The 66,817-nt window shown below is 40.8% G+C and overlaps 1 protein-coding gene and 1 long non-coding RNA gene across 2 annotated transcripts; both read left to right on the top strand.

Annotated features, from left to right (window-relative positions):
* Window positions 1-9,884: 9,884 nt before the first annotated feature.
* LOC117528206 lies at window positions 9,885-24,045 on the top strand. Its single transcript, XR_004565704.1, has 3 exons — window positions 9,885-10,062; window positions 19,064-19,172; window positions 23,920-24,045. It is a non-coding gene; the product is annotated as an uncharacterized LOC117528206 (long non-coding RNA).
* Window positions 24,046-26,407: 2,362 nt separating this feature from the next.
* eif4g2a (eukaryotic translation initiation factor 4, gamma 2a) lies at window positions 26,408-38,181 on the top strand. The gene is made up of 16 exons (XM_034190795.1): window positions 26,408-26,545; window positions 26,647-26,713; window positions 26,878-27,029; window positions 29,133-29,243; window positions 29,330-29,512; window positions 29,762-29,900; window positions 30,061-30,224; window positions 30,326-30,424; window positions 35,029-35,142; window positions 35,233-35,328; window positions 35,412-35,627; window positions 35,836-36,094; window positions 36,342-36,546; window positions 36,642-36,844; window positions 36,941-37,062; window positions 37,195-38,181. Exons 3-16 carry the CDS (start codon window positions 26,946-26,948, stop codon window positions 37,255-37,257), a joined length of 2,058 nt encoding a protein of 685 aa, XP_034046686.1. The 5' UTR covers window positions 26,408-26,545; window positions 26,647-26,713; window positions 26,878-26,945; the 3' UTR covers window positions 37,258-38,181.
* Window positions 38,182-66,817: the final 28,636 nt, after the last annotated feature.

Consider the following 66,817-nt stretch of genomic DNA (forward strand, 5'->3'; position numbering starts at 1 on the left):
TTGGCTTCCTGTTAATTCTATCTTATCTTAGTGACCTCATAGTACCATATCACCCCAATAGAGCACTTCGCTCTCAGACTGCAGGCTTACTTGTAGTTCCTAGGGTTTGTAAGAGTAGAATGGGAGGCAGAGCCTTCAGCTTTCAGGCTCCTCTCCTGTGGAACCAGCTCCCAATTCAGATCAGGGAGACAGACACCCTCTCTACTTTTAAGATTAGGCTTAAAACTTTCCTTTTTGCTAAAGCTTATAGTTAGGGCTGGATCAGGTGACCCTGAACCATCCCTTAGTTATGCTGCTATAGACTTAGACTGCTGGGGGGTTCCCATGATGCACTGAGTGTTTCTTTCTCTTTTTGCTCTGTATGCACCACTCTGCATTTAATCATTAGTGATTGATCTCTGCTCCCCTCCACAGCATGTCTTTTTCCTGGTTCTCTCCCTCAGCCCCAACCAGTCCCAGCAGAAGACTGCCCCTCCCTGAGCCTGGTTTCTGCTGGAGGTTTCTTCCTGTTAAAAGGGGAGTTTTTCCTTCCCACTGTTGCCAAGTGCTTGCTCACAGGGGGTCGTTTTGACCGTTGGGGTTTTTCCGTAATTATTGTATGGCCTTGCCTTACAATATAAGGCGCCTTGGGGCAACTGTTTGTTGTGATTTGGCGCTATATAAATAAAATTGATTTGATTTGAAATTGTAAGAGCAAATATTCACTTGTGCTGAAAGAAAGTAATTTCAGTTACAATGATGTTGTGAAGGTTAGCTATACAAAGCAGGTTTATTTTTTCATGTTTTTCTCCCATCAAAATGTGAATGGGCTCATTTTCTATGTATTGCACAGATGGATTTTTCAGCCTCTGCATAAGCATATTATTGTTTTGTGTTAATGAGAACATTGTCGTGAGAAATCTGGCACTAGCACTGCACCTGTTTTGGCCCAGAAATCATAAAAATACCAACATAACCTATTATTAAGCTGTCAAATTATAGAACATGGCAATTGCCAGTCAGTGTTTTATCAGCAGAAATTTGTTTTTTGTAACTTTAAATATAGAGTGACATGCTGTAACATCAGTCACGTAACGTCGGTCACACATAATTATGCAGTTATTCAGTTTATGCCTTTGATTTGTAACATGACAAGGAACAGCAGAATGACAGCTGCTTGCAACCTTATAGCCTAGAATAAAAAGAGTTGTTAACCCTGTATAGTTTTAAGACCAAGATGCAATAAAGTTTATGGATTTTCTTAATGGATGTTTTTTGCAACATCAGTCACACACACATAGTGTTGAGTACCACCAACTTGTACTCAGCACCAACAAAGTGTCCTTCCCCGACCAAGTAGACCTTGTCTTCCACAAGATAGGAATACTCAGGGGCTGTACGTTTTAATTACTAGTCACTTCAAAAGCCCTGCTTCCTCTCTTAATGTAATGTCAATCACCATGGAATTGCCCATTTCACTCATGGTACCAACATGAGACTTAACTCACTCATGATAAGAGCACCGTAACATTTAACTAAACTGACTAAACCGACTGAACTACAATAACACAATAAACTGTTAAACTAACATGAACCACATGAATAACAACATTTAAAACCTCAAACCCCGAACTCCCATGGTGCATTGCAGCACAACATCCATTGTTGACTGGTTAGCTAAAATAAAATTTCTACCAAAAATATTTGTCCTATCAACTTTCCATTTTTGCAGCATTCACCCTTGACCCAAAATACATAAGCATGCCAAATGGCAAGAGTCAGCTCTCCCCGGTTTTTGCGTGATACACACGCATGCACGCACATACACGCGCACACAGAGGCCACTTGGCTATTATATAATGTATATATATATATATATATACAGTGAGGAAAATAAGTATTTGAACACCCTGCGATTTTGCAGGTTCTCCCACTTAGAAATCATGGAGGGGTCTGAAATTTTCATCTTAGGTGCATGTCCACTGTGAGAGACATAATCTAAAAACCTGACCTGAAGAGAGCTGGGACCACAGTCACAAAGATTACATTAGTAACACATAAGGCTGTCATAGTTTAAAATCCTGCAGGGCAGCAAGGTCCCCCTGCTCAAGCCAGCACATGTCCAGGCCCGTTTGAAGTTCACCAGTGACCATCTAGATCAGGGTGGGCAATCATGTGCCATGAAGGGCCGAGACACTGCAGTTTTTCCTTGCTACCAATCACCTCAGCAGGTGATTTCATTAATGATCAGGTGTCTCAGCAGGTGATTTCATTGACGATCAGGTGTTTATGTTCAGAGGAGAAGCTCATCAGCAGCCCACCTGCTGAGGTGATTGGTTGCAAGGAAAATCTGCAGTGTCTCAGCCCTCGATGCCCACCCCTGATCTAGATGATCCAGAGGAGGCATGGGAGAAGGTCATGTGGTCAGATGAGACCAGAATAGAGTTTTTTGGAATCAACTCCACTTACCATGCTTAGAGGATGAGAAGAACCCCAAGAAAACCATCCAACCGTGAAGCAAAGGGGTGGAAACATCATACTCTGGGGGTGCTCTTCTGCAAATGGGACAGGACTGTTGGGGGGTGGGGCTGGATATTTTGGTGTTCTTTTCTTTTCTTTGCTCTCCAGGTGGCATGAGAACTGATTTGTCTGTGGAGAAGGTGCTGGCTGAAGAATCCTTCACCCTCATCAGCATCATGTGCAGCACCTGTGAATGGTGCTCACATGCAACCTTAAAGACTTTCAGCTGAAGCAGATAATTGGATGGCGTTCTGCATTTAAGTCATGTGTGATTCAAGCAGAACTGCCGGGAACTCGACCTTGTGATGTTCGTTTGTGAGACGCTGAGGACCGCGCCTGGGGTTTGACACATCGAGCCCGTGAAGCAAGGAAGGGTGAGGGACACATGCTGTCAGCACACATCAAAGGTGATTAAGTGTTTGACTAATTGTTGATAGTAACTTGGTATTTTGTTACGCAGTAAACTTGAATTGTGATGAGGATTGTGCAGCTCGCTTCTCACTGCTGTGGCATGCGGACAAGTGGTCCTCCACCTGTTGTGAGAAGCTGCTTATTTGCATAAAGCTTAAAATACAGACCTGTATGTGTTTGCTGATAGTGTGTGTTTTTTAAAGGATATTAGTTGTAACTGCTAACTTACCTCACCTCTTCTATGCTTCGCAGAGAGTCGGTTTGTCGTGTCCACTTGGGGGGTGTTTGGCGGTGGTAGTGGGTCCAGGAGCGCCGAGCTTCGATCCTTTTGGGCGCTGGAGAGCGTGCCAGCCTTCACTCCACCAGAAGGACGCTATTTCTGTTTTTTACACTTTTTATGCACTAGTGGTGTGAATTAAATATATTGTTTTTGGAACCGCTTTTCTGGTTATTTGTAGCGCTGGGTTCCGTCTGACGCAGGTCCGCTCCTCAACCCGCGTCGACACATAACAAGGACGACCTGCACCGTATTGAAGGGAGGATGGATGGGTCATGTATTGCAAGATTTTGGCAAACAACCTCCTTCCTCAGTAAGAGCATTGAAGATGGGTCATGGCTGGGTCTTCCAGCATGACAATGACCCCAAACACACAGCCAGGGCAACTAAGGAGGGGCTCCGTAAGAAGCATTTCAAGTCCTGGAGTGGTCTGGCCAGTTTTCCAGACCTGAACTCAATAGAAAATCTTTGGTAGGGAGCTGAAACTCCAAGTCTGAAACATCTAGAGAAGATCTGTATGAGGAGTGGACCAAATCCCTGCTGCAGTGTGTGAAAACTTGGTGAAAAACTATAGGAACGTTTGACCTCTGTATTTGCAAACAAAGACTACTGTACCAAATATTAACATTGATTTTCACAGGTGTTCAAATACTTATTGACAGCAGTAACATACAAATAAATTAGTTAAAAAAAATCATACATTGTGATTTACAGATTTTTTTTTTTTTTTGGATTATGTCTCTCACAGTGGACATGCACCTAAGATGAACATTTCAGACCCCTCCATGATTTCTAAGTGGGGAGGACTTGCAAAATTGCAGGGTGTTCAAATACTTATTTTCCTCACTGTATATATGTATGTATGTATGTAAGATTAAACAACTCGAAGCCCTGTGCATTATACGGTTTGAATGCACAATGCGGAGTCTAAAACACCACGACGCGAAGCAGAGTAATAAAAGGATGTAATTATAACTCTCCTTCTTGGTAGTCCACCAGATCTGATGATGACTTTGTGTGTGAAGTATCAGCGATGGGAGCACATATGGCTCTGCAGTCCAAAACCTGAAGCACAGTCGCCCACAGATTGGACATTGGTGGTCGGTTGTCAGGATGTGGAATGATGCAGCCCTGTGACATCTCTCTCATACAGCTTTGAGTCGGTGTTGTCTGTCTTCTTCTAAGGTTTTCACACCATTGTAGCTCAGAGATCTCCAGGCCCCTTTTTCTGAAGCTGCTGTTTCCAGGTCACGAGGTTTGAGTTTGCACCACTTCAGATTGTTTTTCAGGGTGTCTTTGAACCTCAGCTTTGGTCTTCCAGTTTTTCTTGTGCCCCCTCTCAGCTCACTATACAACAGTTGTTTTGGGATGTGGTGGTCTTGTATTCTAATTATGTGGCCGGTCCAGCATAGTTGGGCTTGGATCAGCATTGCCTCCATGCACTTTGACTCTGCCCTCTCAAGATCCTCCAGGTTGGAAACTGTCCTGCCAGTGAATGCACATGATTGCACAGAGCAACTTTGTGTGGAATTGTTCAAGTTGTTTGATGTGTCACCTGTGTAAAGTCCTTGTATATGTATTCTAACACTACATGTTGCTCAATTATCAGATTTGTGCCAAGTGGCATTTGACTGTTTCTCTAAGCCACGCCAGCAAAGCTGCCAACCGTTCCACATTTGGCAGGATTTTTCCCCGTGTCCCGCGTCCCGTATGAGTGTGTGTGGGACGCCTATTAGTCCTGCAGTCGTATGAATCCTTGCCCTCAGACCCCCCATAGATATACTCCTGCGCCGCTGCCACGCGTAGGTGTCCTGCATTGGTAACGTCAAATGTTGGCAGGTATGCACACTAGGTCAGAAATGTTATTTATGCCTCATATTTTAAAATGTAAGTGGTGAGATCACTGCTCACATGTGGTTTTATTTTTCAACACAATTTTATGACGTTGTTTTGTTTAGGTTTTTTTTTTGTCTGTTGACATTACATTACCATGTGTTCTAGTTAAGGGGGCCCACCTTGATAGTCCTGCATTAGGGTCCGATGTTGGCTTGTTGCGCCACTACTTACCTTGAAATGAGCTTTTTTTTATTGTCAGTTTCTTTCATATTCAAAGTACTACTGCTTGTGAAGTTTCATCATCTAAAAACTATTATTTTAAAATAAACACTAGGAACACATTTAATGTTCATTTATAACTATTACTTTAGTTATTTTTAAACTAATGTGTTCAAAGATTTTTGGCACAGTCTGGCTACTTATCATGAAAGGAGCCAGACTGAAACAACATCAATAGATTACAGCAATCAAACCACATCAAAGAGAAACAGCATACCGCTGAAATGACATCATCTGACTTCACATAAACACACATTGGTTTTTTTTTGTTGTTTTGTTTTCATGATGATAAAGCTGATCAGTGGTGATTGTATCAGTATACTGGGCATAATTAACTTGGAACAGAGTGTTTACTGTGAGACATTTGACTTTATTTTGTTTTTGATCAATCGCTGATACCTTCCAAGGGAAAACAGGTAACAACAAACTAAAGTTTCAGGCACACCCTAGTAAGCAAACCCTGAGTTAACAGAAAATGAATACATGATTTAGAAGAAGGTACACTATCCTTGCTGGTAATTTGTACCTGGGTATTCGATTATCCCTCCCTAGGGAAGTCATGCCTGGCCCAAATGAAGGCTCAGTTATATACAAGTACTATACATAGAAACATCCCGTTTTCTATTGTTCACTGGTGTCTTTCCACTACATATTTATGTTGTATTTATGTGAATGGTGCTGTGTTTGACCTATGTACATTGACTGGCATATGCCTGTGTATGGTGTTCCTGTGTTAATAGACAGCTGATGCCAATTAGACACAGCTGGTGTGGGTGTTACCACATTTGATTATTCAGTCTATGAATACACTGTTCCTGCCATGTCCTTTGTACAGTTGCCTGAAGAAGACCTTGCGATTGAAACGTTGCTTTTTCACTCAATAAAAGATTTTGGGAGCTTTAAACCAGTGTGCGGATTTTCCCTCTTTTTTCACTCTACCATACAGGCCTGATTGGTAGATTGCTGCAGAGATGGTTGTCCTTCTGGAAAGTTCTTCTCTCTCCACAGAGGAATGCTGGAGCTCTGTGACCATCTGGTTCTTGGTCACCTTCCCGAGGCCCTTCAATTCCTCAGTTTAGACGGGCGACCAGCTCTAGGAAGAGTCCTGGTGGATCCAAACTTTTTCATGTATGGATGATGGAGGCCACTGTGCTCACTGGGACCTTCAAAGCAGCAGAAATGTTTCTGTATATTTGTGCATCGAGACAATCCTGTTCCAGAGGTCTACAGAGAATTCCTTTGACTTCACACTTGGTTTGTGCGCTGACATGTACTGTCAACTGTGGGACCTATACGTAGACAGTGTGTGGTCTTTCAAAATCCCATCCAATCAACTGAATTTACCTCAGGTAGACCTCCAATAAACTGCAGAAACATCTGAAGGATGATCAGTGGAAACGGGGGGCACCTGAGCTAAATTTTGGGCTTCATGGCAAAGGCTATATTACTTATGTACATGTGACTTCTTGTTTTTATTTTTAATAAATTTGTAAAAATCTAAAAAAAAAAAAAAACAACAACTTTTTTTCACATTATCATTATGGGGTATTGTGTGCAGAATTTTGAGGAAAAATGAATTTCATCCATTTTGGAATAAGGCTGTAACATAAAATGTACAAAAGTGAGCGCTGTGAACTGTATTATTTAGTTACTTTCAATGCAACTTTTACTCATTTCACTCATAAAATCTATCTCATTAAATTCCATGTTGTTTGTACTTTGCTTAAACAGCACCCCCTTCTGTGCTTCTGTCCCATTAAGAAGAGATAAACATTTAAACATTTGTACTGCTGGGTCTTTGCTGAGGTATGCGCTGCGGAGTGTCATCTACTTTGAAAGGTTTTTGGGCAGTCTGTTGAGGCCTGGCAGTAAATGTTCTGTCAGGCAGGACCTGTAGCTACAGACAAGCCTTATCAGTCTGTTTTGGCGATGTCGACATTTACTGGCAGATGGAAGAAGTGACTCATGTTGCAAAGTCAACATGAACAGTCTCACCGTGTCATGTTCTCAGTAACACACACACAATTCAAGGAAGTGCTTATGAAATGATCGTCCAGCCCACACATCTACTCTGCTGGAAATGGCCTGAGGAAAACTAATATAAAGCTGACTAATAAGTTATTGGTTTATACAGATTATCAGAATATACAGTGAAAAGGCTTTGGAAGAACAGGAGAAAACTGCCCATTCAGTCTTTCCACAGAGCAGTAAATGATACAATTTTTTTCTTTCCTTTTTAGTGTTTGAAACATCAAGGGGTCAGTGATACAGTTTGGAATGCTGTGGGTCATATCTGAGCTAATTTGTTGTCACCGAGTCCCTCACTGTAGTACCCGGCTCACATTTACATTTTGCTGAACAGCTGGTGTTCTTAAAGCTTTCAGTCGTGTTAACAAATGCATTTCTGGCAGCACCCTTGAACAAAAACATAGTTGTTGATAACACAATATATTGTGGTTTAAAAACAAACAAAAACACCAACACAGAAATCACAGTCACAGGTAGACGGAACACTTAATTATAAGATACAGTTAAGATTATTCTGTTTGTGACATTAATTCACACTGAACAAAAATATAAACACAACACTTTTGTTTTTGCTCCCATTTTTCATGAGCTGAACTCAAAGATCTAAAACATTTTCTGTTTACACAAAAGGCCAGGCCAGCCTAAGGCACACCTGTGCAATAATCATGGTGTCTAATCAGCATCTTGATATGCCACATCTGTGAGGTAGGATGGATTATCTCGGCAAAGGAGAAGTGCTCACTGACACAGATTTAGACAGATTTGTGAACGATATTTGAGAGAATTTGGTCTTTTGTGTACGTAGAAAATGTGTAAGATCTTTGAATTCAGTTCATGAAAAATGGGAGCAAAACAAAAGTGTTGCGTTTTTAGTGCAGCAGATAACTGAAACAATCCTTCACTTGGTGATGCAAGCATCAGATTTGACATGAATGTTCTTCATAAATCATGGTTTGAGGAAAGAAGTGCTGGCCACTTGAAACTCCAATATGGTGGCACGTTAGGAGTCAATGAAGAATTGCACAGGGGTCAAAATCTAAAAATGCTCCAATCATATTGAAAGCTATATCACATTTATGTGTCTGGTCACAAAGATTGCAAAAGGTATAGTTTGGATGATCTATGACTGAATGTTCTGGGGTTATGGGATAAAAACAGCAAGAATGGTGGACAAAGGTCAGTTTCAGTTTGTACAGGAGTCAAAAGTTAAAGTTACCCCAATTAAGGTAAAACGTGGTGCAAATATTGAACTAATCGGATTAATAAATGGAATAGTTTTGACTGTGCTGAATGTTTGGTTTGCAAAGTAAATGTCAAACAATGTCGACGTCCACTATTCTATGGCATGTGACAGATGTTACCCTGTAACGTGACAACTGAGCATGACACATGGTGCAAACTATTCCTTTTTAAAACCCTATTAACTCAACCAATAATTTGCATCACATTTTACAAAAATTGATGCAACTTTATCTTTTGACCAAACTGAACTGACCTTTGTCACCATTCTTGCTGTTTTTACCCCATAACTCCATAACAGTCAGACATAGATAGTCCAAACTATACCTTTTTGGAATATTTATGATCAGACAAATAATGTGTTATACTTTTCAGTATGATTGGAGCGTTTTTAGATTTTCACCCCTGTATAATTCTTCATTGACCTGGCCGCCGTATTGGATTTTCAAGTGGCCAGCACTTTTTTCTCAAACACTGATTTATGAAGAACATTCATGCCAAATTTGATGCTTGCATCACCAAGTGAACAATTCCGGCCATAAATCATACTTATCTGCTTCACTATTTATATTTCTGTTCAGTGTATTTGTCATGCATAAATAACTTTATTTATACATCTTATTTATACTGTGCCATAAAATTATGAAATGATCTATCTCTGCTAAAAATTCTGACTCTACAGTCCTTCAAAGTCAGATGTAATAACTTTTCCTGAACAAAATGAAAAAAAAAAAAAAAACAGGGAGGGAAATTATTTTATTGTAGAATTACTGTTTGTATCAATTTCAGGCTAGATTTTAATCTTTTTTAATTTATTTTTAGGGGGGTTGGTTTTAGTTTTTTGTGTCTTATCTGGTGTATTATGGCGTTAACCTCTCTTATTTAAATAACCGATGTTGGTATTATATTGTTTTCTAATTTATTGAATGAATGTTTCCAACAAATGCTTATTTTACATGCTTACTTCTTCCTTTTATGGGTCCACTATGGAAAGTCACAATTTTGTGTCATGTTTTAAATTGCTGTACTACAGTCTGGTATTTTTATCATGTTTATTTATTATTTATTTATTCTCTTGGCAAAATATAGAGATCAGCGTTTCACAGCACCAAACACTCAAATGAACCAGGGTTCATTACGCGCTTCGTCCTTTTGCCGAGCAGGCTTCGTGTCGAAACAGACCGACACCCTGTTCGCGCAGACACTGAACCCCAAACACACATTGTGCTGATTACGAAATGTTCCGGTTTCGCTATTTACGTCGGCAGGGCGGGGGCGATGACGTCAGACTAACGTACACAAAACGGCGTTCACGTGACGCAGATGATCAGTCAGCATTCTTTTCACGTTGAAGCCGAGCTGGTTTTCTTTCGGTATACTTTGATTACAAGAACTTCGTGGTTTTAATTCGACTTTATTAGGTCGTTTATCGCTTTCTTTCTCTTTTTTACACTGAATTTTAGACAACACAACGTGACGGTCCTTTTTTTAAGGTAAGGACTCTTTCTTGGTGTTCTTATTTCCGGTGTCGGGGTCTCAGCTGAAGTTGAAAGTCAAACTGTTTTTTTTTTTTTCCTGAAAATTGTTGTTCGCTGCATTAGGCGTTGACGCAGTATTGAGCAGTTTGTACTGATAACAGGTTTGACGTCGATTAAACGTTTATCTCACCCCCCCCAATAATGTAGATTTTGAACACACCATGCAGCAAATAATTGTCATTAATCCATACAATGAGTTAATGTCAGCAGACCTTTTAAGGGTTAAAAAAGCGGTACAATTAAGTTTTTGAAGATGACTCCAAACTTTCTTAATATTCATAAAAATTTGGTAACTTCATGGTTCTTACAATATATCACGCACATTATACATATAGATTTTTGTGTTTTATAAATATGGCCATAATCTACAAATGTCTTTTGTTCCCTCTTTATCTATTTACGAGGGTAGGCTGAAAAGTTCTAAGGCTGACTATGATGCAGTTGTCGAATTGAACAAATTCAGGGTTATTTTTCTACATAGTCTCCGTGTAACTCCACACACTTCTTCCAGCAGTGCTTGAGTGCTTCGATTCCCTTGGCGTAGAAGCTTTCATCTTGAGAGTCAAAATAGTCCTCAACTGCAGCCTCACCTCATCAATGCTCCGATATTGCTTCCCAGCCAAGTTTTTTTTTTTTTCAGGTTTGGGAACAGATGAAAGTCTGAGGGTGCCAAGTCATGGGAGTATGGTGGGTGATCTACCAGTTCGAATCCACACTCGTGGATAGTGGCCATGGCCACTGTGGACTTGTGAGTTGGGGCATTGTCTTGATGGAACAGCACCCCTTTCGTCAGCTTTCCTGGTCGCTTCTTTTTGATAGCCTCGCGTAACTGTCTCAGTAGGTTAGACTAGTACTGCCCATTTATGGTTTGTCCCTTTTCAAGATAGTCCACAAACACAATGCCCTTGGCATCCCAGAAAACTGAAACCATGACCTTCCCTGCAGACGAACCAACCTTGGCCTTCGTTGGAGGTGGTGACCTTGGGTGTTTCCACTGCATTGATTTTTTTTTTTTTTTTTTTGTCTCTGGTTCAAAGTTGTGAACCCAACACTCATCCTGGGTAAGAAAACGTTCCATGTATTGGCTGGATCCTCTTCACATTGCGCCAAGTTTGCCTTCGACATGACTAGCCTGGTGCATTTCTGATCAGGCGTCAGAAGACGTGGCACCCACCGAGCTGACACCTTTGACATTCCAAGTTCTTCATGTAGAATGTGTGTCAGTTCTCTCATGGGATATTCCCACAGCATCTGCTATTTGATTAATCGTTGATCGTCTGTCATCCATCACCATTTCATGAACAAGGTCAATGTTTTCTGGGTTGTGGCTGTTGCAGGCCGCCCAGGACCTTGGGTCATCTTCAAGGCTCTCTCTGCCCCTCTTAATTCAGCTGCCCACTTCTGCACTGTAGATATGGAGGGAGCTTCATCCCTAAGGTAGCAACCATATCTGCATGAATGTCCTTGGCTTTAACCCCTTCTTATGCAGGTACTTAATCACACCGGGATGCCAGATTTTGTCCATTTTTGCCGTTTCCCTCTACCACAAACTTTCAAACTTGGGTATGAACCACAAACTACTTCACAACCTGGATTAAAAAAACACAGTCATCAGAAGAGTTGAATTTAATGCATGCCAAGTTTTATTGAAATGGCATTTCTCCTTCTTGGTGAGTCTTAAACTTTTCAGCCTACCCTTGTATATTGTATGTCTTTTGAATATTTGCTTCATTTGTTTGAGCATTAATTCATAAAAGAAAGTAAGTATTGTGGATATAGACCATTTTTCCTGTACTGTCACGCTCTCCCCACAGCGGAAACAGTCGGCCATCTTGACATGCTAGCCAAAGTGTAGGTACGTCTGTCACAGAGGCTGACATGCCCATATCTGTGTGCTTAATTATAGGCATACTTGTGCAGTGTGGGGGTCGAACAAACTGATCTCATGTCAGAGATATGAGCCGACTAATATGTACTTGTATATGTCGCAGACATGAACAAGTGAAGTTCTTCAGCATCTCGCCATGTCATTTCTGATTTGCGGCTTTGTCTACCATCAGTTTGTGGCTTTTTATGACAGTGTGTCCGGTTTGTGGCTTATTCCCCACTGGGCAGATTTTTTTTTTGTGCCATTTTCCGGGTTGGCCTTCATCTATCATAAGAGCGAGCTTTGCGCCCTGCTTGTATTGTGTTGGCAGTGGCTATCTTACCTAGCCATACATATAGTCCAACTTCTGTCGGTATGTAGCGTGTCTCCCATTGGTCAATATGGATCATGTGATCATGAGACTACGTACCTCTATTTGCTATTCAGTGTTCTCGCCAGTGCAGTTGAGCATAGGAGGCCCCTATGTTGTGATTTAACCAGCATGGGGGGGGCTTTTCTGTCTTTTTAAAGGACACGTCACACAATATTTAACATCCCAGTTAGCAACACAAAGTGGTCCTCAATATGCAGGAAATAGTGATTCAAAGGGTTCTAAATTTCAAAATTTTCTCAGGAGGATGCCCCTGAACCCTCCTACAATACTCGTGTCTGCAACACTTGTTATGTGGCTATGCCTGCTCATTCACACCCTATGCTGTGAAAAAATCCTGGAGAGCCCTACTATTGATGTGTAGATTCCTAAACTATATTAACCAGAACCATTAATCTTAACCCCTATTACAAACATTAACTATAACATGGCTGCGCTATGTACAAATAAAATTTGGGATTATTAATACTACTACGTACCACTTCCACTTATGTTAAATCATCACTCATCTGGGAAAGCAGGCCGAAGAGTTATCGAGGGAGAGAAGAAGGGTGTGAATAGCCAGAATAAACCATCAGGTTTTTGATCCTCAACCCGACCAGGATTACTACAATGTCTGTTCTGACCACTACGGGACTGATGACGTGCATTTCAAAATAGTACTCGAAGATAGTTAAGTTTATAGTCTTTATATATATATATGTATGTATGTGTGTGTGTGTGTGTGTGTGTGTATATATATATATATATATATATATACACACACACGAGGGCTGTCAATAAAGTAAGGGTCCTTTTTATTTTTTTCAAAAACTATATGGATTTCATTCATATGTTTTTACGTCAGACATGCTTGAACCCTCGTGCGCATGCGTGAGTTTTTCCACGCCTGTCGGTGACGTCATTCGCCTGTGAGCACTCTTCTGGGAGGAGTCGTCCAGCCCCTCGTCGGAATTCCTTTGTCTGAGAAGTTGCTGAGAGGACTGGCGCGTTGTTTGATCAAATTTTTTCTAAACCTGTGAGACACATCGAAGTGGACACGGTTCGAAAAATTAAGCTGGTTTTCAGTGAAAATTTTAACGGCTGATGAGAGATTTTGAGGTGATTCTGTCGCTTTAAGGACTTCCCACGGTGCGAGACGTCGCGCTGTGCTCTCAGCCGCCGTCATCAGCCTGTTCAAGCTGAAAACCTCCACATTTCAGGCTCTATTGATCCAGGACGTCGTGAGAGAACAGAGAAGTTTCAGAAGAAGTCGGTTTCAGCATTTTATCCGGATATTCCACTGTTAAACGAGATTTTTTTAATGAAAGACGTGCGGCGGCACAGGAGAAACACCTCCGTGTTGATAACCATTTGTAAAATCCAGGCGGCTTTTGATGGCTTTCAGTGGAGTGAGTATATGAGAAATTGTTTAACAGGCAGGACATGTTCCAACTTGTCCTTAAGGCTTTCAACAGAGGTGTTTTTCCTGTGGCGGAGCGTCGCGGCGGCTGCGTCCCGACGCGTGGACCCGTCCGCACGTCTTTCATTAAAAATCTCCTTTAACAGTGGAATATCCGGATAAAATGCTGAAACCGACTTCTTCTGAAACTTCTGTTCTCTCACGACGTCCTGGATCAATAGAGCCTGAAATGTGGAGGTTTTCAGCTTGAACAGGCTGACGACGGCGGCTGAGAGCGCTGAGCGACGTCTCGCACCGTGGGAAGTCCTTAAAGTGACAGAATCACCTCAAAATCTGTCATCAGCCGTTAAAATTTTCACTGAAAACCAGCTTAATTTTTCGAACCGTGTCCACTTCGATGTGTCTCACAGGTTTAGAAAAAATTTTGATCAAACAACGCGCCAGTCTCTCAGCAACTTCTCAGACAAAGGAATTCCGACGAGGGGCTGGACGACTCCTCCCACAAGGAGTGCTCACAGGCGAATGACGTCACCGACAGGCGTGGAAAAACTCACGCTTGCGCACGAGGGTTCAAGCATGTCTGACGTAAAAACATATGAATGAAATCCATATAGTTTCTGAAAAAAATAAAAAGGACCGTTACTTTGACAGCCCTCGTATATATATGTATATATTAAAAAAATGTTGTGTAATCAGAAGCAGTATGAGCTGGATCTGGCATCTGATTTGTGCTGATTGCTGCATCGACAACTCGTTGCCTATACGCAGTGAGCTGGAGAATGTGGGTAGAGCTTCAGCAGTTCACCACAGAAAATATAGCATTATGGAGAAAAGTTCAGATAGTCAAGATAACATGCTAAAACAATCCCTTCTAGAAATTCTCAGTACTTCGAGACTTTTTTTTCCCACCATGTCGCTCTTACGGTGTTTTGAATTTATGGTGAATTGTGCTATTCTCTTTGTCTCTTGCTTCACTGACTAATAACAGTGAAGGCTTAACCATCAAGATGGCAGACTGCGGGCATTGTAGATAATTCAGTACTCAGTGGGAAACCGTTCTATAGGCTATTTATTTCTAGTGGATAACTTTCGGGCATGCCGGAACAATTTGACTACTTTTTTTTTTTTTTTTTTTTTTTCTTCCCAACTTCTATCCCATGGAGCCACTGTTCTGATTTGCGTTGCTTTGTTGAAAAGTGTTACCGGATCAAGTGCCAAAATAAAGTCCAACAATTTATGGTGACCTATCACAAAATGCCTGTGGCAATTATGGATGTCATTTCCAGTTTTGTAACCCATATCCCATAGAATATTATATATTTAAATTGCAAACAAGCACATGTGTACGATCAGAGCAAGGGGAGCATGATTTGGTGCTTTTATTTATGTATAATTATATTTATTATAATTAATTATATTATTATAATTATGTGTGACTTCAAAGTGAGCCTATTTTGATAGACCAGTATCCAGTGTCATGCCTTAGCCACACAGAAGCTGAACTTTCCCTATGCAATCTTTTTCTTTATCATTTTTAGAAGTGTTCTGTACGCACTGCACTGTTTCACGAAATGTTTGCGTACATACGAATACACTGAAAACAGCAGAAAATGCTGTAGCACAGATGCAGGGCTGTATGTGGTGCTGTAATGGTCAAACAAAAAAGACATGGAAAATGTGCATAACTGGTGTAAGGATCTAAGCAATTTAGCAGCAGGAGCTCAGCTTTACAAAGTAGCACATTGAGTAATGGGCCTTTCACACTGAACATGTCAGAAGCGTCAAATGCGTAAAAAATCGGTCTAAAAAGCATTATTTTCAATGAGACGCGTTGTTTTTAGATGTGTCCGCGTCAAAAGCCGAGCTAAAGTGACGGTTCTGACGGGATGCGAACATTGCCGCTTGTCAGCAGGCTGATGTGGAAGTTCAACCCAATCCAACTTTTGACACTCTGAGCTGTGACGTACCTTTGCGCTGTCCAATAGGAACGACGCGTCGGGCCAAAACACGGAAGACTAATGGCAGAAAAACCACTGATCTGTACAAAACAGAAACGTTTCACAGGACTGCTCATTTATAGAGCAGTTTTCTGAAGAATAATCCTTGGAAATGTTGTTGTTACCTCAAAATTTCTGATTACTGTTTAAAAAAAATTTAGAACACTTGTAATTAAAATAGCTAAATAAATCAATAAATAGGTCTTTAGAAACCTTTCATCTGTAATTTAAAACCACCTGTGATTTCAGAATAGATAATTTCTTGTTTAACATAAGGAACCTCAGACATTTATTTTTAGACAAATAAAATAACATGGAAATTTGTACATTTTCTGGTAGATTATTTATATCTCATTTCAACTAGAAAAACAGACATTGTAAATAAATACAAATGTTTATTATAAATGCAACAGGAAATATTTAACAATGACTACAGTGTGTCAAAATATGTAATTGCCTTAATGTTATCAGGACAGAGTCATTTCTAAAATATGAATTTGAGCACAATAAGTGGAGAGCTTCTACCTGTGCAAATGTCTTTTGACTTTGATTCGTGGACATTTTTAATGATCCATTCATTTATTGTTAAAATATAAAATGAAACAGCTTTTTAAAAAATAATAGTTGCTGTTGAAAGATCCTTTTATTTAGAAGCAGGTGATGTTATGCTGAATTCTCGGGACCAGATGAAGGTCTCATATTAAAGCGTTCACTCAGATCAACTGTGCTAAAGGCTAAGATAACATTAGCCGATCATTAAACCTTCACAGCAGTGCAGTAAAGTCATGTTTATCAAATACGAAGTCTGTTAGAAAAGTATCCGGCGTTTTTTTTTTTTTCAAAACTATATGGATTTGAATCATGTGCGCTTGCATCAGCCAAGCTTGAACCTTCGTGCGCATGCGCGAGTTTTTTCACGCCTGTCGGTTGCGTCATTCGCCTGTGGGCAGGCTTTGAGTGAGCACTGGTCCAACCCCCTCGTCAGATTTTCATTGTCAGGGAAATGGCTGAGCGACTGCCGCTTGCTCCATGAAATTTTTTTCAGAAACTGTGTGAGACAGCCAGGTGGAAACCATTCGGAAATTCAGATGGCTTTGGTGAAGATTCTATTGGCGTCACACAGATTAAGGAGGATTACAACTGGATTAAAGACAGCCCACAGCGGCTGAGGGCGCACCTTGCTCCGAGCGACCATCGACAGGCTGAAACGACCAGATCATTTCCAAAGTGAAGGCTGTGTTGATCCGGGACGTCGTGTGACTACCATAGAAATCGCAGAAAATGTGGACATCAGCACTTTTGCGGCACATTCCATTCCACAAAAAACACCTCCGTGTTGGAAACCATTCGGAAGATTCAGACGGCTTTCGGTGGCGCTTCAGTCGAGTGAGTATCTGAGAAATTCTGTAACAGCTGGGCATGCCACAACAGTCCTGTGAGACTTCCAACACGGAGGTGTTTTTTGTTGTGCTCCATGAGCGGCTCCATCCCGACGCGTGAATTCCTCTGCACGTCTTTCATTACAAAATCTCCTGTAACAGTGGAATGTGCCGCAAAAGTGCTGATGTCCACATTTGCTGCGATTTCTCTGGTACTCACACGACGTCCCAGATCAACACAGCCTTCACTTTGGAAATGATCTGGTCATTTCAGCCTGTCGATGGCCGCTCGAAGCGCGGCGCGCCCTCTGCCGCTGGTGGGCCATCTTTAATCCGGTTTGTAATCCTCCTTAATCTGTGTGACGCCGATAGAATCTTCACCGAAAGCCATCTGAATTTTCCGAATGGTTTCCACCTGGCTGTCTCACACAGTTTTTGAAAAAAATTTTCATGGAGCAAAGTGGCAGTCGCTCAGCCATTTCCCTGACAATGAAAATCCGACGAGGGGGCTGGACCAGTGCTCACTCAAAGCCTGCCCACAGGCGCATGGCGCAATCAACAGGCATGAAAAAACTCACGCATGTGCACGAAGGCTCAAGCTTGGCTGATGCAAGCGCACGATTCAAATCCATATAGTTTTTGAAAAAAATTATAAGGTCGGAAACGTTTCTAACAGACCTTGTATATTCTCATCTCGATAAAGCTGCAGAACTAAACTCCGTTGGGCAAACTGGGACTTCACATATATCCAAAAGTGGGAGATTTCGGGACTGAGTGGGTCTGCTCCATCCCATGGCTGCCTGCCTCGGTCTGCCCAGTGATGATGCCTGAAGGCCCGCTGTTGCGGTTTGATCAATATCCCACCCACCAAGTCGTCAGTCCTCCCTCGCGTCAGTCTTTTTTTTGTGGTTCAGGTGACGCAAATTCAAGATGGCGATCGCTGAACTTTTTTCAGGTTGTGGAAACAGCCAGAGTGTGACATAGCAATCTCCGCTCCCTTGCCGCTTCCGAAGCGAAGCGTTTGACGTCATGACGCGTTGGAAACGCATTCCGACGGATTGGAAAGCATCGACGCATTGGCCTGACGTGTGTTCAGTGTGAGGCCCATAAATGTGAAGTCTTTTAATCTGACTTGTCCAACACTTACTTGGATTTTTATCATTCGCTGGTAGTTTTTCTAGCTCTTCTGGTTGCCAGACTCATTGAGTCATGACACACGCTATTGTTAAAGACCAAACCTTCAGTGGTTCTGGTGTCTAGAGTGTGTTGCTTTTCTCTGTCACTCTGTATTATATTGAAAAGCATCACATTAGTTGTTGTAAATGAGTGTTTCACTACTTTGTTTTGTAAACTGTTAAAATAATTGAGACAAAGAATAAAGAAAAATAATTCACTTAAGTCCTGTTCTGACTCACTAAAAGCAGACGTGCAGTGGAATGTTGACTTTTCACAACTTTTATTCCTGTCACTCCAGTAGTGTTTTTTGTTTTTGTTTTTTTTTCCCCAATTTGAATTCCTCCTGTCCGCTTGACATATTAGTAAAATCAGATGGCGACGTGGCTGGTTAGAGCAAAAAACCTGAAGACTCATGTCTCAAATTTTCTCCATGTGAAGCTAAAATGACTTAGATTTTCGTTGGAGCTGCAGAATTCACCAGGTGATTTCATGATCAACACCAGTTTGAGTATAGGTGAGATCATCAATGAAATTTTGAGTGTGACTGATAAGAACCCTTACCTGAAAATACTTGAGTTTGAGACTATTACCCTTCTATGACATAGTCATTCTTGTAGTACATTAAACTGTAAAGTCATAACATTTGCACTAAAACTAGCCCCCTGAAGGACTAATTTATTTGTACTATTCTACAATAATGTTGTTCATCTTCTGGCAACCATCTGACTTACTTTCTCATTCCAGGTCATCATCTCTTCTTACCCCATCCAAGGATATTATTCTTGTGAGATCCTATTTGCTCAGCCGCCAAAGTGGAGAGTGTGATTGCACGAGGGGGTCCTTCTCGTTTCAGGTATCAACAATCTTATACTCCTGTTTACTGGAAATGTGCTGAGTTGAATTTTCTTAAATCCTATTCAGATGGTATTAGTGTCACATGGGAATGTGGGGTAATGTAATTACCGGTTTCTGAGATAGTTTAGTCCTGTCTGATCGCACCATTTCAGTCACTGGTATGGTGACTCCTATGCTTGGGACTCCAGCGAGGGCGGTCGCATCTCCTCATCTATCTTTGCTCCAACCTTCAAGTCCCCTACTTCACCAGACTGTGAATTCTTCAAACTATATTGGATTAACCATGGACTTGATCAGCTGGTCTCTGAACGCTATTGACACAATTTTTTTTTTTTTTTTTTTTTTTTCCAACAAGGAAATCAGGGCCGGGGACCCTGCATGCCCAGATGGAGCCTACCCTGTGAGCTATGTTCTTGACTCCTGGGAGACTTGACAGGTTGCATGCTTTGCGCCATTTCTGTGGAGGATGTCGAGGATTTATTTATATTTGGTTTCATTGTAGGAGGGCTGGTACTTATTGGTTTATCTGCTGCCCTGACCTACCGGAAAATTGGCAAGACGGCTGCCACCAGAACCACGACCCCTCACTTGTCCGTCGGCAAGGCGATGCATTCTCAGACTGTGTTAACCCTTGAACTCAGATGCAAAATGGATAATATCTCAGAGGAAATGCACACCTTGCAAAGGAAGATGTCAGAGACCAGGGAATATTCATAATTGGATCTGGTTGTTCGTGTAAAGGTGTTTTCACTGCTCAACTATACACATGGCAGGCTTATCAGCCTCTGAAGGACAAAATGTCCCATTGTTTTCCTCCAGAAGAATTTCTGCAGCCTTGGTGAACATTCGGCTGCCTTCTTATCTTCTCCAGCTCCAGTACACACGGACAGAAACTGACTCATTTGACTCACACGTGGACAGACTGAAAGCATGCTCACACCACTTCCTTCCCCCTCCGGGGTGCTGCGCAGTTTTAGCTGCTGTAGGTCCCCGTCCCCCCCCCCCCCCCCCCCCCACCCCCCAAGCTGGCACCGACACAACGACATGTTGCTGCGGCTCCCCCACACTCACATCGCCTCAATTCGGAAAACGGACTGTTTCAAGTTTAGTGCACATAAACAGTGTCAAATGTGTATGTGTTGTCTTAATTCTGATGTATGCCATTATTACAGTAAACAAGTAATAATTGTGGATTAATTGCTGTATCTTGTCTGTGGTAATTTGAGTGTGGACATAATCTCGTTGTTGCACTCGTGTAATGACAATGACAATAAATCCCATCCATCCATCCATGGACTGTGTGCTTTCATATCAGTCAAGATTCTGGTTCCTTTTATCTTCTGGAAAATTATCCATAGAAATGACCTCCAGTTATACAAGTGTAAATTTCTTCAGACGAAATGAAATTTTTCATCCACAATCATTTTTTTCATGACAAAAACAAGACAAGGACGATACTACTTCAGTGTTGTAAAAACGCTGACAAATATGAAATTAATGTGCATTATTGTTGATGGAAAAAAGATGAGACTGAAATATAATCTCTCAATTTTTTGACAACAAGCTCGTACACTTTAAAAATGTTCCTCATTCAGCAGCACTGTTGCTGACTCCTCAGTAAGGAAAGTCACTATTGGCTGTCCTCGAAGTCACTAAATAACATAATTGCCTAATTTGCATAATTGGCTATGTGCATGTAATTGTTATTGATGCTGTAGGTGAGAGGGATAAGGTCGTGGGAGGGACAGTGAGTTTAAAAAAAAAAATACCCTACATACACTCAACAAAAATATAAACGCAACACTTTTGGTTTTGCTCCCATTTTGTATGAGATGAACTCAAAGATCTAAAACTTTTTCCACATACACATTATCACCATTCCCTCAAATATTGTTCACAAACCAGTCTAAATCTGTGATAGTGAGCACTTCTCCTTTGCTGAGATAATCCATCCCACCTCACAGGTGTGCCATATCAAGATGCTGATTAGACACCATGATTAGTGCACAGGTGTGCCTTAGACTGCCCACAATAAAAGGCCACTCTGAAAAGTGCAGTTTTATCACACAGCACAATGCCACAGATGTCGCAAGATTTGAGGGAGCGTGCAATTGGCATGCTGACAGCGGGAATGTCAACCAGAGCTGTTGCTCGCGTATTGAATGTTCATTTCTCTACCATAAGCCGTCTCCAAAGGCGTTTCAGAGAATTTGGCAGTACATCCAACCAGCCTCACAACCGCAGACCACGTGTAACCACACCAGCCCAGGACCTCCACATCCAGCATGTTCACTTCCAAGATCGTCGGAGACCAGCCACTCGGACAGCTGCTGAAACAATCGGTTGCATAACCACAAATTTCTGCACAAACTGTCAGAAAACCGTCTCAGGGAAGCTCATCTGCATGCTCGTCGTCCTCATCGGGGTCTCGACCTGACTCCAGTTCGTCGTCATAACTGACTTGAGTTGGCAAATGATCACATTCGCTGGTGTTGGCACGTTGGAGAGGTGTTCTCTTCACGGATGATGCGAAGGAGATGTGTTGCACTGCATGAGGCAAATGGTGGTCACACTAGATACTGACTGGTATCCCCCCCCCCCCAATAAAACAAAACTGCACCTTTTATTGTGGGCAGTCTAAGGCACACCTGTGCACTAATCATGGTGTCTAATCAGCATCTTGATATGGCACACCTGTGAGGTGGGATGGATTATCTCAGCAAAGGAGAAGTGCTCACTATCACAGATTTAGACTGGTTTGTGAACAATATTTGAGGGAAATGGTGATAATGTGTATGTGGAAAAAGTTTTAGATCTTTGAGTTCATCTCATACAAAATGGGAGCAAAACCAAAAGTGTTTGCGTTTATATTTTTGTTGAGTATATGTTTAGAACTACAAATGAGCTTTTTTTCTGTTAATTCTTGGACATGGAACTGACAAAAATGAACCAAGAGATTTCAGCAGAGTTACTTGGTTTGTTGTTGGGGTGTGTGTTGTTGTTGGGGGGTGTGTGTGTTATTTGTTTTGGATTTTTCTTTTCTTTTTTTTTCTTTAACTTTAATTTTCTTAAGTCTCTGGTACTTATTTTTTTACATTTATGACTAATATAACAAATGCCATGAAATATGAAGTATGGGTCATTTAAATTAAATTGGCTCAAGTTGTGGCTCTTGCAACAATATGATAACATTACATCTTAAATTACTTATTTTATTCTGCTTTGCTTTAACAAATTTCCATCCAGTTCTGAATGTTGAAATGTGAGAAACACTATATTGACTGAAATAATCATTTTTTTAATCAAATAGACTAAAATGTCTCAATTGAAACGAGACTAAAATACATCAAGTTTTCTTTTGACTAAAATGAAGTCTTTAGTAGACTAAAATATGACTAAAGAAAAATGGTATGTGAATGACTAAAAAGGACATTTCACAAAGGATTAAGACCAAATTTAAAAAACAGGTGACGAAATTAACACTAGTGAGGCATTTGAAAGATGGTGAACCTGACCACAGGACAAATTTGACTTTCACATTTGAATTGTATTTACACGTACATGGAATTTCTGTCAATTTGTTGACACAAATTATAGGTGTAGTCTCTGAAATTATCATGTTCATGTCAGCCCCTCGACTCTGCATTCCCTCAATTGTGCAGATTTAAATATAATGCAATGCTAAAAATACCCTCGGCCGTAGGAGCATTAAAAATAGGAAACACAATATGACCTTTGACCTCCTAAAATGGGTCAAGGTTGGCCGTCTTTGAACTTGTCCAAGGTCTTTGTCTCAAGATTGTTCTGTGAATTTGAAGACTCTGGCAGTAATGGACTGGACTTATGCTGAGCACAGATGGGCAGATGGACGCAAAGTCTTCACACTACCCGATGGCCATATTTTGGCCTTGGGTAAAAATAAAAACCCAGTGGAAGGAAACTCATTTGTTTCATGCTTGTACAAGATGTGTTCTGTCCACCTACTTTGTTTCGACACACACATACTCGCATCACAAAAAATAAACATGTCTCCAATTGGTAACTTAAGCAGATGGTAGAGTGTGGCTCCGTCTTGGTGGTCATTCTGTCACAAAGCGGAGAACAAAAGTTACAAAAAAAAAAATGCAGAAGCTTGGTAATTTTCCTTTATAGGGGTGACAGCACTGCATCAGGCCTGTTTCAGTAGCCACTAGTCACGTAGAAATTGACAAGTATTACAGACATCCTGTGGTAAAATTACATTACTCCACTTCCCTATATAAAACTACTCTCTCTTCCAAGTAGAGCTTTAGAATGTCTGTCTGAGACGAGAGCAGTTAATGCAAGCCATGAGAGGATCACACTTTTCTTATGTATCAAAGTGCTTCTGTTTGCGGAGGAGGGGTGGAGTGCACCTCAGCACGATCCCGACATTGTCGACAGCAGGTGATATTTGTAGAACAACCAGTCACCAATCTTAATATTTTTAGTGCCTTAAGAGCAGAATGTGTGACATTGACCTTTAAAGTTACAAACCAGGCATAACACGCTTTGAAAGTTTGGTGGCCCTGGTAAAAGTATTTAAAAAAAAAAGTTTTACGATTCATTCCAGTTTTATTTATTTAGGTCCACCACTACCATTATCTACCAATATGCCAAATGGAATTGTAATAAAGTAGCATCATCTCTCACACACGCAATAGTTTCATCATTAATAGTGTACAGCAGGAGTATTTAATGTGGTTATATTTCTTTGTCTTCTGCAGCGAGTTCCCGGGGAAATCACCAGGATCTAGCAATCAGAGATGGGTACCTTCTAGATGCACTCGACGAGACGACTGCTCCTCCAGTGAGAAAACCCATAATGACGCAGTCTTCAGGAAAGTGAGGGGGTATGTTTCCATTTTAGATATGTATAATAATTAAACCAGAGGTTCTATATAATTTATAAAATGTACCTTCGTCAGTTTGACTGAATATTCTAAACTAAATGTTTACCCTGTAGTGTTGGGGTGCAGGCTGAGAGCTAGGTTCCCCCCTCAAACTAAGTTTACTCCTTCAGTAATTCAGTGTGGTCTTCAAAATAGTTGAGGAATGAAACACTGAAGTTTGTGTGTGTGTGGTTGTTTTTTTTTTTGTTTTGTTTTTTAAACTACTCCATGTCAACATTATCATATGTTAAGTAGTAAGGCAGCTGACTCTGGCATAGGCGTTGAACTACCAACCTATAAGCTCGGGTTGAATTCCAGCTGTGTGCTTCAGGAGAATGTGACACCTTAGCTGCATTGCCCCAGTCCACCCAGCTGTAAATGGGCACCAGCCTTAGGGCCCCTTCACACACAGTGCGACATTTGGTGGCTGTGCGCACGAAGCAGGAATTTCATGCAAAACGTGTGGAATCGTACCTGCCTCTAATACCTTGTACACTTGTTGCTACAACTGTTTGCACACACCAGCGGCTGAAAGAGTGTGTGCTGTGCGAACCCATCGCACCCTCTCGCGGCAGGTGCCAGCCAAATTCTAGGTGACACGCACGAACATCTAATACAGCTCGCATGGCACTTAGAAAATGTGTGGCCAGTCACACTCTTGGCATGACAAACTGCAGGCAATCACTGTCATACTGCTGTGAAATTTGTCCAAGTTCTCCATGAGTGTGACATTGCAAACACACACTGACACGTGGGTGTGGGCGCTCCACTCACAGGAGGCATGGATTCCGACAGAAGCAGCTGTGAGAATCTGTATATCTGGACATTCCAACTGGATAACAACTACTGTGTTTGGACAGACTTGGACTAACGACTGTCCACTGAGGCGCTTGTGTCTGATTACTGTACTTAACATGGACATAAATAAAAAATCGCCATGGTGGCGACAAGCTGCAGCAAGCAAGCGCGCACGTGGAGCAAATACTGGCAGCCCCCCAGGTTGAAACGGACAGCCAGATCAGAACTTTCAGTGGGCGATCTGACCGTCACGTCACCCACGTGAGTTCTGTTCCACATGACGTGTCTGTGCTGTGGCGCGCCGTCCCCGAGACACGCGCATGGCCGACTAGGCGCACTGGACCAGTAGATGTGGACATCAGAGCGCATTGCTTCTCTTTCATGTCATTTCATGACTGTATGTCAGTGACCATGGGTCATCACCAGAGGAACAGACGGATCATATTTGTATTGCTCGCTTGATAAATGCTGTGTTTTTATATGGTGTGTGAGTTAAATTTTTATTTTGTAATGCTTCCATGGCCTTCCTGATATGAGGCAGATTCCCCGCAGCTCTGTAGCTCAGTGGTAAAGTTACTGACTAATAATCAGAGCTTTTGAAAGGTGCGGGTTCACGTCCAGTGGGTGGTATGCGTTTCTTTTTTTATTTATTCCACATAAGCGGCGCAATGTGGTGCACCTCGCACTGTTCCTGCTCGAATACACTGTCACGTGCATGAGCTCTTGCACCGGGATCGTGCACGCCTGCCCGTCGGTGCAATGTTTCGTGGTGTGTAAATTCGAACTGTATTTTGTCCAAGCGTTGTCCAAACTTCGCACTATGTGTGAAGGGGCCTTTAGGTGGGGGGAGTAACCTTTGACAAACTGGCATCTCCTCGACTGTGTGTGTGTGTGTGTGTTGGGGGGGGGGGGGGGTCACAGTTTCTACCTGCTTGATGTTACAGTATCAAGTGGTAAGTGGCAGCCTGATGCTTCTCATGGGCTGTGTAGGCGTTACTTCTACATGTGTTCTGTTGTTGGCAGTGTGCTGTTAAGAGAACTAAAATGGGATATTGAACACAGCTGCTGTTGCTCAGCTGTGTGACATTGGCGGTAATGCTGCTAACAAATAGACTACAAAGACAAAGATTATATGCTTGAGCTGATTCATATAAAAAGCAACATTTTCAGTGGTTATTTTCTTGCAACAATGAGTATTTCTACCAAATATCAAAACGGAATAGTAGCCCTTTGAATAATCTAGTAACAAGTACTCACAGAAAAAAAACATACAGTGACATCAATCATTTGTATTTAATTTGAGGTTTCTAATCTTTTATTTTCTCTCTCTCTCTCTGTTTTAGAATACTTAATAAATTGACCCCTGAAAAGTTTGACAAGCTGTGCTTTGATCTCCTGAATGTGGGTGTTGATTCCAAGCACATCTTAAAAGGAGTCATCCTGCTGGCAAGTATTGTGCTATGTGCTTCCCTTTATTGTGTAACCTATTTAATTACACTTAATTGAGAATTTTTCTTCCTGTCTGTTTAGCTTGTTGACAAAGCCCTTGAAGAGCCGAAGTACAGCCAATTATATGCTCAGCTGTGTTTGCGCTTATCACGGGATGCACCAAATTTTGAAGACTTGTCAGTAGAAAGTCAAGGAAAAACAAAGGCAGAACACAGTAAGCTTTTTATGTGTAGGTTATTTAGGAGCATTTCACGTCACTGCTAAATATTAGGCACTTTGTCACGTGGATTTTAAATTCAATTCCACTGTTTACAGACCTTCAGAAGGCTCCTGATTTCCAAGCTTCAGGATGAGTTTGAGAACCGTGCCAGAAATGTTGAAAGTGTGTGAATTGCATTTTAATTTTTTTCCCCCATGATTGTCATATATATATATATATATATATATATATATATATATATATATATATATATATATATATATATATATATATATATATATATATATATATATATATTTGAATTTTGTTTTATTCCACCCCTATAGCCTTTGACAAACGTGGCAGTCCACTCACCGCTGAAGAAGAGGAGCAACACACTGTTGCCAAGATCAAGATGTTGGGCAACATCAAATTCATTGGGGAACTTGGCAAACTCAATCTTATCCACGAATCTATCCTTCATAAGTGCATCAAAACAGTAAGTTGTGTTGTCAGGATAAGCCAGTCCCTCCAGAAATTGGTGATCCTAGGATTTCACCAGTTAATTCAACCAACATTTCTATGTACATACAAGTATATCTATCTGTCTCTCTCAAAATCTATATGTACGAGGTCTGTGAGAAAAGTTTCGGACCTTTTTATTTTTTTCAAAAACTATATGGATTTGAATCACGTGCGATTACATCAGACAGCTTGAACCCTCGTGGGCATGCAAGAGTTTTTTTTCACGCCTGTCGGTTACATCATTCGCCTGTGGGCAGGCTTTGAGTGAGGAGTGGTCCACCCCTCCCGTCGGAATTCCTTTGTCTAACAACTTGCTGAGAGACTGGCGCTTTGCTTTATGAAAAAATTTTTTCAGAACCTGTGAGGCAGATCGAAGTGGACACCATTCGAGAAATTCAGCTGGTTTTCGGTGAAAATTTTAACGGCTGAGAGATTATGGAGTGTTACTGTCACTTTAACGACTTCCCATGAGCAGGACGTTGCGCTGCGCTCTGAGGCGCCGTCGTCAGCCTGTTTTGAGTTGAAAAACCTCCAAATTTAAGCCTCTGTTGACCCAGGACGTCGTGGAGAGAACAGAACTTTCAGAAGAGCTCGGGATCAGCAGTTTATCCGGACATTCCACTGTTAAAGGAGATTTGTAATGAAAGACGTGCGGACGGATTGGTGCGTCGGCAGGCAGCCGGCGCAGCGCACCGCCACAGGAAAAACAACTCTGTTGGAAGCCTTAAGGACAAGTTGGAACATGTCCAGCTGTTAAACAATTTCTCAGATACTCACTCTACTGAAAGCCATCAAAAGCCGCCTGGTTTTTACAAATGGTTATCAACACGGAGGTGTTTTTCCTGTGGCGGCGCGCCACGCCGGCTGCCTGCTGATGCGCCAATCCGTCCGCACGTCTTTCATTACAAACTTTGACTTTTTTCTTCTTTTTTTTTTGTGTCATCTGTATATTTCCACTGCCCTGATTTGCAACCAGCTGATCAGTTTGTTTACTGTTGTGGTGAGGTGTGGTTAGTGTGATATTCATGCCGTAAATGTAGCTGTTTACCATTCTTACCAGGTAATGGAGGTGATACTGATGACGCAAAGAGGAATAATGGGGATGTGTGAATTGTACTGTGTACTCCTGGGGATGGGCACCAAAATCCGACATTAAACAGGCCCTGGTGCTAAATTATTAAAGACCAGAGTATCAATTAAAACATGCCCCTTAACATTACTGCTTTCGGGACTGAAAACATTAAGGAAATAAATTTAGAACTCTCTCTCTCTCTCATATGGTGCCTGGTATGCAGCGCTGAAGGCAGTCTTTCTTGTCTCCTCACTTTCAGTTTGTGTGTGTGTATGCATTTGTCAGTGTGTTTGGGTAACTGTGGGCATAGGTGTCAACCTGACTCCAAAAATGGCAAAAAGGGTGCAGGTTTCTTAGTAACCACCAGCTCCACCGAGTGATTTCATTGAACTCATCCCGTCTGCGGTTAATCAGTAAAATCACCAGGTGGAGTTGGTGGTTACAAAGAAGCCTACACCCTCTTTGCCGTTTTTGGAGTCACGTTGTCACCTATGTGTGGGCAGAGTGCCTCTGAACCAACTGGTTTGGCTCTCTCTCACTCAGTGTGCACATGTACATGTTTGTCTGTGTCCGTGACTGTGCTGTGTGAGAGAGAATGGCTGGTCTTTTATTTTGTCTTTTCAAACATACAAAAGGAAGGCAAAAGATCAGCCATTCTTTCTCATGTGTGCACAGAATGAGGGCAGCTAGAATTAAACCCTCAAATGTGTGGTTACATGTAAGTATTTGTTAAATATGTAGAAAATAAAGCATTAATTCTTTCACTTCAATAAGTGACTAAGAATACTGCTGCAGTACTGCTAACAGTAATAGTACTGTTAAAATTTGAACTAATCCCTAGTTACTCCTAAGATTGCAGACTTTCATGACAAACACAAGATGTACAGCCAAGTAAATTACAAATGAGATAAGATGGCCAAGTACACTGAAGCTGATGTGGAATTGAACTTGCTACTAAAGTACAGGCAGATGAGGGTTATTGTAATTCTTGCTTTCTCTTTTAAGCTTTTGGAAAAGAAGAATAGAGTCCAACTTGATGAGACTGTGGAGGATTTGGAATGCCTCTGTGAGATAATGAAAACAGTAGGCTCTAAGCTTGATCATGACAAGGCTAAGGTAAATGTGTTTGAAAAAGATATTCGTCTTGAGCAAGTGTTCTTTGTTCCACACATGCTGACTAGTTCTTCCATTTCTCCTTCCAGTCTTTAATGGATCAGTACTTTTGCCGCATGAACTCCTTGGCAAATAACAAAGAGTTGCCTTCAAGGATTCGGTTCTTGCTGCAGAACATAGTAGAGCTGCGACAGAATGGCTGGGTAGCTCGTGAGGCTTTTGTTGACAGTAGGCCAAAGACAATCAACCAAGTTCATCAGGATGCAGCAAAGGTTTGCCTCGTCAACTCAAACTGTATTTCTAAAGCACATTTAAAATGACAGCAGTCGACCAAAGTGCTGTACAAAAGTACATTGAAACATTTTGGGATAGAGAGCTCATCTCCTTGTAGGCTCTGTACATATCATATCAGTTGATGGAGAGAGCAAAAAGTAGTTTAATTGTATGACTATAGACTACAACTATGGATCTTTGTCCTGCTTTACCCTCATGTTCCCTCTGGAAATCACCTGTGCTGGCAGGATTTAGGAGTATTCATTCCACGTTCAGTTGATGGAATGAAGATGGACTTCTTGACAGACAGTTCTTTCCTTCCAGTAAGGAACAAGTTTGACCGGGAAATATTTGGAGGGTTGGCTGACATGTTTGGACAAATACCTGGTAAGTGATACATTTTCTTTATAATTTAAAAATAAAGAATTTTCCATAAATGAATAATGAACTCAGAAGTGTGACTCAGTTTTACTCCTTCATTAATTCAGTGTGTTAAATCTTTTTAATGCTGCAGTGCTACTTTTTTATTTCATCTTTTTGCTGGTAGGAAGTGAAATAGGTACTGGTCCAGGAGTCATTCAGGATCACTACTCCCCCACCATGGGACATCACTACTCTCCCCCGATGGGACGTCACCGCTCCAGCCCACTCTTCAATGGTGATTCATACCAATTTGAAGTGGGGCACAAACCTTTCATGAAATCAAGCCAGGTACATGCCGTCTATCTGTTCAGTATTTCGCACACTGGAACTAGAGTTGTCATTTGGGCTGTCATAACAACTGCATCATTTTTTTTTTTTTTTTTTTATAGGGGCAGAAGTCTCCAGTTTTCAATCAGAAACAGCATCACTCAAAGTCTAGGGATGCAAGTCCACGATTCATAAAAAAGGGGAGGCTCAGCCCTGATGAGGTATAACTTATATTAATTTTAGGTTTTGAAAATTTGGGTTTTGCTGAAAACATGTTGTTCTTGCACCTGTCTAACCACAGAATGGAGGTGCCGAGGGCAAACTATTAGTTCAAGTGGACGTTCTTGACTTTAATTAGGTTTTTTTTTTCTCTGGTTCAGTCTTTTCTGTGTTGTTGACCTTCTGAAAAGTGTGTGTGTGTTTTTTTTTTTTTTTTTTTTTTTTTTTTAATCAGTATAATTAAGATTTTCTTTCTCCCCCCTCTCATCCATTAATTTATGTGTAGTCTTCTGGGCCTTTTGTTGTTCCTAAGCTCAAATATAACTCTATGGGCATAACACTAGGAAACAGTATGTGACCTTTTGCCCTCTTAAAATAAGGTTAACCATCTTTGAATTTGTCCTAAGAATGTTTCCTGTAAATTTGGAGACCCTGGCAGTAATAGAACTGGACTTATGCTGAGCATAGACGGATGCAAGCAAGAGATTCACAATACACAATGGCCATATTTTGGCCTAGAGTAAAAATGCATTTTTTTTTTTTTCAAGAAAGTGCCAGACATCTAATTTGACCAAACTTAGATTTTTTTCTGAGCATTAAGTTCCTTTGGTTTTCCAGCTGAGGGATGACTTGTTTCACTGACAGTGACACCACTTAGAAATCCATAAATCCACTTTAACAGCAACAGCATGAATGTTCTCAGTTATCCAGAGAGAAGAGATCTAAAAGTTGGCTCGACCAAGAAGTTCTTGTTTGGTCTTCAATGGGTTTCACCACTCCTGTATGTAAAGTATCAGATTATTTTTAATATGGGAGTCAGTGACTTATTTCTTGGTTGTGCTGTTCTTGACAAATGAAGTGGGCGAAAGCTGGGGAGAAAACCCATCATTGGTTTTTGGGGCAGGAGGTGATGTTAGGCATGGGCCAGTATGAGATTTGGATGGTATAACTGTGGGAAAAAATACTGCGGTTTCACGGTATTATGTATAGCCTTTAAAATGTGCTTTAACAACATTATGGCTATTTGCATATGAAGTGCACGTGATTCAGACACACTAATTGCCACAGTGTCTACTGCTACAAGCACTATGCCACTGATAACTTTAGAGAAAATACCAAAATAATAGTCACTCTCTTAGACATGTAGCATCTGCCCCCGTGAGAACATGACTTACTTGCTTCGGGAGAAATGTGGCTGGAATAAGATCTGGAACTCCAGATGTTCAATATTGGCCCAGCTTCACCGATAAAGTGCTTGGAATAAATGTATTTGTCCTTCTTGACATCTTTGTGGGAGAAATTTCATCGACAAGTACGGCTCGAGTCCCACCGCTTGTACAGTGGTTCAAGGATGGGATAAAGTATATTCTTTGCGGGTATCTTGATTCACTCCGCGTCCGACACAGGCCATAGCTACGGTGCTTTGTTGCCACCGTTTTGGCTTGAAGGGCTATTCCGCAGAAAATAAAATGAAAAAGCCGAATTGTCCTTTACCCGGAGCGAAAAGTTCAGTGTAGGCTTCGCTCCTTTAGCCATGATGCAGAGCTAGCTAACGTTAGCTGCCTGTTTGTAAACGGAGACCGAGGTGCACACCAGGGGAAAGGGCGAATTATCATAACCCTCTCATACGTAGGGACGGTTATCACGGAAAATTTTAGTGGTGTTTGATACCGTGGCTTTTCATACCGCAGTATTACCGTCGAAACCTGTTATCGGCCCATGTCTAGAGTGTTATAACAATCTTAAGCCCCTGGTCACAACCGAATAATGAGCTACATAACCTGTTTGTTTTGGGGGGGGTACGAGTCGAGTTTACTCCACAAACGTGGGAGAATAGTGTCTCTTAGAGGCAGAATATTCGGCTAACGAGGCTTATCTGAGTGTGGCGCTAATTTCAAGAAGTTCAAAATTTAGCAAAAACAGCGTGGGCAGTTTGTGTACGGAGTACTACGAGGATGTTAAGGCATGTTAGTGGTGGGTATTGGGGCTGTTAGAGGCCCATTATCTGAGTACCTGGTGGCTATGAGGACACGGACAGGCTATTTTGGCTCCGCACTTTGTCATGACAATGCCGAATGCTTTGTGCGCTGGACGCTGTATATAAAATAATTAGTTTGTAGCAGGTTAATCATTTTCTGTCAGTTGGCTGTTGAAAGCACCTCTAATCACTTCAGGAAGCACAATGGACCCATTTCATATGGAGCTCCCCCCCCCCCCCTTCTCTCTCGTGCACTGCATGAGGTGGAGAGCATATTTGGAACAGCTTCAAAGGTAATTATTTGTAATGTTTATATCAGGGATGAGAATTCTCAGACTCTTTCTGGACCATTTCTGAGATCAGCATAAATCCATTGAGAAAATTGGGGGGTGCGGGGCTAGCCGTGCTTGTTAAACCTTTCCTCATGCACGGGAACCCCATTGCTGTAACTGCAAGCTAAAATGCGCTATATCATTGGTTACTTTTTCTGCAACAGCAAACTTTCAGCAAATCAGAATCTCTGTAATATCTGAAGTCACTGGAAGTACCCGGACGTGGACATTTTAAGTTTCTGGAAGTTTGCTCTGTCGAGCTGCGTCTGTAACATGACAAAATTACCGAGCAAGAGGACAAAGACCGCATTAAAGACATCGAAAGGTTTAAGTGGAAATTGTTTGGAGCGGGAGGTGGACATGAACTGGACAAAGGAAGACTGTGAATTTGTCCACAAGGTTGAGCTCCCCAGTAAAGCCCTCTGCACGCTATGTTCGGATTTTATCAACAAAACCTTTAAGAACACTGCAAGAGGAAGAAACGTCATCAAATTAATATAAACTGACCTAATCTGCCCAGGTTCAGAGTGCAGACGAGGCACGAGTCCCAAAGCCCACAGCACGTGTACCAGTAGCAACATCTAGTGCTCAGGTCCGTGTCAGTAATTCTATTCATGCAATTAATGTTTACAATCACTGAATTTGATTTTTTTTTTTTTTTTTTTTTAAGTGTGGTGCAGGTATTTATACTGTGCACATACTGAAGTGAAATTCAGTGCTCAAAACCAGCATTGGTATACCGATTTTCATCAAAATTCTGTTTCCGTGTTCCATTTATTTCGCACGAACACACTTTTTCTGAAAATGTGACACAAACCCTTCTTTGTGGTGTATAACAGCAGCTGGCCTCCTTATTGTTGCATTACTTGCCACCGGCCTGTACCAATATTTAAAAAGCCAACACTTCACCCACACCACCCCACCACCCCCCCCCACCCCCCCCCCACCCCTAAATAAAATACTTCCTGCAGAAACTTCTTTCAGGCCTAAAGGGCCTTTCACATTGAATACTTCAGGCCAATCTGTCATCGCTTCCCAATCTGTCGGATGCATTTTGAAAGCGTCTGACGCATCTAAAAAGCAACGCGTCTCATTGAAAATAATGCTTTTTAGACCGATTTTTGACGCGTCTGACATATTCAGTGTGAAAGGCCCTTTACAATTGACTTCCTTCAGTTTTTACTCTTTAATAGATAAACCGATATATTTGCCTGCATGCTGAAATCGGCCCTGCATCAATTTATTTTGGTGAATTTCATAGACTGCGGTACAGCTGGAGCACAGGATGTGTGCTTTTTAATGATACTATACTGTATACAGTGTATGTGCCTGTGGGGTTTTCCTGCTGACTGATATAAGTAGTTGGGGTGCAAACTCACATGGTGTGATTTAGAATTATTATGGGGCAGTAACTTGTAAGCATACATCTTACATGTAAATATTAACAGTCACTGTTTTATACCACAAATGTTTTAATCTCTTTAAATGATGTACACATACTTCCATGAAGTTCTAGTGTATTTCAGAGCTTATTGCAGGATAAGGAAAGACACTTAAAGAATAGTTTTGACAAGTTCAGTGACATCTGTCCAATGCTATGGCATTTATAGTAAGTACATATGCTACAGCACGAGGCAGGTATCACTGAAAGGTCTACACCGCCTGAGTCTTTTATTACAGTCAAGTTTCCACATACCCCAACATACAAATATATAAAATGGAAATTCATGAAATTAGGTCTCTCTAGTGGCCTCTAAAATTCTCAAAACCTGTGGGCCCCCACCAGGGGCACTGCCCCTAGACCCTGCTTGGGGCCTACAGTGGCACCCGGTTCCCCGCCGATTTTCAGAGGTATTTTATTTTGTTTTTTCTTTGCCCATTGTCATCCATGTTATATTGTAATGACTTGGTAAAACAGTTGCATGTTCATTCCTTCTGATGAGCAGCTTTTAAAGTATGTTTATGATTTTAACATCTCGTTATAATCAAACGATGAGCTGCGCTGTGGGTGCTGATGCACTCGCGCAGTGTGTTTTTTGATTGTTTGCACAATGTTCATATACGTGGCTCATTATTCAAATCACTGAAATTTCTGACAAATCCATATGCAGCTCATTATTCGTGGCTTTACTCTTTAAAACTAAAGCCATCAGTTGCTTGAGTGGTGAAATGTCCTCACACTGAACAAGAAAGTCACTGCTTTTTAACAGGTTGTCAATTTATAGTTAACAGCAACAAATTTCAAATACTATAGAATACCTGAAGGCAGCTCGGATTTACAATGTGTTGTCTGTAGATCAGTCTGAGGCCAGCACAGACCTTCAACATGAATAAAAATCAAGTGCCAAAGCAGCAGCCACAGATGACACGGATGAGTACTCAGAGTACACAAGCCCCTCAGCTAGGACAGGTAAGGCCTTTTTTTAAAAACAGACTAGATCAATTGTATAACTGTCACAGTAGAAGAAACACTGGTTAATTCTTTCTTTAAATTCAACAGTTTGGACTTAAAGCAAATATAGTTCCAATTCAAGAAAAACCTTCCCGATCCAACAAAAAGGCACCTCCTACAAAGGAAGATCTGCTGAAAATGACTGTAAGTTGCCTGCACTCTGTGCTGTCATGCTAAAGAGGTAATAAATCAAGAAAAAATCCATTTGACAAGCCTTTCCTTTTTAGGAGAACATAGTGGCAGATTTCCTCAAGGAGAACAACGTGGATGAGGCAGTACGTGGTGTAAAGCAGATGAAGACTCCCAAGCACCTTTTGTCTGAGATACTTGTTAAGATTGTGGCATGTACCCTTGATTGTCCTGCTGAGGATAAGAAACATGCAGGCACCCTGATCCACGCACTGTGCAGAGAGGGCCTCTTCACTGGTGAAGATCTAATCCAGGTCAGCATGCTCTAGGACTAAAGTGTGTTCAACTCATTTGAAAAAGTTTTACTTGGAATTCAAAAGTTTCCTGTTGTACTTGGTTGTCTGTAGCCCTCTAATTTTTGACTGACAGATTTTCTGTGGGGAAGTGGTTTTTGTAACCATCATTCAGTCTAGTTTATAAATGCAGCTTCTCCTCAGTAATAACTGTTCTATCTTCTGATAGGCCATTTTGAGTATCCTGGAGCATGGCCCTAATGCTGAGGAAGAAATCTCACCGGTGAAGTCTTACCTGGCGCAAGTTGCTGCTCAGGCTGTCTCTGAAGAAGTGGTCAGCATAGCAGATTTGGCACATCCACTGGAGAATGGTGCTCATTTCCCCTTGTTCCTAATTAGCCTGCAGGAGGTAGTCAAGCTGAAAGACTGTGATTGGCTGAGCAAGGAGTTCCAACAGAGCAAGGTCAACATGCAGAAGATGCTACCTGGTATGGCGACAGCTGGACTACATTCATACCTAATATTTAGCTTGCATTGAAAAAAAATACATCTCCAGCCTTGCATAGTGTCTTAATAGTCTTTAATCCTGGATAAGTGGGAAATTCTGTACAAATATGCAGCTGGTGCATCACAACTGTGAGCTGATCGATTGGCTAAAACAGCTGTGTTGGAGTTGTTCTGTTAGTGGTGTAGCTATCAGTGTCTGGCTGCTGGTCACTCAGTTTGTTCTTGCAGAGATGAGCCAAAATAAGGACAAAATGCTTGAGATCTTGGAGAGCCAAGATCTGAGTTTTTTGTTCCCACTGATGAAAGTCGAGAAGCAGCTGTTGAAGCAGATCAAAGTAGATCCATCCCCACAGTCCATCTGCAAGTGGATCAGGGACAACATTTCTCCAAAACTCCACACCGACAAGGGCTTCATCAACCTCCTCATGACCAGGTAGAGAAGTGAACCGTTTAATTTCATGATTGTCACGTCTATCCTCAAACTGCACGTTGCTCTTCACGCATTTCACATGGATCTCGTCTTGTCAGTCTCTTGCAGTACATTACTGAGGAGATCAGTGTTCATGAAGAGCAGCTTGCAACACCAACTAAGGAGCAGCTAGAAGAGGAGAAGCAGCTGCTGCTGGCTGTAAAGCCGGTCCTGCAGACCTTCCTGCACAATCGCACCAACCTGCAGTTCAGCGCCTTATATGCCTTACAGGTCCACTGCAATACCAAAGGATTCCCCAAAGGTTTGTGCACGTGTGCAGCTGCTGGAGCCTGTATCTGTTCTGCAGAATTGATGAATTTTGGTACAGAATCGTTCTGAATGATTTGTTCATCTGCAGGCATGTTGCTGCGTTACTTCATGCACCTGTATGACATGGAAATAATTGAAGAAGAAGCCTTTCTTTTGTGGAAGGAAGACATCACCCAAGAGTTCCCAGGAAAGGGGAAAGCTTTATTTCAGGTAATATACATATTTGCTGTCACGTTAAGACTAGTAGCTTGTCTCTGCAGGGTTGGTTTTTGGGGGTGTGTTTTGTGCGTAGTGTATAATGGAGGTTTTTTTTTTTTTTTTTTTTTTCTTTTGTGTGTGCAGGTGAACCAGTGGTTGACATGGTTGGAGACCGCAGAAGAAGAGTCTGAAGATGAGGATTATTGAGGAACATATCAAAGCTTTGTAAAACATTGACACTTGTTGCACTTTGTGCCTTGGGTGGTTTGAACTTCATCCCTTGGACAGTTAAATTTTCTAACCACTGTTACACAATCAAAATGTTTTTCTAGTGACCACTTTTAGTATGTTTTTGAATGCACTGATCAAATTAGATTTTTTTTTTTATGTGGTGTTTTTGACATTTCATCTACTATACTAAATGTTTTGACAGTAGGTAGTATTTTGTCCATAAAGTTGAAGCTTGATCTCCCCCCACTTTTCTGCAGTGCTCACATTGTACGTTTGAAAACCATTTCCTCTGTCAGATCAGTTCTGCGTGTGCCAACTTCAGCCACCTGCAGCTCCAGACATGACGTTGCCTTCTGAACGTAAAGGAATTATAGCTGCTACGTACAATCTTGTTTAGTCGGAGTTTACAGACAAATGACTAAATATATTTTAATGGGATTTATTACACCTGGAGTTTTTTAACTTAACTATTTAATCGTCTTTCAAATCCACTGTACATCATGGGTTTTTGCAATAGAAAAGCATTGATTTGCTAATTTACATGTTGCAGTTGTTGGATGGAAAAATTTTGAAAGAATCGTTTTCTTGTTTAAAAATGAACCAGTTTGCAGATGTCTGGATCAGTGAAGCGTGCTTCATTGTGTGCATAAAACTTTGTGCCATGTTTAAATGAAAGTTAGTGGCCTTTAATATATCTATTCATATATGAGTACCTCTTGTATCATGGGCTGTACTTGAATGTTTTGAGGTTTGTTTGTAGGTTTTATTTTTTAATCTTTTTACATGGTTGTGCATTAGTGCATATTCTGTATAGCAGTATCACTGTAATGCCTAGTCATTTGAAGACTATTACTGTGCAACTACAGATTGCCCGTCAATAAAGTTTAAATTAATTCTTAATCCTGGATATTTTCCTTTATTTGAGATATGCATATTTTTCAAAGCTTGGGTTACAAAAATCTGTTTTCAAGTGTGATTCATGCAGTTTGGCCATGTATTTTAAAATGTAATTATTTACTGTTTGTCTTTAAAAGTTTAGTGAACCATTGCCTCAAGTTGTGCACTGTGACTCCTGGGTGATACTTGGAGTGCCTCATTTTTATCACCCACTGGCTGAAGGCCCAAAGGGGGTCTGTCGTGGCAATTTCTCTCTCATTCAGTTCACTAAATCAGCTCTTCACACATTTTTAGTAGGAATTTTGTGAAACTTGGTAGCAAGTCCATGTTATAGGTTGGTAAATTCCATCTACCACAAACAATATATTATGTGTATTACCAGAGTTATGGCCCTTGATTAAGAAAACTAGACTCTCGTCAGTTTCATGAGTGCATGCCTGCATTCTGAAATAAACTTGCACATTTTAGTAGGAATTTTGGGAAACTTGGTCCAATTCCTTGTTATAGTTGGTAATATGCATATTTTACAAGACTGACACATTTTGGCAGAGTTATGGCTCATAACTAACAAACCTAGACACTGCCAGTTTCATGAGTTGGTGTCTGCATTCTGAAATCTATCTCATACCTTGAAATGTTAGAATGTAGATTCAACAGTTTGTCATTGTCAAGGAAACAACAAAATTACATTTAAAGCAATTCATACAATCAGTAACTTGTGCAAAAATAGTGTGATGTAAACAGTACAGTATGTAGGCGCATATTGCTGTGATGGATTTGGTGGAAAATAGTGACTGCAGTTGATAAACAATATACAGTAAGCATTTTCTTTGATTTAAAGAAAGCATTTGACAGTTAATCATGGAATACTATTATCTAAATTGCAGCAATATGGAATCAGAGGTCTTGCATATGATTGGATTAATATTTACATGGTAGATTTCAGTATGTTCACTTTAACAATACCGATTCTGAACTCCGGGAAATTGCATGCGGTGTGCCGCAGGGATCAATCAATCAATCAATTTTTTTATATAGCGCCAAATCACAACAAACAGTTGCCCCAAGGCACTCTACATTGTAAGGCAAGGCCACACAACAATTATGTAAAACCCCAACGGTCAAAACGACCCCCTGTGAGCAAGCACTTGGCTACAGTGGGAAGGAAAAACTCCCTTTTAACAGGAAGAAACCTCCAGCAGAACCAGGCTCAGGGAGGCGCAGTCTTCTGCTGGGACTGGTTGGGGCTGAGGGAGAGAACCAAGAAAAAGACATGCTGTGGAAGGGAGCAGAGATCGATCACTAATGATTAAATGCAGAGTGGTGCATACAGAGCAAAAAGAGAAAGAAACAGTGCATCATGGGAACCCCCCAGCAGTCTACGTCTATAGCAGCATAACTAAGGGATGGTTCAGGGTCACCTGATCCAGCCCTAACTATAAGCTTTAGCAAAAAGGAAAGTTTTAAGCCTAATCTTAAAAGTAGAGAGGGTGTCTGTCTCCCTGATCTGAATTGGGAGCTGGTTCCACAGGAGAGGAGCCTGAAAGCTGAAGGCTCTGCCTCCCATTCTACTCTTACAAACCCTAGGAACTACAAGTAAGCCTGCAGTCTGAGAGCGAAGCGCTCTATTGGGGTGATATGGTACTACGAGGTCCCTAAGATAAGATGGGACCTGATTATTCAAAACCTTATAAGTAAGAAGAAGAATTTTAAATTCTATTCTAGAATTAACAGGAAGCCAATGAAGAGAGGCCAATATGGGTGAGATATGCTCTCTCCTTCTAGTCCCCGTCAGTACTCTAGCTGCAGCATTTTGAATTAACTGAAGGCTTTTTAGGGAACTTTTAGGACAACCTGATAATAATGAATTATAATAGTCCAGCCTAGAGGAAATAAATGCATGAATTAGTTTTTCAGCATCACTCTGAGACAAGACCTTTCTGATTTTAGAGATATTGCGTAAATGCAAAAAAGCAGTCCTACATATTTGTTTAATATGCGCTTTGAATGACATATCCTGATCAAAAATGACTCCAAGATTTCTCACAGTATTACTAGAGGTCAGGGTAATGCCATCCAGAGTAAGGATCTGGTTAGACACCATGTTTCTAAGATTTGTGGGGCCAAGTACAATAACTTCAGTTTTATCTGAGTTTAAAAGCAGGAAATTAGAGGTCATCCATGTCTTTATGTCTGTAAGACAATCCTGCAGTTTAGCTAATTGGTGTGTGTCCTCTGGCTTCATGGATAGATAAAGCTGGGTATCATCTGCGTAACAATGAAAATTTAAGCAATACCGTCTAATAATACTGCCTAAGGGAAGCATGTATAAAGTAAATAAAATTGGTCCTAGCACAGAACCTTGTGGAACTCCATAATTAACTTTAGTCTGTGAAGAAGATTCCCCATTTACATGAACAAATTGTAATCTATTAGACAAATATGATTCAAACCACCGCAGCGCAGTGCCTTTAATACCTATGGCATGCTCTAATCTCTGTAATAAAATTTTATGGTCAACAGTATCAAAAGCAGCACTGAGGTCTAACAACAAGCACAGAGATGAGTCCACTGTCCGAGGCCATAAGAAGATCATTTGTAACCTTCACTAATGCTGTTTCTGTACTATGATGAATTCTAAAACCTGACTGAAACTCTTCAAATAGACCATTCCTCTGCAGATGATCAGTTAGCTGTTTTACAACTACCCTTTCAAGAATTTTTGAGAGAAAAGGAAGGTTGGAGATTGGCCTATAATTAGCTAAGATAGCTGGGTCAAGTGATGGCTTTTTAAGTAATGGTTTAATTACTGCCACCTTAAAAGCCTGTGGTACATAGCCAACTAACAAAGATAGATTGATCATATTTAAGATCGAAGCATTAAATAATGGTAGGGCTTCCTTGAGCAGCCTGGTAGGAATGGGGTCTAATAAACATGTTGATGGTTTGGATGAAGTAACTAATGAGAATAACTCAGACAGAACAATCGGAGAGAAAGAGTCTAACCAAATACCGGCATCACTGAAAGCAGCCAAAGATAACGATACGTCTTTGGGATGGTTATGAGTAATTTTTTCTCTAATAGTTAAAATTTTGTTAGCAAAGAAAGTCAAAGTCAGATCAGTATTGGGTCCATTGTTATTTTTACTGTATATTAATGATATAAGCTGGGTGTCTAGATCAGAGGTGTGTCCTCTTTGCTGATGACACAACTGTTTTGCAGTGGTGATAATGTCGAACAGCTTCTGGACATGGTGGAGAACGAATTGGGAAAGTTCAAGGCTTGGTTTGATGCTAATAAATTGTCACTCCACCTTGGGAAAACTAAATGTATTATATTTGGAAATAAACAATTACCTAAATTTAAAAATTTGACTATAAACAATACGGAAATTGAGGTAGTAACAGAGAATAAATTCCTTGGTGTTATAACTGCCAATAAACTAAGTTGGAAAGTACATATAAACTATATTAAATCAAAAATGTCCAAATCTATTGCCATCTTGTATAAAGCCAAAGACACACTATCGGGAAGGGTTAGTTACTTTATACCATTCATTAATAGCACCATACAGTACATGACATATTGCATTGAGTTGTGGGGAAATTCTTATAAATCAAACACTAATCAAATATTCCTTCTACAAAAACGAGCCATACGTATCATCTGCAATAAACACTTTCGTGAACCAACTCATTCCCTATTTATTTCTTTGAAGGTATTAAAATTTAGAGATATGGTGGAGTACATTACAGATTTTGTTTAAAGCAAAAAAACCAAGCCTTGCCGAGACATGTCCAGAGGCTGTTCGAAATGAGGGATTCTGAGTATAGTTTACGTGGCTGTGTATTATTCAAGAAACCATTAATTCGCACTAATGTAAAAGGTTTTTGTGTATCCGTGATAGGGGTGAAGATATGGAATGACTCTCCTATTGAGATCAAAACGTGTGGTACTCTGGCATGTTTTAAGCGACTCTGCAAAAAAGTAATTGTTTCAAAATATTGTAGTGGGATCGTCGTGAAGTGACTGTGTCAAGTATGTAATGTTTGCTTGTGTGTAAGTATGTATGCTTAGGTATATGTGGGTATGTCCTGACTGGGAAGTATATGTGATGGTATATGTATTGTACAAGTATTTGTGTGTGTGTGTGTGTATATATATATATATATATATATATATATATATATATATATATATATATATATATATATATATATATATATATGTTTGCATACGTGTGTGTGTGAGAATCTAATTAGTAGTGGGTGTATTTATTGATTTCGTGGAATAAGGGGTGGGTCTTGATAAGTTATGCTTCTACCCACCCCCTTTCGGTCACATGGGTTTTGATTTTGGTCAGTTTTGGATTATTGTATTTTGTTTTCTGTTTTGCTGTATTGTTGTTTTGTTTTGTGTTTGTAAATATTATATTTCTTTTTTATTCAACCATGTGTGTCGAAATAAATAATTCAGTTCAACTGACATGGCAGGGAGGGAGAATAGATTAACTGTTATCATAGATTATCACTTTACCAGGGCGTTGCTAGGCCGGTATCATAGATTTATGTCGAAGGTATCTGGCTATACCCGCCCGCTGTGTGTAAACAAATGTCATAGCGTGCGCGCAGCCCAAGAACTGTCTGCAGAGGGGCAAAAAAACAAACTGTCCGCAGAGGAAAAGTAAAAGGCGAGAAGTGTGTTTTGGTCCCAATATGGATATTCCGGATGGTTTTCTCATGGATAGTACGACAATGAATAGCAGCTGAAGCAGCCAGCTTGATGAGGACGCACTGCTGAATTTGAACAGCAGCACGCGCGCCAGGCGACAATGCAGAAGTTAAGTGAGCCAACTTTTTATGTACGCGTTACGTGTTGTGTATCTCGGTAAAAAGTGATGATAATGCAAATAACATGCTGTTGTCGTGCGGTATGCATTTTTCTGAGTCCCTCCGTCCATCCCGGATCGGATGGACGGAGGGATTAGCTTTTCAGATAACTTTGAAAACATATTATTGCATGTGGTTATTTCACAGTTATTGTACATCCTGACAGCAGCAGGGATGAACAACCTGCGGTATCGTTCCTCCCTATCGTTCCTTATCCGGATCAATTTGATTTATAAATCAAGACCATAGGTCAAAATTGCTTTATTTTCCAAGGCCTCTGCCTCACTGGGAGGGGATTGCTGTATGCTGTTAAAGAATAATGACTTGTATTTTGTTGTTGTTTGTGTGGCAATCTGGTGTGCGGTAGAGTTGAACATAACACAGCTTCACTGCTGCAAAGTACATAGCAAACAGGAGCTTCTAGCAGTGGGCAGGGTGCACAACGACAGAAGTGGTGTTGAAACTCAATTTTGAAAGTTATCGGTTAGCTGTAGCTTCCGATAAATTTTTGGGTAGTTTATCAGTTTAGCTTATAAAAGATAACTTTTCAGTTAGCTGATTAGCTGTTATCAAAGCTAATTTTTTGGTTAGCTGTGCCCACCACTGATGCAGACTCTCAAAAAATGGACTAATCATAAAGGCTTTATCTGGAAAGACTGGCAAAAGGTTTCGTACACAGTACAGTCAGGGAAGGTGGAAGTAACAAGCAGATGTGAGGCAGAGGCATGGTCCAAAAAACAAGCAGGGTTCAGAGACATGGTGAGGCAACGTACAGAGGCAAAGGCAAAAAACAAGAAGTCAAAAAGCAAGTCAGGGTCAACACACAGGCAGGCAGTAGTAGGCGAAACAAGGTTGTGGAAAGGCTGGACCGTGAACATTAGAGCAACGAACTGGCAGACAACAATGGACAAGCAGCGTTTAAATACACTGGTGGTAATTAGGGAAATTTAGACACAGGTGTGGAGAACATTCAGAAAGGGGGTGTGGTCAGATGAATCAAAGATGAGGGAAGACAGGAGCAAGAGAGTGCAGTCAGACAAAGTGGGACAGAATTACAATGAAGATGAGGGAAGCTGGTGCAAGATAGTGCAGTAAAACAAAGACAGAATCCCATAGTAATACACATAAATTCAAAACCCAACACATGAAAAGAACAACAATCAAACCAGGAACCAAATGTAAAAACTGAAAACATGAACAAGAAGATGGAAGGCTAAGACTAAAGATCTTATTTGCTATTCTGATTTTTTTAATGGGGTACTTTTGCATCTCCCCTGTCCCAGACACACACACACCTACCTCATATTTTTTCTTTTGATGCCAGCAGGAAGGTTCTCCACAGATTCTGGCCCGGGGAGCTGTCATCCTCTGTGGGATGTCGGTCTCCTTTTTAATTGTCATTGTGAATTATAGGGTGTGGGTCCTGTCCTCACAACTGTCCACGGTGCAGAACCAACCTGAAAGCAGGAAAACAATTACATTTATTGATTACAGCACCAAGTTAAAACATAAGTCACCTCAAGGGGCTACACAGCAGCAGGTCTAGACTTTATCAACACCAGGAAACACACTGACAACAACACAAAGTGCTTCACAAAAAACAGTTAAAAATAAAATTCATATTTAATCACCATGGTTTCTTTTGCTGACATTGAACGCTTGTGTTCAGCAGCTCAATAATTTTCTTTTTAATAATTTTTTCGCCTACTCCTGCTGTTTTGTGCTGAAAATATGAAAACTTATGACCAAGCAGCTTTGAGTTTTTGTTTAAAATAACCGATAGCTTTGAACAGCTAAAAAACACGTTTGGTCCAAAACAGTGTGATGTCTGGTACCGATTGCTGCAGTTATTTCAATTTAATTTAATGTTGATGTCGCGGTCTATGAAGGACAAGGCTAATTAATGAAGATGGTGAAGCTAATGAACAGTCAGTATTTATCAAATTTTACACATTATTTAAAAGCACAAATTCATCTTCCAAAAAAAGGATTAAAACATATTTCCTGTTTTATGTAAAAAGAATACATGTTACAATCAAAATATATCCATTAAAAACATGACACATTTAAACATGGATAAATGTGACAAACAAATAAAAAAATAATAATCACTGAAAGCACTTTAAAATCTTCTGGGGTGATAGAATTTTGAATTCATGAATTCTTCAAAAATGTAAACAACATATGCTTGATTGAAAATGAGTCTTAAATGATTTCATTTCCGTTTAATTGGCATATTTGACTCATACATATTTAGGTGTATCAATATTATTTTTGTGTTATTTTAGACATCTGTCACAAACTGTGGGCATGAAAACCAAATTAGGAACAACTGGAACAGCCATGCAGTTTGAATTAAACAGGATTTACATCCAAATCAGATGACCTGGACAGGAAATAAACCACCTTTTGTGGGTGTTTCGACGTTTTTAATGGTCAAAAAGCTGTTTGACAAGCGATATTCATCATAATTTCAACTGTCAAGCTTAATATTTGCACATCTTTTGCTGTCAGTAAACACCTGGTGTGGAACCTTAAACGCCCACTAGACGTCACCACATCATATTATTTTCAAACAATAAACCCATTGATAAAGTCATTGTTTCAAATAGTGTGTCTATTGTTTTATGAAGCTGTTGGTTAATTTAACGGCACTGACTGCAAACAGATTGTCACAGTAGAAATGTCAATTTTTTTTTCAGAAAGGGACCATTTTATATATTCTATACTCATTCCATTTTTTCATTTTCTAACACCAGTTCAGGGTCGAGGGGAGGTGGAGCCTTCTTGCTGTGAGGCAGCAGTGCTAACCACTAAGTCACCTCGTCTAAGAACATATAAAGTAAACTGTTGGACAAACAGAAAAACGTTTCAAAATATTTGAATAGTTAAGAAGATCAACCCAGAGAAGGATTTACAATAAAGACGTGGAACTTCTGAACAGTACATTCATTTATTCACTAAATATTTGGTTGGGGCTCCTTTTGCATGAATGAGTGCATTTAGTGCAGCGCAGAGACGATCAGCCTGTGGCGCTGCTGAGGTCTTATGGACACCCAGGTTTCATCTCTGTTCTTGGGTCTGGTGTCTCTCATCCTCCACCTGATAATATCTCCTAGATTCTCCCTGAGGTTCAGCTCAGGGGAGCTGGCTCGTCAATCTAGTACAGTATGGGTTGCCGTCACAGCTGGACTGATAGTATTGCACACCGGGCATTTGCCCGCTGGCCTGATGGCCTACTGGCCTAAGGATTTTTTTTTTTTTTTTTTTTTTTTTTTACGAAGTAAAGCGAGCTGTGGGTTTTTCATCCGCGTTTTTTTTTTTTTTTTTTTTTTTTTGTAGCAGCTACGACTCGTCGTCACCTCTTAAAGCGCGGTGATAACAGCACACCTGCACTGAGCTTTACAAAGACATTTTTATGCTTTTTTCCTCCTTTATTTAGAGCTGAGCTGAGCTGCTCTGTATCTGCACATTAAAACAGCTGATCCTCCGCGACGCGTCAACAACACTATTTTCCACTCAAATGCACCTAAACTCTCTTTCTGAGGACCACATCATGAGAAAACGCAATAAAACTTTCTGACCTGTAAATCTGGTCATGTTTTCTGCATAAATAAATGTTATCAATCAATCAATCAACTTTTTTCTTATATAACGCCAAATCACAACAAACAGTTGCCCCAAGGCGCTCCATATTGTAAGGCAAGGCCATACAATAATTATGATAAACCCCAACGGTGAAAACGACCCCCTATGAGCAAGCACTTGGCAACAGTGGGAAGGAAAAACTCCCTTTTAACAGGAAGAAACCTCCAGCAGAACCAGGCTCAGGGAGGGGCAGTCTTCTGCTGAGACTGGTTGGGGCTGAGGGAAAAAACCAGGAAAAAGACATGCCGTGAAGGGGGGCAGAGATCGATCACTAATGATTAAATGCAGAGTGATGCATACGGAGCAAAAAGAGAAAGAAACAGTGCATCATGGGAACCCCCCACAATCTACGTCTAAAGCAGCATAACCAAGGGATGGTCCAGGGTCACCCGATCCAGCCCTAACTATAAGCCTTAGCGAAAAGGAAAGTTTTAAGCCTAATCTTAAAAGTAGAGAGGGTATCTGTCTCCCTGATCTGAATTGGGAGCTGGTTCCACAGGAGAGGAGCCTGAAAGCTGAAGGCTCTGCCTCCCATTCTACTCTTACAAACCCTAGGAACTACAAGTAAGCCCGCAGTCTGAGAGCGAAGCGCTCTAATGGGGTAATATGGTACTACGAGGTCCCTAAGATAAGATGGGACCTGATTATTCAAAACCTTATAAGTAAGAAGAAGAATTTTAAATTCTATTCTAGAATTAACAGGAAGCCAATGAAGAGAGGCCAACACGGGTGAGATATGCTCTCTCCTGCTAGTCCCCGTCAGTACTCTAGCTGCAGCATTCTGAACCAACTGAAGGCTTTTTAGGGAACTTTTAGGACAACCTGATAATAATGAATTACAATAGTCCAGCCTAGAGGAAATAAATGCATGAATTAGTTTTTCAGCATCACTCTGAGACAAGACCTTTCTGATTTTAGAGATATTGCGTAAATGCAAAAAGGCAGTCCTACATATTTGTTTAATATGCGCTTTGAATGACATATCCTGATCAAAAATGACTCCAAGATTTCTCACAGTATTACTAGAGATCAGGGAAATGCCATCCAGAGTAACGATCTGGTTAGACACCATGCTTCTAAGATTTGTGGGGCCAAGTACAATAACCTCAGTTTTATCTGAGTTTAAAAGCAGGAAATTAGAGGTCATCCATGTCTTTATGTCTGTAAGACAATCCTGCAGTTTAGCTAATTGGTGTGTATCCTCAGGCTTCATGGATAGATAAAGCTGGGTATCATCTGCGTAACAATGAAAATTTAAGCAATACCGTCTAATAATACTGCCTAAGGGAAGCATGTATAAAGTGAATAAAATTGGTCCTAGCACAGAACCTTGTGGAACTCCATAATTAACTTTAGTCTGTGAAGAAGATTCCCCATTTACATGAACAAACTGTAATCTATTAGACAAATATGATTCAAACCACCGCAGCGCAGTGCCTTTAATACCTATGACATGCTCTAATCTCTGTAATAAAATTTTATGGTCAACAGTATCAAAAGCAGCACTGAGGTCCAACAGAACAAGCACAGAGATAAGTCCACTGTCCGAAGCCATAAGAAGATCATTTGTAACCTTCACTAATGCTGTTTCTGTACTATGATGAATTCTAAAACCTGACTGAAACTCTTCAAATAGACCATTCCTCTGCAGGTGATCAGTTAACTGTTTTACAACTACCCTCTCAAGAATCTTCGAGAGAAAAGGAAGGTTGGAAATTGGCCTATAATTAGCAAAGATAGCTGGATCAAGTGATGGCTTTTTAAGTAATGGTTTAATTACTGCCACCTTAAAGGCCTGTGGTACATAACCAACTAACAAAGATAGATTGATCATATTTAAGATTGAAGCATTAAATAATGGTAGGACTTCCTTGAGCAGCCTGGCAGGAATGGGGTCCAATAAACATGCCGATGGTTTGGACGAAGCAACCAATGAAAATAACTCAGACAGAACAACCGGAGAGAAAGAGTCTAACCAAATACCGGCATCACTGAAAGCAGCCAAAGATAACGATACATCTTTGGGATGGTTATGAGTAATTTTTTCTCTAATAGTCAAAATTTTGTTAGCAAAGAAAGTCATGAAGTCATTACTAGTTAAAGTTAATGGAATACTCAGCTCAATAGAGCTCTGACTCTTTGTCAGCCTAGCTACAGTGCTGAAAAGAAACCTGAGGTTATTCTTATTTTCTTCAATTAGTGATGAGTAGAAAGATGTCCTAGCTTTACGGAGGGCTTTTTTATAGAGCAACAAACTCTTTTTCCAGGCTAAGTGAAGATCTTCTAAGTTAGTGAGACGCCATTTCCTCTCCAACTTACGGGTTATCTGCTTTAAGCTACGAGTTTGTGAGTTATACCACGGAGTCAGACACTTCTGATTTAAAGCTCTCTTTTTCAGAGGAGCTACAGCATCCAAAGTTGTCTTCAAAGAGGATGTAAAACTATTGACGAGATACTCTAACTCCCTTACAGAGTTTAGGTAGCTACTCTGCTCTGTGTTGGTATATGACATTAGAGAACATAACGAAGGAATCATATCCTTAAACCTAGTTACAGCGCTTTCTGAAAGACTTCTAGTGTAATGAAACTTATTCCCCACTGCAGGGTAGTCCATCAGGGTAAATGTAAATGTTATTAAAAAATGATCAGACAGAAGGGAGTTTTCAGGGAATACTGTTAAATCTTCTATTCCCATACCATAAGTCAGAACAAGATCTAAGATATGATTAAAGTGGTGGGTGGACTCATTTACTTTTTGAGCAAAGCCGATAGAGTCCAATAATAGACCAAATGCAGTGCTGAGGCTGTCATTCTCAGCATCTGTGTGGATATTAAAATCGCCCACTATAATTATCTTATCTGAGCTAAGCACTAAGTCAGACAAAAGGTCTGAAAATTCACAGAGAAACTCACAGTAACGACCAGGTGGACGATAGATAATAACAAATAAAACTGGTTTTTGGGACTTCCAATTTGGATGGACAAGACTAAGAGACAAGCTTTCAAATGAATTAAAGCTCTGTCTAGGTTTTTGATTAATTAATAAGCTGGAATGGAAGATTGCTGCTATCCATTCTTTGTGCTCAAACGCCAAAGCAGGGGCGAATCCAGATGGAATGGGGGCGTGGGGGCAAGGATGTCCCCCCTTCACAACACCCCTAGATTAAAGGTTCAGTTTTGAAGCCTTTTTTTTTAACTACAACTACCACTTAAAATAATAATAATTTCGACAAGTAAAGTGTTTAGAGAAAATTTAAATGTTAGAAAAATGTTAGAAAGAATTTAATAGTTACATTTATTAACAATGTAGGTTAGAAATTACAAGTTTTACTGTTACAGTGCTGTCAACAGTTAAATATGAGGTCAAGAAAGAGGTCTTTATTATACTTTTTATAAAACAAGTATACGAGGTCTATTAGAAAAGTATCCAACCTTATTATTTTTTTCAAAAACCATATGGATTTGAATCACGTGTGATTACATCAGACATGCTTGAACCCTCGTGGGCATGCGAGAGTTTTTTCACGCCTGTCGGTTACATCATTCGCCTGTGGGCAGTCTTTGAGTGAGGAGTCGTCCACCCACTCGTCGATTTTTTTCATTGTTTAGGAATGGCTCAGAGACTGTTGCTTTGTTTGATAAAAATTTTTTCAAAACTGTAAGGCACAACTGAGTGGACACCATTCAATAAATTCAGCTGGTTTTCGGTAAAAATTTTAACGGCTGATGAGAGATTTTGGTCTGGTAGTGTCGCTTTAAGGACGGTCCACGGCGCCTGACGGCGATCTGCGCTTCGAGGCGGCAGCGTCTCGCCGTTTCAAGTTGAAAACTTCCACATTTCAGGCTCTGTTGACGCAGTAAGTCGTCAGAGAACAGAGAACTTTCAGAAGAAGTCGGCATGAGGAGTTTATTCGGACATTCCATTGTTAACGGTCATTTTGTAATGAAAGAACGTGCGGGCAGAGTCGCATGTCGGGCTGGACCCGACCGCGGGGGGTCGCGGCAGGAAAAACACCTCCGTTGGAAATCTTAACGGGCAAGTTGGAACATGCCCAAGCTGTTAAACAATTTCTCAGTTACTCACTTGTTGAAAGCCATTAAAAGCCGCCTGAATTCTACAAATGGTTTTCAACACGGAGGTGTTTTTCCTGTCGCGGCGCACACAGATTTGCCGAGTCGTCACGGAAACGACTCGGCGAATTTGCGCGTACGTCTTTCATTAAAAAAATGTCCTTAAACAGTGGAATGTCCGCATAAATTCCTCATGCCGGCCTCTTCTGAATCTTCTCTGTTCTCTCACGATGTCCTGGGTGAATTAAGCCTTAAATTAGGATGTTTTCAGCTCGAAACAGGCCGACGACAGCGCCTGGAAGCGCTGCAGGACGTCCCGCTCCGTGGGAAGTCCTTACACCGACAGAAACACCCCATAATCTCTCATCAGCCGTTAAACTTTTCACAGAAAACCAGCTTAATTTCTCGAATAGTGTCCACTCGGATATTCCTCACAGGTCCAGAAAAAATTTTGATAAAGCAACGCGCGCCGTCTCGAGCAGCGTGTGAAACAAAGGAATTCAGCCGAGAGGGCGGGACCACATCTCACTCAAGGCCTGCCCACAGGGAAATGACGTCACCGACACGCGTGAAAAAACTCACGCATGCGCACGAGGGTTCAAGCATGATTGGTGTAATCGCATGTCATTCAAATCCATATAGTTAAAAAAATAAATAAAAGGGTCGGTTTATTATCTAAGAGACCTCGTATATTTTTACTGAAGTCAAGAAAGGGTGACTATAAAGTGAGGCGGGGACCACTACGGCCATGACGGTAAGTGAAGGATAACTTCAGCTATTAACTGATGAACAGCAACCTAACTTGTTCATAAATCAGACATCTGTGTGTGAGAGAGACATTCTGATCTTCTGGTCCAAAGTAAAGTGCTGTCTAACTGGGTCACTCAGATATGAATTAAGGTTGGATATTATTTTCGTTCGTGCTAACTCTGCCAGTCATGTAACCTAGCCTAGCAATGTAACCTGTGCAAATGGTGTGCATGGCTAGCTACCATGCTGTCGCCGCCAGGGTTGTTTCTTTATTCTTTATTTTATTTGTGTGACGGTCGTGCGTTGGTCATATGAAGTATGCTGTTTTGCACAGTCTGCTGGTGCTGGTGGCGTGGTATAATGGCATCCCTGTCTAAAATGTATTTTCCCAAGTCCTGGCATAATTTCACATATCTAACATTTACTTTAATTGAGAGTCTTCTCTAGTTGACTACGAACACAAATTGGTAATAAAAGAACTCCTTGATGTTACTTGTAGCTTGTAGTGAGATAGACAACTGTCTCCATCTTGTGGCCTTTTGTGTATTGCAGTTTCAATGTTCCACCTTTGTATCCAGTCATTGGTCCAGTCATCTAGTCATTTCTTGCTTTATATGATGAATTGTACACACAAGTAATGATATATTATTTATAGTATAGCCTACAGCTATTTCTATAACAATTGTTTATATAATTTCTATTTCTAAATTTAAGTAACAAGGCTGAATGAAATGACGGCTTATTATGTCTAAAAGTAATGTGACCTACGTGTCCAATAGATTGTACTTTTGATAAGCCTAAGGATAACTGTATTTCGAGGAGAACTCTTCATAATGCTTGCGTATAGTGTTAAAATGTATGTGTCTCCTGGTGCACATTGATCGGGTGTAAGGGACCAAAAAAAAAAAAACACACTTGTCACAGCAGGCTTATTTTTTTTCCCCTTCGATACCATGGTGGTGGACCTGGTCTTCGGTTATAAAATGCCTGGCCTGAAAAAATTTCCCCAGTCCAGCCCTGGTTGCCGTGGAGCCACGTCACTTCCGGCAAAGTGGCCAATCCGAAGGCAAGAATTCGTACCTTCGTGACTGGCCACCCGATGAAAATCATAGACATACATAGATGCCTCATGGACTGCAGCAGCCTATTGGAGCTGACGTATCATCCGGCCGCCATGTTGGATGGGTCCCTGTTGCGCCCCCAGTGCATTTATTTGTAGTGAGGAAGGTGTTTCCCCAACTACAACCCCAATTCCAATGAAGTGGAGACATTGTGTAAAATGTAAATAAAAACAGAATACAATGATTTGCAAATCCTCTTCAACCTATATTCAATCGAATACACCACAAAGACAAGATATTTAATGTTCAAACTGATAAACTTTATTGTTTTAGTGCAAATATTTGCTCAGTTTGAAATGGATGCCTGCAACACATTTAAAAAAAACTGGGACAGTGGTATGTTTACCACTGTGTTACATCACCTTTCCTTCTAACAACACTCAGTAAGCATTTGGGAACTGAGGACACTAATTGTGAGTGTCAGAGGAGCATCCCCAAAAGGCTCAGCTGTTCACAAGCAAAGTTGGGGCAAGGATCACCACTGTGTGAACAACTGTGTGAAAAAATAGTCCAACAGTTTAAGAACAATGTTTCTCAACATTCACTTGCAAGGAAGATAGTGATTCCATCATCTACAGTCCATAATATAATCAGAAGATTCAGAGAATCTGGAGAACTTTCTACACGTAAGCAGCAAGGCTGAAAACCAAAATTGAATGCCCGTGACCTTCGATCCCTCAGGCGGCACTGCAATAAAAACTGACATCATTGTGTAAAGGATCTTATCACGTGGGCTCAGGAACACTTCAGAAAACCATTGTCAGTTAACACAGTTCATCACTACATCTACAAGTGCAAGTTAAAACTCTACCATGCAAAGTGAAAGCCATACATCAACAATATCCAGAAACACTGCTGCCTTCTCTGGACCTGAGCTCATCTGAAATGGACAAAAGCAAAGTGGAAACGTGTGCTGTGGTCTGATGAGTCCACATTTCAAATTGTTTTTGGAAATCATGGACGTCGTGTCCTCCGGGCAAAAGAGGAAAAAGACCATCCAGATTACCAGCACCAAATTCAAAAGCCAGCATCTGTGATGGTATGGAGGTGTGTTAGTGCCCATGGCATGAGTAACTTACACATCTGTGATGGCACCATCAGTGCTGAAAGGTACATCCAGGTTTTGGAGCAACACATGCTGCCTTTTCAGGGACATCCCTGCTTATTTCAGCAAGACAATGCCATGGCCAACATCTGCACATGTTACAACAGTGGTGGCTTCATAGTAAAGAGGCAGGTATAGACTGGTCTGCCTGCAGTCAGACCTGTCACCCATTGAAAATGTGTGGTGCATTATGAAGCACAAAATATGACAGCGTAGATCCCAGACTGATGAACAACTGAAGTGGGAAAGAATTCCAACTACAAAGCTTCAACAGTTAGTGTCCCATCAGTTCCCAAACACGTATGGAGTGTGTTAGAAGGAAAGGTGATGTAACACAGTGGTAAACATACCATTGTCCCAGCTTTTTTGAAACACGTTGCAGGCATCCATTTCAAACTGAGCAAATATTGCACAAAAACAAAAACGTCTGTCAGTTTGAACATTAAATATCTTGTCTTTGTGGTGTATTCAGTTGAAATAACAGTGTTGAAGAGGATTTGCAAATCATTGTATTTTGTTTTCATTTAGTAATTTTAACACATCCCAACTCATTGGATTGGGGTTGTACATAATACGTAACTCCCCAAATTTTACCCGAGTTTCCCCACAATTTGGTTTGTTAGAAACAGCAAGAGATTCAGTTATGATACAGGAGGCTGTTCATACATTAAAAATACGTACTTTCCTGCTGAAAGATTGTCTTATGCTCTTAACAAAGACATATTGTATGGCATATAGATAAATCATTTATCTATAGTGGGGCGGAGTTAGCCTATTTTCATATATATATATATATATATATATATATGCTTTTATACTACTATTTTTTTAAACAACCTATTTCAAGCATTATGCCAAAATACGAGTATGTATTACAAGAACACAGTAATTTGATCATCTCCCCTTCTTGGGCAAATGGTTCATCCACAAAGCGCGCCTACATTCATCTCTGCTCTGGCATGTGTTTGTGTCGCGTGGTGCTGCTGCGGGTGGCGCTCTTTTAGCAGAGGTGCTGTCCTGTGAGCGCTGGTGGTCACCTTGCCCAGCCGCGCTTCCAAGTGATTGCCAGGCGACTGTCACATTTGCAAAGTATTTAGTCACAGTTTATTCTCTGAATGTGAAGAGCAAGTGCAACTTTCTGAAAGTGCTTATTTTACTCACCTGGCTACCTATGGCTAAACACAGTATATTGCTCTACAAATTAGTGCGCACTGTGCATGGTCAAATTGATTCAGTGTTGTCTTTTTTTTAAACCCAGTCCTCTTGTCAGCTACTAAATGGTGCTCGCCCTTCAATATGTGTAGCTTTCATTAACAAATCACTCTCCTACATCAAATACCATGTACACAGATCTGACCTTAAATGCTTAGTTAAGGTCCTTAACTAAGCATTTCAGAATTAGACAGTAAACTTTACCACAAAGTTTAATGCACAGCATGATAATAAGTGAATCATTTAATTCCTGCTAAAAAGGCATAAATCATAAAACTCATTTTGTATTTTATTTGTTGGCAATAAGTGGCAACCAAGCTGCAGCACCAGTGATGGTATCAGAGCATTTTTTTCAAAGCAAAAAAAGCTTCAGGTGAGGTTTGTGCACTCTGTAGACCTTATGTGATAGTAGATATGGACATGAGAATAGCAAAGGATGGAAAGTGAAGCTAGGGTAAATTGAATATGTGTGTCAGACTGTGGAGGTGTCTTACTTGTGTTACTGGTGTTTTTGTATGAATCTGACTTTTAAGTCACACATTTTATTTTTCCTTACTTTTAAGAACTTCATTAGATCTTGTCTGTCCTTCTATGCTTTGCTGTTAATTCAATAAATAAATTCATTTCATATATTTCTTATCCTGACCCATTTTTGTGCAGTGTACCATCTGTGTTCCTCCATCCCGCATTATAGTGGAGGCTGCTGTAGCTGTGCTAAAACCAGGTCCTCCTGCACACGGCACTAAACCTCACTGATCATAACAACGGCAACTACTGTATTTTTATGACTTACAACGTGGATGTGCATGCTGCCAGAAAAAACGAGACATCAATCAGTTTGTAGAATAAATAAATGAACAGCCAAAACTAAAACACAATCTAAGTAATGCCTAAAACTGTCGAAATGTAATTGAAAAGTGAACCAGGGTGAGTGTTCTGTAACTGAAGTACTATGACATAAGAATCGTTAAGATGAATAGAAAAATCTTCAATAACTATAGGCTCATAAGACTAATATAAAAACAAGGATAATATACTTTAGCTCAGCCTCTGAATATTTTAGACCTTGCTATTACTATTTGCCCTCACCACATTAGGAGGATTAAATTATTTGTTATATAAACTGCCCAGAATGCAGGAATTTTATGTATGGCCGTTATCCATATGCTAATATGCATTTTTTTTTTTTTTTTTTTTTTTTTTATCATTTTGACAATCAGTGCAGCTTTTACAAGCAATGTTTTCACTCTGAAATCATGGGAAATTGTATTTCTGGACATCTAGATTTTAAAATTTTTAAAAATGTGCTAAGCACCCCTAAAACTGGAAGTCTAAAATTGCCCTGGATAAATGTATAATTAATTTTATAATTTAGTAAAGAAACACTTTTGGATTGTTTATTTGAATTTATTTCTCTCTCACACACACACACACACACACACACACACACACACACACACACACACACACACACACACACACCCACACACACACACACACAAACACACACCCACACACACACACAGGACATCACTTTAATTTCCTCTGCTTCATTCACCTGGTTTTGTTGCAAAGATGAATCAAAAAGACACGCACATTCAGGTTGTGTAAAACGGCGTGCTGGATCAAGGTGAGACAAATATTAAAGCTAAAATCTACACAGCCTAAGTGCTGCCATGCAAAAAAAAAAAAAATGTTATTAGACACCCCTAATAAAATAAAAAAAATGTTTGTGTGTGTGTGTGTGTTTTTGGTGTTGTTTGTTTGTTTGTTTGCATGGGAACGCATAGGCTGTGTGAATTTTTGCTTTAATATTTGTTACAAAGATGAACATTTTTTCTAGGTCATTCCAGGGTCTTAAACTACCTTGTTATACTTTTGACTGGGGCTGGAGAGCTAAAAGCCTTGAAAAACAACTGTGTTGCACACCTTCTTGCGTGTGCTGGCACTCTATAACTCCAGTGGAGTTAATTTTGCAATATGGTGCAGCTTTACTTTGTGAAATACAGACACCACTCAATTCCAAAGAATTATGAAACAAAAGCGCATAACAAGTGGATGGAAATGCGCACAAATGCACTCTTCCTTTTGCTGCATTAACGAAATTTGCTTAAGAGTTTGCGATACTCGTTGGGTGGAAACAGCTAATGAGAGAGGGCCAGTTCCTGCTGTAATAACGGTACAATGTAAGTACCGTTTATTACCATGACATAATATTACAAATGGTAAAATAACCAAAATTATTGTTCAATCTTATTTGTGAAAGGTAATCCCACGACAATCTGGTTTTCTTTAACTGCGCCGATATTACAACAGTGAGCAGGACATTGACTCCGGTTCACTGAGAACCATCCAATATGGCGGCGACGCTGGCTTACGTTGCAGCAAGTTATGAGGCGTCTATGTATAATAATGTCTATGATGAAAAACAAGGTCAGGCTGCATTGAGTATCTCTTGAAATCAGCTGGTTTTGTTTTGTTTTTAACCGCCAGCTGACAGCTCTCACTGCCTGGAACGATGAGATTTATACACCAAGCTGACCTGAAATGAACCATTGTACATTAAATTGACTTTATTGACCAGCCTGACCCCTTTGAAAAGTGACCAAATTACATGTATTTGTACTGTTTGGCGATGTTTTTTCTCAGCCAAAATGACCACCAGAGGGCGCTCCGTGTAAACCAGCAGTGCAGTTAGTAGTTTTGACATTGGTATCAGATCGGAAAAAGTATCTGTTAGGATTTTATATATATATATATTATATGTTATCACTGTTAAACATTGTACCTTTGTCTTCTTCTTATGAAAACGTTATTGTGCTGTTATGCACCTGTCTTAAAAGTAACCCTGAGAATGTATTTGTTATTCAACTCTGTTTTAGCATGCTGGGGTCAATCTGAACTGGGAATGAAGAGCTGGATGTACTTATTATTATTATACAACTTGTTTTTGTAGCCGCTAACGACTGGGAGTAAAAGAACTGAAGGTTGATTTGACTGTTGTGATGTGATGCTTAGTGTGAAGACCAGGACACTCCAGGCAGATGCACAACAGCTGATAACTGCAACAGACGAACGGGATGTGCTGACCTTCGACGATAAGAGTAAAAGAAAGAAACTGTTTTTCCTTACAGCTGCACTTATTGACGTATGTGTTTATGTTACGGGAAGAAACTTGTCTTGCGTCATCCTTCCCCCACCCTTAGGACAAGTTTTATGATGTAATGAGGGCTTCTCTAATAAAAAGAGCGGGAGCACAGGCCAGACTTTAGTGTAGCCTTGGTGTACAGCCTGGCTGCACTCCGCGCGTGATTAATTTGACTTTCTGTCTCCCTGGTGTTTCTTGACTCTGTTTGTCTTGTTAAAGGTTTTAAAAATGTTTGCAGGAGAAAATACCCAACATTGACTGGGGGCTCGTCCGGGATCTCAACAACACCGGAGGTGTCCGGCGGAGGTCGTCAAGTCCAGACGTAAATCCTTGGCCAAGGTCTGATCGATCGATTGATCGTGTCTGCAATTGTCGACCACCGTTGGCATCGTCTGGTTGACGAGATTTTCCCGAAGAAGACAGACAGGAAGTCGAGTCAGTGAGTAAAATTTCTTTGTAAACAGTACTGAGTGAGTGGTGATCAGATCACATAAACAGTTAAATTCCGCAAGCGATGATACAGAATCGTCTGTTAATGCAAAGCAGTTAAACTCTGTAAGGAGGGTGCGGACTCCTCTGTTTATATACGCGTACCGGTAGGGGATAAAAGTGATCACATAAAACAGTTAAACTCCGTAAGCGATGATACAGAATCGTCTGTTAATGAAACACAGTTAAACTCTGTAAGGAGGTCGGACTCCTCTACGGTTGCGAGGGACGCACGTAGTTAAATTCCGGAAGGAGGATACGGACTCCTCTGTTTTAATACGTAAAGGAAATCCCGGGTAGAAATACGTGCACTGTAAAAAAGCAGTTAAATTTGGCAGGGACGGCGGAGTCCCCTAATGCAGGACATTAGTTAAATTTCACGGGAGGGCGAGCTCCCCTGGCATAAGAATACGCGTACGATTATTAAAAGTGTTTTCTATGTGTAAATAGTGTTTTGTGTAAGTGTAATAACTGTGTGAAAGTGTAATACTTTGGACAACGTTAGTGACAACCGTGCGTGTGGAAGCAGAGGCAAGTGATTCCGCTTCCTACGGGGAGGTGAAAGGAATCAACCACACGACGGCAAATTAATTGTCACGTCCAAAGAAAGTGTGAAAACTTCAGATTTAGAACACCCTAGGTGTGCCCCCGTCTGAAGTCCAAATTATAACAAGGGATAAAAAATATAATAAAAATGGGGGGTAAGACGTCTAAAAATAAGGAAAATTTATCAACTGACGACTGGAAATTTATGGAAGCAAAAAATCCAAAAGCAACAAAGAAATTGGAGACCTGGATAAATAAACATGACTTTGACGGACGACTGAACATGGTCAGCATACAAAAGCTGAAGGAGTTAGAACGGGAACATAAAGGTGATGAGAGAAAGATGCAGAAAGTAGGGGCAGATTTAGTGGCATTTTGGGAGGAGGAAGCAGAGAACAGACAGAAAGGAGCAGAGAAGAGACGATTAGAGAAAGCGAGGAAAAAGAAAGCTGTAGGTAAGGCAGAAGAAGATGTGATAATTCAGCACAGAGAGCCAGAACAGCCTCAACAACCACCGCCGGCTGGATCGTCGGTGACAAAGAGACCTTTATCTCCTCTACCAGAGGATGACGATGTACCGCCACCACAGTATGATTTGGCAGTAAAACCTAAGGTAAAAAGAGAAAAAACAGAAAAACCACAAACACGCAGTCAAGCGAAAGTGCCTACAGCCCCTCCCATGGTGGAACACAGTGACCAGGGAGGTGCCTATCCTATGATAGAAGTACCAAATCCTCGTGCAGGAACAGCAGGACATCGATCAACCATGCTCGTATATCGAACATGGAATGCTGATGATATCAAAGCAGCAGTCGACATGATGCCATCGCCACATGTCGACATTGAGGGATTTATGCAGGATATAGAAAACATCAGACGTCCCTATCACCAAACCCATAACGTTGACAGATCCATTTGGCCTGACGTGTACTATGTCAGTGTTGAGCATGCCACAATGTCCAGTTAACCTCCTAGGACGAGACGGATTGACTGCATTAGGCTTGTCCATAATTGTGGAACAAGGGAAATTAGTTGTTGAACGCACAGGAGGCGTTAACATGGTAAGAGAAGAAAGCGATGACCCCACATTCCACTATTACTATACATTTGACATTTCAGAAGAAGATGCTGCAGGATGGGGTAAAGATGTCGTCTTGCAAGCGACAGCCCTACTAAAAAATCCTGAACAACAGATGTCACCACCTGACCTGCATGTCACAATGTGGCATAAAGATCCTCCAGGTCCGGATGGTGACTATGAAAACAAATTGAAAAATGTTTCACCTGTGAAGCTGACAATGACCGATTTGATTCATGATGGCAACTCAACGGCTGTCATAACAGTAACAGGCGCCACTGAAGATGTATCAAAATTGAGATTCACAGGTATGCCATTACATGTGTCACTTTGTAAGCCATATTTGACAGAATGGCAAGAATTGGGACTGACCGTCATAACAGCTTTGTCAGCCTCTGATTGGAGCAGAGTTGGACCACGAACGGAGTTCAGTCCATCAACCAAGTTGTATAAAGTGCCAGTTAATGTCTCATTGGTGCTGACAGCTGGAACACATATTGATGTGTCCACTTCACAATCCTGAGTGTTTCAGTTGAGTCCTGAAGAAGATGCTCTTCTCTCTTCTGTACCATCAGGATTGTGGACAACAGGTCCTTCAGACGTAGGACTGATAAAAAATGCACAACCTGTAGTTATAAGACCAAAAACAGAATACAGACCATGTGTAAGACAGTATCCATTGAAACCTGATGCAATTGAAGGAATCAGGCCAGTAATAGAGAATTTATTAACAGCAGGAGTAATAGTGCCATGTCCAGATTCACCATGTAACACACCCATATTTCCTGTAAAAAAGGCTCCGCCCTCAGTGGGGTGGAGAATGATTCAAGATCTGCAGGCAGTAAATGCTGCTGTGATTAAAAGAGCACCATGCGTTCCAGATCCACACACCTTGTTAAATTCGCTGAGACCAAATTCTAATAGTTTCTCAGTAATTGACATAAGTAATGCATTTTTCTCTGTGCCAGTACACCCAGATAGTCAATTCTGGTTTGCTTTTACCTTTAAAGGACAACGATATACATTCACCAGATTACCACAGGGTTACGCAGAGAGCCCAACTATTTATTCTCAAGTTATGTCAGCCTGTTTAGCCAATTTCGTTCCACCGGCAGATAGCCAACTATTGGTGTATGTTGATGACATTTTGATTGCCTCTGACACACGAGAAAACTGCATAACTGACACAGTAGCATTATTATGTTTCTTAAAGGGCCACAGAGTGAGTAGAAACAAAGTTCAGTTGTGTAGGGATAAAGTAAAATATTTAGGACATGAGTTATCGGCCACAGGGCGCACGATCCTGTCTGACAGGAAGGAAGCAATTTTGCACGCTCCAAAACCACAAACCAAAAAGCAGATGATGTCATTTCTTGGATTGACAAATTACTGCAGGGCATGGATTCCTTGCTATGCAGAGTTGACTAGTCCACTTTCTGATTTGATGCACAAAGATGATATTTCAATGTCAACTGTGCTGGAATGGAACAAAGAAGCTGAGGAAGCTTTTGTGAAAGTCAAACAAACATTAGTGTCATCCACAGTTTTGGCACTACCGGATTATAATAACCATTCATTCAAACAGTTGATTGTAAGAATAAGTTCATGACTAGTGTTTTGGTTCAAGTGTATGGCTCTAAATTAAGGCCAGTTGCATACTACTCATCTAAATTGGATGCAGTGGCAAGTGCTCTACCACCATGCGTACAGGCTGTCGTTGCAGCCTCTATGGCTGTTCAAAGTAGCAGTAATGTTGTTCTATTCCATCAGCTGACATTGAAAGTTCCACATGCAGTTTCTGCACTTCTGTTGCAGACAAACATGAGCTTTTTGTCCCCAGCAAGACATCTTTCGTGCATGTCCTTGCTATTATCACAGCCACACCTTACGGTAGAGCGATGTACAACATTGAATCCCTCCACGTTGATGCCTTTACCTGAGGATGGTGAGCCGCACAATTGTCTTGATGTAGCTACGGTCTGTACGAAAGCACGCCCAGACCTCCAGGACACACCCATCCCAAACAGTACAATTGTGTATGTGGATGGTTCTTCCACTAAAAACGCTTATGGACAAACACAATCTGGATATGCTGTTGTCACAAATTCAGAAGTATTGGATTCTGCTTCATTGCCATCCTCATTTTCAGCGCAAGCAGCTGAATTAGTTGCTTTAACTGCAGCTTGCTATCTGTTTAAAGGTACGGCCGTATCAATTTATACAGACAGCCAGTATGCTTTCAGCACAGTGCATGTGTTTGCAAAACTGTGGGAGGAGCGTGGAATGGTGACATCATCTGGAAAGCCAGTGACTCATGCCACTCTCCTAACTGCCCTGCTGCAAGCTGTGAAGTTGCCTCAACAAATTGCTATATGCAAATGTGCGGCTCACACCAAAGGCTCTGACAGTGTTTCAAAAGGGAATGATTTTGCTGACAGAGTAGCGAAAGAGGCAGCAGCAGCTTCTTCTATTTTTGTTGTACAGGACACCACCCCAGATTTGCATTTAGGTCGTACATTGCTTGCTGACATGCAACAGCAGGCAACTGAGAGAGAAAAACAGATGTGGCTAACTAAAGGGGACAGACTGCCACGGAATGTGTCAGGTTATTGTGCATTAATATCTTTATTGTTACCGGTTCAAGCTATACCCATGACCCCTGAAGACGTTACGACATATGCAGCCTCTCTTATTCCTGAAGATTGGCAGAAAGGCATAGCCAGACATAGAGTAAAAAGAGATTGGAAAGGGTAGGAAATCCAACATATATTGACGCAATAGGAGTCCCCAGAGGAGTGCCTGACGAGTATAAACTGGTTGATCAAATAGCAGCTGGATTCGAATCTTCCATCTGTTGGTGGTGTTCAATTAATAAAACGTGGACAGAATAAACTAAGTTAATAAACTAACTAACTAAGCTGGGTGATGCCTACTATATGTTTACAGGCGATAAACAGGTGGGAAATGTTAAGGATTTTATATATATATATATATATGTTATCACTGTTAAACATTTGTACCTTTGTCTTCTTTCTTATGAAAACGTTATTGTGCTGTTATGCACCTGTCTTAAAAGTAACCCTGAGAATGTATTTGTTATTCAACTCTGTTTTAGCATGCTGGGGTCAATCTGAACTGGGAATGAAGAGCTGGATGTTATTATTATTATTAATCAACTTGTTTTTGTAGCCGCTAACGACTGGGAGTAAAAGGTTGATTTGACTGTTGTGATGTGATGCTTAGTGTGAAGACCAGGACACTCCAGGCAGATGCACACAGCTGATACCTGCAACAGACGAACGGGATGTGCTGACCTTCGACGATAAGAGTAAAAGAAAGAAACTGTTTTTCCTTACAGCTGCACTTATTGACGTATGTGTTTATGTTACGGGAAGAAACTTGTCTTGCGTCATCCTTCCCCCACCCTTAGGACAAGTTTTATGATGTAATGAGGGCTTCTCTAATAAAAAGAGCGGGAGCACAGGCCAGACTTTAGTGTAGCCTTGGTGTACAGCCTGGCTGCACTCCGCGCGTGATTAATTTGACTTTCTGTCTCACTGGTGTTTCTTGACTCTGTTGTCTTGTTAAAGGTTTTAAAAAATGTTTGCAGGAGAAAATACCCACAGTATCAGTATTGGCAGATATCCAAATTCAGGTATCGGGATCGGATTGGAAGTGAAAATTGTGAATCGGTGCATCCCTAATATCCACATAAACATATTCAAAATGAATATATGTCATCATTGATAATTATGGCACAATGTTTGAGAGGTAAAATGCAATTGTACAGCATAAAATTTATATGCAATAAATATGGGTTGAGGCCCCAAACTGAAAAGCATGAAGCTTATTTTCCCTTTCATATGGCTAGCATACTGGTACAGTTTTATTTTACGCTTTTTACTCTTTTAATTAATTTTATTAGTAATTGGAGCGGGCCGCGGCCTCAACTTTACCTAAATTCTGGGTCTTTTAGTGAAGTTTAGGGCTAGTGGCCGGCGATCACCTTAGTATTTCTCTGTTTTTCTTGTTGTTTAGTGCTGACAAATTATACAGTATTTCTTGTCTTTCTGATGCCTGATTAGGTTTTTTTCTCTCTGTTTAAGGTGCAGCTCCATCCAGAGATGGGAGTTGTGTTCGTGTTGGCGACCCTCCTGTCCTGTGCGCCAATTGCATTTCTTGTATATTCGTCCGTGAATTGTTCTGTGAATGTTCTGTAATTTATGTTTTGTAGCATGGCCCAAGCAGAGGGTCACCCCTTTGAGTCTGGTCTGCTTGAGGTTTCTTCCTCAGAGGGAGTTTTTCCTTACCACTGTTGCTCTGGGGGGTTGGTAAGGTTAGACCTTACCTATGTGAAGCGCTTTGAGGCAACTCTGTTGTGATTTGGCGCTATATAAATGAAAATAAATTGAAATTGAAAATTGAAGCTTGCTCCCAGGCACCAACCTTGTAATACTCTAAACAGTCATTCCTGATGTTGAGTGAAAGAACCCCTCACCAAAACCCCCCCAAAAAAAATACTTGATGGACCTCTAAATCTGAATGGATTCCAAAAATAATTTAGAGGTGTTGTAATGACCTGAATTGGAACAATTTTAGCACTCAGACAAACTGCTATTTAGAAATAGTTTTTTTAATGCACCCTATCACAGGTGATGTGTAGGAAAGAAAACTGAAACTGAATATTCCCCCAGGATCGATGTCGGCAGACAAAACACTGTTTGACTCAAGAGTTTACTGATTTCTTCACCCTTTCTGGGCTGTTATAATGCCCCAGAACAGGTGAAGACATAAATATAAAAATGTTGTGAGAGTAAACAAAGTTCCTGTGCAGACATTGCTGCGATTGTGTTTCGCTTGTGCATTTGTTTGAACCCAGAAGTCGATTTCACATCCCACGTGACATCACAACAAGTGGTTTAGATTCAGATACAGACAGATACATGCTTTGTTGATAACTTCATCCACAGTGTACCTAGTATTTGAGAATTTAGAAATCTGTTTAGAATTCAGTTCTTCTGAATTCCATAACAACTTCAGTATGTAAGTGTCAAATTGACATGTTAAACAGATATATGTTTTGAGCTGCACTTTCAGTCATGTCTGCAGTGCTTCGGAGTAAGCAATTGTTCCTGTTGTGGTTTTGTTTATGGCTCCACCAGGTGTCACGTCATTACTCAGTTTAACCAGGGCTTATACGACGACATCATCACCACCGACGAACAGAGTTTGGCGGATCCCACTGCTACGCCCCAGACAAGCACATCCAAAGGCAACAAAGCAGCAAAGGGGGGAAGGTGAGTTAAATCAGGTAATTTTCCAAACTTGTCTGCTTTGCTTCATTCAGTATGAGGTTTTTCTTAAGAGCATCATTCATCTGTATTTTCTAAGTGTTTGAAAGTAGACATCTAAAATGGAGCTTGACAGAAAACGTGTACCCCAAAAGTAGTGAAAACAGACCATGTTCGTTCGAGTCAGTCTTAAAGTCTTAAAGAACCGTGTTCTTTAACCCACTGTGTCCAAGTACAAAGTGCACAGTTGTGTACAAACAAACACTGGTTTCAGTGTATACTGTGGAAATACTCCTTGGACTTATCTTCAGATATCAACATTTCAGTTACTCCAGCCGCTGGTGCTGGCATGTCCTGATGGTCACGGTAGATGCGTACATAGCTTTAAAAAATAAATAAATAGAAAAAGGCCTAATGGAGTGTCATTTGGGCCTATTCTCAATGTTCACACCCAGAATTTCAGGTGTGTTTCCTCTAAATCAGAGGTTTCAAACTCATTCCAGAAAGGGCCGAGAGCGTGCAGATTTTCTTTGCAACCACCCACTCCACCAGGTGATTTCACTGATTAACATCACTTAAGCAGATGAAATCAGTAACAATAATGACATGATGAGTCCCCCCAAAAAATCAAAAAAATCAGTCACGCGACTCATGGTGCCATCTTGGGGCCAAAATAGCGTTAAAATGTGTCTGCATGTACAGTAGTGTTCAGAATAATAGCCTCTTCAAGTATTTTGACATATCCAAACTGATCCATGATACCTGGTAGTGTGATATATAGGCCCAACCACCATAGTAGGAGAAACATGCCCATATCATGATGCTTGCACCACCATGCTTCACTGTCTTTACTGTGGAACTGTGGCTTGAATTCAGAGTTTGGGGGTTGTCTCACAAACTGTCTGCAGCTCTTAGACCCAAAAAGAACAATTTTACTCTCATCAGTCCACAAATATTCCTCCATTTCTCTTTAGGCCAGTTGATGTGTTCTTGGCAAATTGTAACCGCTTCTGCACGTCTTTTATTTAACAGAGGGACTTTGTGGGGATTCTTGCAAATAAATTAGCTTCACACAGGCATCTTCTAACTGTCACAGTACTTACAGGTAACTCCAGACTGTCTTTGAATCAGCCTGGAACTGATCAATGGGTGAGCCTTTGCCATTCTGATTATTTCTTTATCCATTTTGATGGTTGTTTTCCGTTTCCTTCCACGCGTCTATTTATTTATTTTTGTCCATTTTAAAGCATTGGAGATCATTGTAGATGAACAGCCTATAATTTTTTTGCA

The sequence above is a fragment of the Thalassophryne amazonica genome, chromosome 2 (genome assembly GCF_902500255.1).
Source record: "Thalassophryne amazonica chromosome 2, fThaAma1.1, whole genome shotgun sequence".
In the NCBI taxonomy this organism is placed as follows: Eukaryota; Metazoa; Chordata; class Actinopteri; order Batrachoidiformes; family Batrachoididae; genus Thalassophryne; species Thalassophryne amazonica.

Excerpts from the sequence above, each read along its gene's own strand:
- eif4g2a (XM_034190795.1), top strand. The coding sequence starts at position 26,946 with ATGTTGGGCAACATCAAATTCATTGGGGAACTTGGCAAACTCAATCTT. Across the intron at positions 30,225-30,325 it reads CTTTCATGAAATCAAGCCAG|GGGCAGAAGTCTCCAGTTTT; the intron begins GTACATGCCGTC and ends TTTTTTTTATAG. Across the intron at positions 37,063-37,194 it reads AGGGGAAAGCTTTATTTCAG|GTGAACCAGTGGTTGACATG; the intron begins GTAATATACATA and ends TTGTGTGTGCAG.